Source organism: Mya arenaria, chromosome 1 (assembly GCF_026914265.1).
Source record: "Mya arenaria isolate MELC-2E11 chromosome 1, ASM2691426v1".
Taxonomy (NCBI): Eukaryota; Metazoa; Mollusca; class Bivalvia; order Myida; family Myidae; genus Mya; species Mya arenaria.
This window is the reverse complement of record NC_069122.1, coordinates 29,213,160-29,285,248: the sequence shown is the minus strand read 5'-3', so window position 1 is coordinate 29,285,248 and position 72,089 is coordinate 29,213,160. Positions and strand designations below refer to the sequence as shown.

At 36.2% G+C, this 72,089-nt stretch overlaps 3 protein-coding genes across 3 annotated transcripts; all 3 read right to left on the bottom strand.

Moving 5' to 3' along the window:
* Positions 1 to 24,348: 24,348 nt before the first annotated feature.
* Positions 24,349 to 25,124, bottom strand: LOC128226201 (melanoma-associated antigen E1-like). Its single transcript, XM_052936096.1, has 2 exons — positions 24,886 to 25,124; positions 24,349 to 24,679 (listed from the first exon to the last, which is right to left on the bottom strand). The coding sequence occupies exons 1-2, from the start codon at positions 25,122 to 25,124 to the stop codon at positions 24,349 to 24,351; spliced, it is 570 nt and encodes a 189-aa protein (XP_052792056.1).
* Positions 25,125 to 37,906: 12,782 nt separating this feature from the next.
* On the bottom strand, positions 37,907 to 49,809 carry LOC128228525 (sodium-dependent glucose transporter 1-like). Its single transcript, XM_052939918.1, has 4 exons — positions 49,036 to 49,809; positions 44,257 to 44,402; positions 42,026 to 42,165; positions 37,907 to 39,723 (listed from the first exon to the last, which is right to left on the bottom strand). The coding sequence occupies exons 1-4, from the start codon at positions 49,591 to 49,593 to the stop codon at positions 38,744 to 38,746; spliced, it is 1,824 nt and encodes a 607-aa protein (XP_052795878.1). The 5' UTR covers positions 49,594 to 49,809; the 3' UTR covers positions 37,907 to 38,743.
* Positions 49,810 to 51,873: 2,064 nt separating this feature from the next.
* LOC128234571 (solute carrier family 28 member 3-like) lies at positions 51,874 to 70,320 on the bottom strand. The gene is made up of 15 exons (XM_052948870.1): positions 70,237 to 70,320; positions 69,494 to 69,546; positions 68,216 to 68,371; positions 67,730 to 67,851; positions 66,792 to 66,965; positions 65,651 to 65,795; positions 65,150 to 65,341; positions 64,222 to 64,383; positions 63,231 to 63,356; positions 62,692 to 62,822; positions 61,666 to 61,840; positions 60,227 to 60,311; positions 54,650 to 54,825; positions 53,519 to 53,699; positions 51,874 to 52,793 (listed from the first exon to the last, which is right to left on the bottom strand). Exons 2-15 carry the CDS (start codon positions 69,518 to 69,520, stop codon positions 52,771 to 52,773), a joined length of 1,875 nt encoding a protein of 624 aa, XP_052804830.1. The 5' UTR covers positions 69,521 to 69,546; positions 70,237 to 70,320; the 3' UTR covers positions 51,874 to 52,770.
* Between the last annotated feature and the right edge of the window lie 1,769 nt (positions 70,321 to 72,089).

The window sequence follows — 72,089 nt, the reverse complement described above, 5'->3', positions numbered from 1 at the left end:
GAGTGCTTTCCAACCTGGGTGTTAATGGGCAAGGCCAACACTTGAATTGCAAAGATCTTTCGACAAACGTACGATTTCTTATAATCGTCATTATTTTATTTGTAAACCAGGTCTTTATGTTCGGGTGGGGGGGGGGGGTAAAGCACTACTGTTTTATTTTAAAGATTTTGATGCCTAATACAGCGATGGAAATTGTAGGGACCAAAGCAGATTCAATGGTAACAGCACACTATGTTGGCTGTACCAAGTTTCGTCGTATATCTATAAATTAGTCTTTGCGCTCGGACAAATAGCTCATCTTACCGTGTCGTCCTTCACCGGCAAGCTCGTCAGCAAAGCAAAAAGTGCACTGCAAGCTATAAAACCAATTCAGCGAACCATTTCGAACACTAAATTTCAGATAATGTAACAATGCTCTAGAGTGTGAGTCTGACACTGGAATCTCAATGTTCACAGTTTCTGTTCGAAGGCCAGACGACAGACCATTAAATTTACAACGAATTTTCTGTTATGAACGAGAATGTTGTACTCTTAAAAGGCTGTTTTAATGCTATGGTCTCTGATGTATACCTTAACATCCAGACTTGTTGTAGGTCCTCCGCAAACAGACGCCAAAACAACAATATGGTAGGTGTCAAATTGGCGCTGTTTTTCTAGTACGTTGCGACATTTTTATACGCGTACGATTTTCGTTTGTTGTTTATTTTTTAATAACTTAGTCTTATTGATGGGAATGTAACAGCTCAGACAGGAATAGAAATCAACAGAAAGACACACGGACGGACAACGGATGGTAGAACGGACAGACGCACGATTTTATTTCAAAATAATTCAAGTAATAAGGCCAGTTGTCAACAAATCAAGAATAAACTAGGACACAAAGCAAGGGCCTAAACGACAAAGAACTATAGATAAAAACATACTGACATCATATACACTCATATAATGCGTACATCGGCGTGATAAAAAGCAATGTAGTTTTTAAACACTGATGAGAAATGCTTGTCTGCAGGAAAATACAATTTGTCATCAAGAATTCTCGTTTAGTATATTGTTCTTTTGTATTACGTGTTATGCGATACATCAAACGAAGGAAATTCATAAATCATTTATTTCAGAAGGATTTCTATTCACGAAAACGGCCCACTCTTCGCTTCTTAAATAGCCTTTATTATTGTGCTAAAATCATTCTATCAAGCATGTTCAAGCAAGTTAAATTGCCAATATTACATCTGAGCAGGGTAATCATTATTGAAACTTATAAATGTCTGTACGGTATCTCACTAGAATATATTTCAACCTCTTAGCTTTTATTGCATGTACTGTTAATCTAAGATATGAAAACTGCGTTGAGGGGCAATCAGTCGGAACAACTTTATATGGGGAGATTCTTTCCGCTTTGAGGCAAGACAGGTATGGATCAACCACCCAATGGAAATGAGGTGCTCTCAAGACTACCTGGATTTTAGAAGGCTAATTCGCACCTGGACAGTTCCCTCTTGTAAATGTGCAAATGATATTTATAGCTAGAAAAAGTGAGAATTATAAGGTGTTTCATTGAACATATATTATCCCTTTGTCTCTACGGAAAAGGAGGTTTGTTTTCACTGGGATGGCCTACACCCAGTAGACGAGATGTTGCAGTGAAATACCAGAAAATATTTCAGCGGGAATATTGATATGAATGTAATTATGAAATTAAATAAGAAGGGCTATATGACTTGAGACAATCAGAAATATATATTATGTACATTTCTTATTGTTTCAAGTCATATATCATTTACATCTATCGAACACATAGCATATACAATTAACATTTGTACACAGTGATGGGTGCTGATATTGTCCAGACAGTGGTCGGGCAGGTATTCGGATGTTTACCTGTAGGTAGGGATTGACCCAATCAAAGGAGCAACCATGCCTACGCTTCTTTTTTGATAATGTCAGCAAATCTAGTAGTATTCAAATTACATGATATATACAGTACCTCCTCTTAGCAATACATTCCAAAGATTTTCTAGAAACCTTAATTAATCATTGCATTGTTACCAACAACTTCACATCACTGTACCATGCTGTATTTCCCACGCACATAGTGCTACTTACAATATTACTGTTTAAAATGTATACGATTATCCTTCATTTATACTCTTGAAAGAACTTAACCATTTTACAGTGGAATGTCAACTAAAGGCAACGTGCTCGTGTTTGTAATTGTATGCATGAATATAATAAGTAACGGCTTTTGTAAATACTTAATCAAATATTTTACCTATTTAAAACTATATGCTTTTTTTAAGTTTGGTCACCAGCTCCTCGTTGTGTTTTGATATGGTTTGTATGTTTGTTATTCATGTCGGAATATAGGGCATTGGGCTAAAGTTTCTTCTCATCATATACCCGACTTTAAAAAAGATAATTCTATCTTATCTTGTTGCCAAGCCTTCGAACATTGGTATTAACTACAAATTATCACCTATGTTAAGACGCATGCGAGTTCATATACTCGTCATTATGGTTAACCCAGCTCTTTACATATGTGTCCTTCAAGTAATGGTTTCAATGTAAAACGTCTTTATATGATCAGTTGTAAGCTCAATGGACAAGCGTGACTAGTACTCAATCACGAATACTTTCGTAGTCCTTAGATTATACGGAAGTCTTAGTTAATGGCAGATCATATATTTTATGTAATAGCACTCACAACCATGGCATCCATTTAAACATATTGGGATCTTTTGAAGCTTTTGTTATCTAAAATTGCTTTCAATGTGTTGAGAAAAAGAACGATTCTTGCCAAAGTTGAAAATGAAGTATAAATAAAGTGATTCAGTATCTCTGTCTATTTATCAAGACACATTACATCTTAAAAAAATAGAACATCGTAACTTCTAACATCATTCGGGAAGCTCGAAAGAAGAGCAAAAAGTGCACTTATTGCAAAATAATGTTTTAAATCAAAACTTAACATTTCGAACACTTAATTCATAATGTGCAACAATGCCCCAGAGTGATATTTTGCACTTGTAAAGCAAAAGAAAGAATCATTTTGCACATATTCTGTTTAAAAGGCTAGACAACAGACATTCAAATTGAAAACGTATTTACTGTTGTGTATGTGAAGTTGCACTCTCACAATGCTCTCTCACTGCTATTGCACAGCGTTGAAAAAAGTCCTACAGCTTGACAAAAAAAAGAAGTGGTTGGAGACGGTGTTTTGTGCTACATGCCATACTTTGAACATCACTTTTAGCGGCAAAGTTAAAAAACAGTCACATAAAAATATAGAATACATTATGGAAGCAAATTGTTTATCCTTGTTTTAAGATTTTTTGAGCTTTCAACCCTTTCAAGGTCTAAAACAAAAAAGGACGACGAAATTAAACAGACTGAAAAAATGTGTATGTGTCCACGCGTATAAATAAAAATCAAAACTGTTATGTTCGAAACTTATCGTTATGCATTGAATACAATGATACAGTACAATGGTTTATGACCCGATTCACTAAAACATGCATGGCGTTTCTGTAAACAACAGATGCGTTCAGAATAGTATCTTCTATCTAACTTTTGTCTTGGAATTGATTAAAATTAATCGTCTCCCAAGTGCAAGACGCATTGCAGCAAGCAATCAGCTATAACGAAATGTTTTGAGCCACGGAACCTCAGTTGTGTAATAAGTTAAATCTGAAACTACAATTTAATTGGAAAATTAATGAACAAGACAATAAACCTATAACAACACCTTGCACGATATTTGAATCCATAATCCATGTCACAGTTAACTCAGAAACGTGAAATTTTAGTTAGCTGGGACAACGAAAGTAATCAGATTATATTACAAATAAGAGCGACAATACTAATTAAATCAAGCCACCAAAATGACCCCATAATTTGAGCAATTTTGTAATGACGGGAGTGTCAGCAAAACTATATGAAGACCAATGTAAGTAACATGTCTCAAAGATGTACATGTATTTCGTTTAAGGTGAATATCCTAATCTCATTTTCAAAACTAAGATTAGCTGCCCGTTCCAGAAATGTTAAATGTTTGAATGTAATTAAAAAGAAGTTAAAAGACGTATATGTTTTATCGAATGTGCTTTGTCCGATTTATAAAACATCTCAATTTCGCATGTTGTGCTTGTCATAAAATAAGTGAATAATTGGAATTTAAAGGGGATGATCTACATCAATTGTTCATATGGAACGGGTTTCCTCAAATATATACTTACACACTTCTCACTTCATAGTCTGAGATTTATTATGTTGCTAAGCTTTCGAGCATTGCTTTGTATACAAATGTCTGCATTTAGAGATTACAGACTATGCAAAATATGAGTATTCTTTTCTCATTCGAATGAAACGAAAGGTGTTTTTGTTTGGACTTAATCTAACGTTATAAATGTACGTCACTTTACTAACGGGTTTTGCCACTGATGGATATTAATCCAACAGAAACGAGGAGTCCATGTATACATTTTTGCAAGGTGGGCGTGCATAGTTGTACTTCTGCATTAACACATGTACAACAATTTTGACCAGCTCAGATTGATGTATTGTTATCTGCGCAGGGGTTTATCTTTGTACTCGCATATACTGCCAAGAGCGAAGTATCGACGTGTGAAGGTCGATCATTAATTTAGTCTCAAAGTTATATGTGTTGGGGCGAGTGGGTGGTTCAAACCCGAAGGATTATTTTGAAGAGTACAGTTATGAAAGTACCATTAACAAGCATTTTAAACGCAACATTACAATTTTTAACAAGAAAAAGGCTAAATTATATACAAAAACTATTATAGCTTTTTATTAGAATTCCTAATTTTGAAATTTAAGCACTTTCATATGAAGGAGACGTTGTATGTCCGGCTTTATTTGCCTATGCCTTTGTACACATCGTGTCGCTTTCTTGAAACCTCTCCTCCACAGACACAGGTACTCGAAATATTCGCTCTTTTGAAGAGGATCTTTTACTTGCCTGTACCATTGGATTATCCAGAACAGAAGATTACTCCTTTTTGCTGACCTTTCGTTCTTATGTCGCAGTAAATGTCAACCTATATTTTGTGAATAACACTTTCTTCAGTTTTATTCATTTATCAATATTTTATTTGATTATTACTAACAGCCTGATCCGATTAATGGCCGATTGCGCAGCTGCTGCAAGAAACGATTGAAGACGGGCTAGTTATTTTGGCTGCACAGCAGTTATGTGTTATAGTTCCTAATAACCTATAAAATAGGACAGGATATTCCGCCTTGGATCGCAAGGATGGTTCTTCACACGTATGATTTCTCATATACAGTCATTTGTTTTATACAGCTGCTCTGTACATTTGATTTTAAACCGTTTTTTATATATTCAGCTGTATAGTCAAGCTGATGTACCTACCAGAACTTAATAAGTTTTATTTTCATGTTCAATGATTGTATGTCGTTGTCTCTTCTGAAGCCTAATGGGCGAAAAATACAATGTAAAAACAGGGACTAGCCCAGTCAAACATTCAAACATTTACCCTGTTTGGGGACACACGATAAGGGCTCTACAATGAACAGAAGAAATAAACATATTTACACCACATACATAAATATTTACACCTCAACTTCCATTCCTTAAATGAACTGCCTTTCGGCAATTGCGTTCATCAATCGATGAACGCAAACATCTTCGGATATGTTCGGATCGCAATTCATCGCAAAACAATATACATGAAAACTATTGATCTTGTTATTGTTTGTATTGTGTCAGCAGGTCCCGTAAAATATAAATCACTATTTTAGAAAGTGCTAAGTTATTATATTTTAAACGTTTTGTTGCCCAAAGAGTTTCAATTTTACGTTTAAAAGTGATTTCAAGTGGTTGATCTTTTCCCGCGTTATTGTGACGTCATTTGATAAAATGTTTTCGGTAACAGTCGGGTCGTCCTATTTACAGAATGGGTCAGAAAGGATTACTGAAAGGTAATCCGAAATGAAATGAAGTATTTTTTTTAATGTTTTTTTGAACAAAATAATGAACTATTGGTGTAAATATAAGGAATGAATTGCGGGGTTGATGTCATTATCGGGGATATGAACGCAATTGTGCTGGTCAAAGTACGCGTGGAGTTCTTCGGACTCCACACACTTAGACCAGCCCAATTGCGTTCATACCCCGATAATGACATCAACCCCGCAATTCATTCCTTAAATACAAACACCAAAAAACAAACTTATACCACCAACGTTAGTAAAGCTTGAAGTCAGATAATGCACTGTATGTGTACGTCTTACAGCTCTTGCATTCTCTCAAAATAGATGTGTGTGAAGGGGGCAGATCAAAACAGATTCTTGCCCAGATTGAACTGAATCATACCTGCAAATTAATTCAGCTACTCTTTTTTTCGACGTGATAAGGAGGTATCCATTATCGCTGTCTAATTATCTAGAGGTCTTTGCAATTAGACAAATAGCCAATCGTAACTACTCATTATTCTCCGGCAAGCTCTGAAGATAAGCACCAACTGCAAAATAACATAATAAACTAAACTCAACACTTCGAACGAAAAAAAATCAAATCGTGTTACATTGCCCCAGAATGGGAGTTTGTACTTTAACGCGGGAAGAAGTTGACAGCTTATTTGCACAGGTTCCGTATGAAAGGCCAGACGAAAGACCTTAAATTTACAAAATATTTTCTGCGATGTACGAGAAGTTGTACTCTAACATGGCTCTGTTAATACCTTGGTTTCTGATTTCTGCAATTTCGTACAGGCGTGATGGTGTTTCCCGCACGCAAACCCCAGAACAATAAGTTATTGTATTTGGAGTATTCGCGCCGTTAGTTTTTATTCTGTTCTTGCCTGTTGACACCTTGCCAACACGTCAGAACAACACAATAAGGGCGCCAATATGGCATTTATACTCGCGCAAGAAAGACAACAAAAACTTTTATGTTTTAGTTTATGTTTAGTTCTTATTTATTCGTCTCTTTCATGGAAAAGTAAAAGCTCAAACACGAAACTCAGACGGAAGGAGACACGGAAGAAGGATGGTCGAACGGACGGACCTCGGTTTCATTTCTACATGCCTACATCGGCGGGATAAAAAATCGATGTTGTAGTTCAAAGCTGGCAAGAAAAGGTTTTCGCCATCTCAGATAAGTAGATCCAAAACATTAACCATAATACAAAATTCTTGTCTTGCCCAGGGGCAAAGAAAGAACAAGTACCCGTATGGAACTCATTTTTAATGGTCATCACATTGAAATTACCTTGTTAAAGATTGTCGTTTGTAGCATCATAGAAACCATGTCTTGTGGCAATATTTAGAATGCTACTTATTTATTTCTCGTTTCAAATGTCACCATAAAAAAGTTTTCACGCACCTTTCAAGAAATAATGCTTCACTCTCCTCAGAACTATTTAAAGAACGATTTGGCTATAAACATAATCTGAATCAATGCGCGCATATCCACGACAACCATGAATTATCACATATCCATACGCATTTATTTTCACTACGCACAAAAGAGTCCCAGCAAAAAATACATTTTTACTTAATTTTGTTTAACTGAGGTGGGAGAAAAAGCATCTACCATAGCCTCTCGTGTTATATAGGTTCATCCCGACCCTCGCGCTTGATGTTTTGCGGAAACTATGTTAACCTCGTTTCCACAGCACCTTTCTCTCGGCCATGGAAGACACTTATAATCTGCATGAAAATATAATTGGTCATATGGAATATCTCATTTTTCGTTTTGTTTGCTTATAGCGATACATCTAACGAAGTATATTCATACAGCAGTCATATGAGGTTTCTTTGAGACATATCCTTTTTTATTGTCTCAAATTAATTAATCCATCAAGCATGTAGCCAAGCTTTGTATTCAATGCTATTGAACGTCTTTGTACAGACGCATGCGATATCTTACACTCGTCAATGTTTAACTTCTTTAAGTAATGGTTTATTGTAAAACGTCTTAATATGCTCAGCTGTAAGTTCAATATACTAGCATGACCAGAACCTAATCACGAATGCTTTCATGTTCAGTGAACGTATGTCTTAGATTCTACGTAAGTTTTATTAGCGAAGGTTTCACTTAATTCACGCGAAAGATCGTCAAAGTTATGAATAAAACCCACAGCTCTGGTATCCTTTTAAAGCATACTAAGGTCTTTTGAATCATTTGCTTGTCTAAGATCACAGTGGAAAGTGACAAGACAAACACCGGATACTGCCGATGAAACGTTAAATCAGAAATGCCAACACTTATGACATTTTCTTTATGATGAGGTAAATAAAGGAAACCCATCTTCGTTATCTATTTATCCAGAAGTCTTCGCGAATGGACGAATATCCAATCGTTACAACTTGTCCTTCTCCAGCAATCTCGGAAACAAAGGGTGCATCAAATGCAAAATAATAGAATTAAACTAAGATCAGCACTCCGGAATCAAATAAACAATTTAGCAGCAATGCCTCAGAGTAAGAGTTTGTACTTATGCAAAAATAAAACATTTTTCACATATTATGTTTGAAAGGGCAGACAACAGCCCTTCAAATTGGCAATGCATTTACTGGTGTGTTTGTGTAGTTGACCTCTCTCATCGCTTTTATGCAGTGTCAACAAAATGATTTAAAGTTTGATCAAAAAAGGAAATTGTTGGAGACGATGTTTGTGCTTCATGTCATACTTTGAACATTTTATTCTGCGGTATAGCTGAAATACAATCTTAAATACATAAGGAAGTTTCTGAAGTAGACAACCCAAAACAGTTTCAATCGCTTTGGTTTGACATTACTTTATTGAAACTAAGATTTAGGTGTTGTCTTTTCTTTAGTCAGCTGAGTTGTTTATTTCTCACAGAATTGTAATTTCGATCTCATTAATGTCTTTGATTATCTTTCAAGCTCAACTTATACATTAAAACAAATATGGAATCCTCTCCCAAGAATAATTCTTCTTACAACTCACTTATTTGCTGAAACAAAATGTTTTAAGCCACGGACTCTTAAATGTATAAGACGATAAACAAAGAATAATAATTATGTGCGGATGTATTGATAGCGAGTCTTAATTCTGAATGAAAGACGACCTTATGTTTAAATGGAATTATGCGGGGTTCCCGTTTTTTAGCTCTCGAGCGTCGCCAAGTTTATTTTCTCTGTTTTTTGTTTTCATTATTAGTATTATCTCGTATAATGGACATGCTGTTGTTATTTAAATTTCAATACTGGAAGACAATGCATTTGTACCGAAAAAAAGGATTTTTAGTCGAAGAACCAAATAGTGAAAACTGGAAAAAAACTACGGAAAAAAAACTTATAAATAATGATGAATATGAATTGGCTAGAATGTGAGGTTGTTGCGAATGAGATTTGTGATATTACCGTCTTTAAGGCATAATCAGCAAGAATGCAGTTTTAACCTAAAAGGGACAAATGTAAGTAAGTTGTCTTTGATTAAAGAGTATACACATGTGTCTATAAGTTTCATTTTTAATGTCTATTAGTTACGTAGTATTTATTCAAACCCGACAAACTTAAGCTTCTTTTAATGCATATAGGGCATTATCTCAACTTGTGTATTTGCCAATGTCTTATAGTATACACACATCGTTCAAATCTATGAATTGTAAAAATATAGCTCTTTATAAACAATTTTAAGTGCAATAACGGACGGAAAGACGAACGTTCTGGAAACGACTAATTTATATCCCCCGCCGAAACCATTTGCGGGAAATATTTTTAATATTGAGTTCGAAGCGATACGTTAAAACGGATATTATATATTATTCAAACAAATGAGAAGAATTGATACACATATATTTTCTGTTCGCGATAACGGACAACACTTCTGTCTCGTCTCAAATGAGCTATTTAAGTCTGGTTTATAATTCCATCAAGGATGGTGCTTAGCTTTCGAAAAATGATATTGATTACAAATGACCTCATTATGAGATTCCTAACGGAATTTAACTACGAGTATACTTCGCAAGTGAATGTCAGTTCTGAAAGATTGGACTGGACTCATGTTATCTAACCTCAATAATGCACGCTGCTTTACTACAAAGTAGTTACAGCACACATCAATTTAAATTGGACAGTGACCTAACGAAACACTTTGAAATGTGTTCTCTTGCAGGATTGATCTGTAGAGTCGTTTGCGATATTCCACATGAAGAACTGTAACCAAACAGACCTTTCTACTGTTGACTCTTTTCAATACTCGTGTGTTAAGATGTCCATGATAAATAACCAAACAAGCCTAAACTTCTATTGTCTCTTTGCAAGATGGATTAAAAAAATTGTCCACGATAGACCACACGTACAACTGTTATGACCAAACTGGACTTCTATTGTCTCTGCAAAATGGATGTGTATGGTTGTACACAATCTTCAACATGTACAAGTGTTTTAACCAGACTGACTTTCCCTTTAATTACATTGTATATTAACTCTAATTACTCGAAACAATAGGTGCATGTCTATTTGCTACTTTCTGTCTACCTTTGTAGAGTATGTTAGTTTTATCAAGTTCAGACACTTATGTCCCGTGTGTATCACCATGTCAATCACTGTTCAAGTATCTTTCAGTCTTATATATGAAGTTTTACCTTTTTCAGTGCAACAACACACCGGCACAGTTTTCTTTTACTTATTGATTAATAGGATTTTTTGAAAACGCAACCATGACGCCGTGTACATCCTTAAAATAACATATATCTTTAAGAGGTCTTATTTAACATTGTTTTTATTGCAAGATACATGTATACAATATATTGTAACAAAAACAATGGGAACGAAGAACAGTGCAATGCAGCATTGTTTACGTCCATACCATAAAGTACATGCACAGGGATTGATCCCGAGTTTTTCAAACATCAGTTACGGCCCTTTCCTTTTAAAGAAATTATCTCCATACCCGTTGATGTTAAAACCAATTTCTTTTGCATCGAGAGCAATAGCTTTTTTTACATTTAGCAATTGAAACGTTAGATTATTAATGCTCAACACAAAACACAACCTCGATTGACTTCTATTGCATGATGTGTTCTTAATAATAGTACACGATGGAATGATCGGTAATGTGTATTCAACCACTTACAGAAGATTACTCATAAGCTTTGTCTAAGAACACCAGGACGATCCGATTAACTTGTTAAACTTTACATTGTGACAGATGTAGTCAGACATTTTCCCTCGGCACAGTTTTTTATCGAACCCAGATTAGCCCGATTGAACGTGACATTAACCGTTCGATTTAAATGTGATTTTTGTAAATAAAACAAATCTGATAAAGCATCACAATTGTTTTAATGCATTTGATACTTATCAAATTCATTTTAAGTTTCCATCGGTAAAATATCATAGTATTTGAAACAATCATCATGTTTTTTTGCATAGAAAGGAAAATATTTGAAATGTTGTTGTGCAGTTTCGAGTTTGGAGCTAACAACGATGACATTAACAACGTTGTAAAGTTTGATAAAGTTCTGAACAGTCGGCCCATTGACACTCATGAGAATTGATACATCCTTCGGAGTTTTAATAAAACATCGAACGTAAGGAAATATCAGTCTAGGATCAATTTAGATAGATCATTGACAGCAATGGAAGCACAAAGCTTTCAATGACCTTTAACACCGGGATTAACCGGTTTTCTTTTTATAAATCGTTACCAAGTAAATGGAATATACAGGGGAAAGCATAGAACCCATATACTTAATAGTTAAAGGAATAACTTTAACTCAGCGAAAGAAATATTACAAGACAGGTTACTTTTTTATGAAAGTATCTTTATTAATGTTGTGTTTTCGACTTTTGTTGATGTGAAATGACACTTAAGGACGAATATCTTCATATCTTCATACGCCCGTTCGAGAAAATGTACGCTTAAAGCCCCAATGAAAAATAGGTTGGCGCTACCGAAAATAGAACTCAAGTGTCTATTTAAACTCTGCTGTTTCTATGGTATCACATAAGATTCGTTGAATGTACTTTGCATTGACCTCCCCCCCCCCAATAAATGTTTCAATATAGACGTCTTTCTACGTCACGTTTTCTGTACAGATATCTGGAGGCCTACTGAAGTGTGTTTTGTGACACAGTGCTCCTAAAACTTGTCTGATCATAGATTTCTTTCTTCCCTGTCAGTGCTTTTGGCAACCATTTGATTACATGGTCAGTAACGACAGTCAGTGCACTTACAGGTCTTTACGTCCATAGCTGAAGGAATCTTTCTTATGCAGCGATTTTCTTGTTTCGAGCTCGCGTTCTTTTTTCCCTGTCTCTTTATGCTCTGTCTGTGGTAATAAACCGTGTGATAGGTATATAGCAATCAAGGTCTCAGTCTGATGTCTGAAATTTATCATCGTTCAGATTGAGCTGTCAACAAATTCTGATTTCATACGAACATGCTATCCCAATGAATTTCTTCCGTGATTCAAAATTTATGATAACAAAGTGTGTTCTTTTTTCCTATGTTTCGAATACCACTATCGAAATTCCTTTAATCTAAGAGTAGCTCAGCTGCATTCAAAAGGACATAAAGGGTGAAAACCGCAGAGCTGTGTATTCGTTAATGGCAAGTAACAAAGGGTGTGTTTTTTTCCTATGTTTAGAATACCACAATCTACATTCCTTAAACCTAAGAGTAGCTCTGAATAATTTCAGTTGCATTTTAAAGGACATAATAGGGTGAAACCCACAGAGCTATATTATCCGTTAATGGCAAGCATTTCGTAGGCGATGTTTAATGGATTTGTTAAGCTTCTGATAAGCAAATGTCAGTACTTAGCATTTTTTTTATCATTTTCGAAATGGAGACGATCCAATGCCAAATTGTACATGTCTTTTTGGTCGCGGTTGAGGGGCATCAGTTACGACAAACGGCATTAACCATTACATTAACCGCAAGGTTCAGGAGTAGCTATTATGCTCATCACGATATATTAGATCGATGAATGCGTATTCATTTAGCTATATAAAAATAGTCACTGAATGTTTCACCTTGTATATTCAACAGTGGGGACAGATTTGTACCGTGAAGCTCATTGTGACCCCTCATGAGCCGGTGGAAGCTCCGGTTTGTGTAGCCCCACGGCAGCAGATTATTCCGGAGGGGGCATGTGGTCCCTATGAAACCGCTTGAACCTCAGGAGTTTGCAGCTCCTCATAAGATGGTTTTACATCCGAATTGTGTATGCCATAGAACCGGGTTGCATCTCAGAAGATTGTAGCTCCTCATAAGCTCGTGGCATCTCAGGAGTAAGAGTCTCTTATAAGCCTTGTGTGTGCGGTCCCTCAGCGGCCAATTATATTTCGAGGTCATTTGGTTCGTATTAAGTGTCGTATCGAGTTTGTAGCTAGTCACAAGCTGATGATTGCATGAGTCTGTAGCCCCATATAAGCCGGTAAAAACTCCGGAGTGTATTGCCCTTAGAAGCCGATTGTACTAGGTGGGTATGTGGTCACTCACTAGCCGGTTGCACCTCCGGAGTGTGTACACCGTGGCAGCTAATTGTACCTCAGGGGTATGTTGTTCCTCAACATTGATCGTACCTCCTAAGAAGTCGGTTGAAGAGCGGGAGTTTGTAGCTCACCAGAACTTGTTGTACATCAGGAGTTTGTAACTAATCAAAAGCTGATGACATCACTGGAGTTTGTAACTAATCAGAGGCTGTTTGCACCTCATATGTTTGTACCTCGGGGGACTGTGGTCCCTCCTCAGTTGAGTGTATCTCGGGGTCTGTGGACCTTAAGACGCTGGTAGCATAGCAGGAAAATGTCGCTCCTTTGAAGTTGATTGTAGAGGTTGATGAATCATCATAGGCTGCTTAGAGTATCTCAGAACTACTAAGAGCGTCTCAGAACTACTATGAGAAAGTAAGAACTACTTAGAGGAACTAAAATTTACTAAGAGCGTATACGAACTACCAAGAGCAAGTAAGAACTTCCAAGAGCAACTAAGAATAAGAGCAATTGAGAACTTCTAAGAACACTATTTTCAAGAGCTACTCAAAACTACTAATAGCCTCTAAGAGCTATTTCAAAGCACTAAGAGCTACGTAGAAATAATAGCACTACTTTTATTCTGAACTTTATGACTCCTTAATTGAATAGTCCTTTCACTGTTCAAACCAATTTGATCTGATCGACTTTTAAGAAATCACCAAATAGATCGGACAAATTATAAATATATATATTCTGTCTTATCCGATCATCTTCATTTCTGATCGTTCTGTATCATTCGGGTATATGGCCCTTTCCTCATTAATACTCGATCCTTTTCACTCTTTTACACGTCATAGTTCAAATAATTTTGAAATAAATTGTTGTTATCATTATTATCATCATAATCGTCCGCGATGATGGAAGGGAAGATGGAACAGTGTGATGAGATATGATAAAGGAGAGGAAGGATAGACGAATAAGGAAGCGGGGGGTAAAGGGGAGGATAGAAGAAACTTGGGTTAAGATTATTTAGAGGCAGAAAGAATTATAGAAGAGTGCAAATATCTTAGGGGTGAAAGGAGGATAAAATGGGGGAGATGTTAGGGGAGAAGGGAGGATAGAAGAGGGGAAAGAACAGGGCAATGTTTGTAAAAGATAGGAGGGAGGATAGAAGATTATGCTAAGGATTATGGAGGATAGAAGGGGGAGAACTTGGGTAAAGGTGTTACAGGAGGGGGAACGATAAAAAGGGTGAGATGTTACGGGAGAAGGAAGGATGGAAAAGGGAGAAAGTGAGGAGAAAGGGGGAGGCTAGAAGAGAGTTAAGAACTTGGTAAGGATGATTGAGAAGGGATAATAGAAGAGGTGCGAAAGGGGGTGAATAAAAGAGTGAGGAAGTAGGGAGTTGAAGAATGGAAACTAGAGGAAAAATTAAGGCTAGTAGGGAAAGTATTGAAAGAAGAGTAGAAGAATGGGGACAGAGGAAGGGAGAGAAGAGGAAACTTTCAAAGGAAATATAAGGAAGGAAATACATTGGAAAGGGGAGAAAAGGGTAATTCAAAGGTCAGAGGTAAGATGAAAGAGACGGGAATAAGAGACCAAACGTAGAGTTGAATGTACAGTTCTCGTAACCTGCGTGACCACATACGCATGTACGATGTTGACTCTGAGAGTCAGTGGAAAGACAGAAAAGATGACAGATCTCGTACCATGCACGACCACACGTACGAGTGGTGGCTCTCACTCTGAGAGCCAGGCTCGAAAACCAGCACCGCTAGTTCCCGTACAAATGAGTCCAGGATTTGAGAAACCTGGGAGATTGTGTCAACTGGAAATTTGGTGGTATAAGTAGCAGATTTATTTATCCCTTTCCATGGAAATCTTATTTGAATAAATGTTATCAATGATGCACATAAATTGTATATGTTATAGTATTATATTTTAAGAGCTTCATTCTGAAAAGATGTTTCTTTAAAATTAAGGGGTTTGTCCTATTTTTGAGATTTTGTAATAAATTTTTGCCTTCCGGTTTTGTGTTCTTCGGTCTATTAATACTATTAATAAGCGTTATAAATTATCTATAAATAAATTTTATTATAAATATAACAATGCTTTACTTTAGCGCGTTTGGTCTTTACAATAAAAGGTGCGAAAAAATGTCCATAAATGAAAAAGGTTTGAAACTTAAAGCATCATATCGTTAGTACATGAACAACTGATGTTTCTTTAACTTGTAATGAAGAGGTCTTTTTTAATTTGTCATAAATCTCATATAAGTTCTGTATTGTTCACAATAGCGGAAATCGAAACTCTGAAGGAATTACGATTGGCTTAGACAGTCCCATTAATTCCTTTTATACACTTCTAACCCAACACTTATATAATCTATTATCTTATGATTTGTTGATGTGAATATTATATGTGTTTTTTTTTTCTTTTAAAATAACCTCGTTTCTTATTATGTATTTCTTTGTCCCATATACTCATGCTGTTATGTGTTTGGTTCTATGAAATAAAAGTAAACATGTCAACTATAATTTGGTGTATCTAGTTTTTTTTTGAAGCGTGTAATGTTCAAAATTGGAATATAGTTGAATCAACACGTAACACACAGACACAAACTTCATAGAAATGTAATAAAATTTCAAAACAAATACATATAAAACTATTCAAAGAAAAAAAAAACATCACTGTGAAATTCGAATTTCCTAAATGCCATATCAATGCGAAAAGACACCGAATTACAATCGTATCTGTTCAAAGTAAATTGTTCCATGTGTGACCTCCTTTGGCTCTTACGACGTGCACGCACCTTAGTCTCATGGACATTATGGAGTTTCGTAGACAATATATTTTGGATATGTATTCATCTTGTAATATTAAACATCAGTTCTCCTTTATAATGTCTTCTGAAAATTAGTATGCAATATTAAATACAAAATCTATGTTGACTAACTGTTGAAAATGTTTAATGTGTACATCTCATGTTGAAACTGCTACGTTTTGTTTTTAGATTTTGTATCTTTTGGGCCGGTGGCCTTTGTTTACTTGTACAAACTGAATTGAATTGATGTTTTTAAACCTTTGGGATCACGAAAATTAGTTTATAGTTTAAAAGTATTTATTTTACAACTATTGTGAAACAAGTTATAACAACGTTATATTAATCACTCTCGTTGACACGATGTTACGCGAGGGTGTGGTCTTGTGATGTGGGGAAAACCGGATTACCCGGAGGTGACCCACTTGTCCGACTTGTTGACCACAAACCAAACTCACCTGCGCCCAGGCAGTGAATCGAACAGCGAGGGCGCTAACCACGGCGCTAACTGGGCAACCTATCACACAAAGTGCGAGGAAATGCCGGTCGTCTCTGCGCTTGCCTGTTTTATTGCCCCACACAAGCTTAATAATTGAGATCTGGCAGGTAAGGCTGTTCACCCAGCTTTTGCTGGTCTGGTAAGGCCTATCTCGCATGCTCTGTATGGGCCGGTGCCCCGTCATGCAGCAACTTAATGTCACGTCCGCATGCTCGAAAGTGCAGAATAGCAACCGGGATAAAAAAAAATATCATGCTGATATCTAATGGCGTTAAGGTTCCTTTGAACACATACCAAGTATACCTTAGTACATCTCAGCCCCCGACTATCACAGAACAGCCAACATATTGTTCTCGCTGAAACTCACACGTGTCGTTTAATCGTTCCACTTAACGTCTGTACATCCCCATTAATCCATCCCTGTGGTACGCAACAGTACGTTTGGCTGTATTTCCTTAGTACCATGCTTTTATAAAAAAAAATCATTTAAAACTCTCTATGTCAAAGTCGATGGGACCTCGAGAAATACTTCTAGATAACGAACATTCGATATAACCGAAATTTACGAACTTTACACACATTCGAAAAACACTTCGGCATGACCTGAAAATCGAGATACCAGAGTTCGACATAGTAAGTTACGACCGTCTTTTCATTTTTTTAGAATTGTTTTTATTCAAATTCTATGGGACTTTTTGTTGTGGGAATTATCGTGTTATTCATTCTACTATATTTTTTTATCTTAACAATACACTCAGAAAACGTCAGCGAAATGTTGCCTGAATATTTTTTGTCGTTTTTATGATTGAATAAAAGATAGGTGGCCAATCAATGTACTTATCAGTAGGCCCAAGTGTCATCGAGACAAATACAAGTCTGATCCGATTAATTCGTATGCGTTGTGATAGTTAAAAGCCAGACATTTGCTCTCGGAAAGCTGCTGCCAATGGTCTTGTATAATTATATGTTTTTAATGGATCCACTTTTCTCGAAATATGTTGACAGATTGTCCTGAAGGAGCATGACACCAACCATTTGCTTGAATTTGACACTTTGGAAACACTTTCTATTCACCTAGTAGTGCAAAACATTATAATCGATTCGCGTGAAGGACCCAATTCGTAAAAGATACCGCCATTAGAATCAACTGATAGTGGTGATGATGTTTCAAACTTTGAACGTCTAACAATGTACATTTTCAAATACACGGTAATCAAGTTACATGTTAGATTACTTTAAACTTGTTTGTTTTACAGCGAAACAAGTTATTACATTATTACATGTGATCTTTCTCGTTGGAACGATGTTGCGCGAGAGTGTGGTATCCAGGTTTGGGAGAAACCGGAGTACCTGCAAAAACAAACATTTGTCCGGCTCCCATGCGCCTAGTACGAGCACCGAATCCGGGATGCCTTGTTTACAGCTGGTGCGCTAACTACTACGCTAACAAAACAACCTCATTCACAGGTTAATGCCGAAGAAATGTTTTCAGTTCGAATTCCATTTAAGTTTTATCAATTTATGCGTTGTAGCGCCGCATAACAGCATCACCGCATAAACGAAATCGACCACATTTATGCGGTGATTTTCAACGCATAAACAGGACTTTCTTATGTGGCAAAAAGGCACACTTTCGCCGCATAAAAAAAATCAAACACATGCTAGTACGTACAAGAGTGGTTGATAAAGTTTCATCAAGATCGGACTCGGTTTTTTGTGTCCACTTAACCAAGCTTTGAACAAGACTTTTTGAGACGTAAATTCTGACAAAGATTTAGTAAGATAGGTTTAAATGTAAACCAAATCAATTGATCGTTCTGCGAAAACGTTTGAAATGACGTTTGGCCCGACTAATGGCGGGAATATAATTATGTTACGACAACGCACAACACCGTCATTTGGGACAATCAGGAAATTGAATCTTCGTATGACGTAACATATATTCTCGCCTTTTTGTCATGTACCCTTGACAATGCGCACTTTCAACGTCATTTCAAACGTTTCTAGAAAAGTCAATTGTTAACGACGGACAAACAACAGAAATTCAACAAGCCTCACAGCTGAATATGTGCTCTATGTGCTCAGATGAGCTAAAAATTATTTCAATGTCAAGAAGAACTGGTTATTGTGCGATTGTGAAATTTATTCACGTCTCGTAGGTCAGCGTATAGCGTACATTTCAACACAACATTAGTTTTGGGCACTTGAACAAGAGGACTCAGATGACTGATATAGGGTCATCATGGACGTCTTTCTTTCACTGATTGTGTTTTTATGCACTAGTCATTTGTAACCAAGAAAATGAAGATGGGAACACACTCCAAGGGAAGTAATTATTTATTTACAACTTTCAATTTTGGCTCAACTTTAAAATATTACCTTAAATTTGACCAATTTGCCTGCCTACTTTTCCCGTATTTTCTTCAAAATGACAGTATTATGCTACACCCTAATCTTAATCATTATCATCATCATCAGCAGCAGCAGCAGCATCATCATCATTAACGTAATCACCATCTTTTTGTTGAAATATTAGAACTTTTTTTAGCTTTATAATAAATGGTTTAGTTAATCATCTTTATGTGGCAAAAAGGCACAGTTGCGCCCCATATAAGCAATTTCTGCTTTATACGTTGAAAATCACCGCATAAACGAAAAAGCACTAGTTTATACGGCGATGCTGCTATGCGGCGTTACAGTGCGTATCAAATGTTAAGATCAGTTAAGAGCAATTAAAATATATTCTGATTTTGAATATGCTTAAGCAAAAAAGGGCGTTGTCTTTTATTATAATTTATAATACAACTTACATTGTTAGCCAATGAAATTGCAGATAGGCTGGCTACGCTCACACCACCCATTCTTATACATTACGAATTTACTTCAAGTCATCTACTACAGCAAACAAAAAAGAATAATCCGACTGTTCATATAATTTGCTGAAAAGAGATTTCTCAAATCTCAAGACTTAACGTAGACAGAATAAAAACGAGGAATGATTTTAGTTGCGAGTATTGAGTGGTATAAGAACTTGTCTTAAAAAATAGAAGTTCAAAATCCGTAATTGAGCAGATCTAGAACTCAAAGTTCAAGAAAATGTTCTTTATTTTTTAAGAACTATTAGTCCTCGTATCTTATTAGAAGACTCTCGCTTAAAATTTCTAAAAAACCTGTAATACTGTACTTGAAATGTTTTTGACCATATCTAGAACTTCAACATTTCTAAAACGGTACTAGAAGTGTTCTTGAACATATCTAAAACTTCAACATTTCTAAAACTGTACTTGAGATGTTTTTGAACATATCTAAAAGTGTACTTGAGATGTTTTGAACATATCTTAAATTTCAACTTTTCTAAAAGTGTACTTGAGATGTTTTGAACATATCTAAAACTTCAACTTTTCTAAAAGTGTACTTGAGATGTTTTGAACATATCTAAAACTTCAACTTTTCTAAAAGTTTACTTGAGATGTTTTGAACATATCTAAAACTTCAACTTTTCTAAAACTAAACTTGAGATGTTTTTAACATATCTAGAACTTCATCATTTCTAAAACTAAACTTGAGATGTTTTGAACATATCTAAAACTTCAACTTTTCTTAAACTGTACATGAGATGTTTTGAACATATCTAAAACTTCAATTTTTCTAAAACTGTACTTGAGATGTTTTTAACATATCTAAAACTTCAACTTTTCTTAAACTGTACTTGAGATGTTTTGAACATATCTAAAACTTCAACTTTTCTAAAAGTGTACTTGAGATGTTTTGAACATATCTAAAACTTCAACTTTTCTAAAAGTGTACTTGAGATGTTTTGAACATATCTAAAACTTCAACTTTTCTAAAAGTGTACTTGAGATGTTTTGAACATATCTAAAACTTCAACTTTTCTAAAAGTTTACTTGAGATGTTTTGAACATATCTAAAACTTCAACTTTTCTAAAACTAAAGTTTAGATGTTTTTAACATATCTAGAACTTCATCATTTCTAAAACTAAACTTGAGATGTTTTGAACATATCTAAAACTTCAACTTTTCTTAAACTGTACATGAGATGTTTTGAATATATCTAAAACTTCAACTTTTCTTAAACTGTACTTGAGATGTTTTGAACATATCTAAAACTTCAACTTTTCTAAAAGTGTACTTGAGATGTTCTGAACATATCTAAAACTTCAACTTTTCTAAAAGTTTACTTGAGATGTTTTTAACATATCTAGAACTTCATCATTTCTAAAACTAAACTTGAGATGTTTTGAACATATCTAAAACTTCAACTTTTCTTAAACTGTACATGAGATGTTTTGAATATATCTAAAACTTCAACTTTTCTAAAAGTGTACTTGAGATGTTTTGAACATATCTAAAACTTCAACTTTTCTAAAAGTGTACTTGAGATGTTCTGAACATATCTAAAACTTCAACTTTTCTAAAAGTTTACTTGAGATGTTTTTAACATATCTAGAACTTCATCATTTCTAAAACTAAACTTGAGATGTTTTTAACATATCTAAAACTTCATCATTTCTTAAACTGTACATGAGATGTTTTGAACATATCTAAAACTTCAACTTTTCTAAAACTAAACATGAGATGTTTTTAACATATCTAAAACTTCAACTTTTCTAACAGTGTACTTGAGATGTTTGTGAACATATCTAAAACTTCAACTTTTCTAACAGTGTACTTGAGATGTTTTGAACATATCTAAAACTTCAACTTTTCTTAAACTGTACTTGAGATGTTTTGAACATATCTAAAACTTCAACTTTTCTAAAAGTGTACTTGAGATGTTTTGAACATATCTAAAACTTCAACTTTTCTAAAAGTGTACTTGAGATGTTTTGAACATATCTAAAACTTCAACTTTTTTTAAACTGTACTTGAGATGTTTTGAACATATCTAAAACTTCAACTTTTCTTAAACTGTACTTGAGATGCTTGAACATATCTGAAACTTCAACTTTTCTAACAGTGTACTTGAGATGTTTTGAACATATCTAAAACTTCAACATTTCTAAAAGTGTACTTGAGATGTTTGTGAACATATCTAAAACTTCAACTTTTCTAAAAGTGTACTTGAGATGTTGTTGAACATATCTAAAACTTCAACTTTTCTAAAAGTGTACTTGAGATGTTTTTGAACATATCTAAAACTTCAACTTTTCTAAAAGTTTACTTGAGATGTTTTGAACATATCTAAAACTTCAACTTTTCTAAAAGTTTACTTGAGATGTTTTGAACATATCTAAAACTTCAACTTTTCTAAAACTGTACTTGAGATGTTTTGAACATATCTAAAACTTCAACTTTTCTAAAACTGTACTTGAGATGTTTTTGAACATATCTAAAACTTCAACTTTTCTAAAACTGTACTTGAGATGTTTTGAACATATCTAAAACTTCAACTTTTCTAAAAGTGTACTTGAGATGTTTTGAACATATCTAAAACTTCAACTTTTCTAAAAGTGTACTTGAGATGTTTGTGAACATATCTAAAACTTCAACTTTTCTAAAAGTGTACTTGAGATGTTTTGAACATATCTAAAACTTCAACTTTTCTAAAAGTGTACTTGAGATGTTTTTAACATATCTAAAACTTCAACTTTTCTAAAACTGTACTTGAGATGTTTTTGAACATATCTTGAACTGTACTTGAAGTGTTCTTGGACATATCTAGAACTTTAACGTTTCTAGAACTTTACTTGAAATGTTCTGTCACTTATCTTGAACTTCAACATTTCTCTCCTTGAAGTGATCTTTAACGGACAAGGACTTAAATTCTTCTTCAATTGTATTTGAAATTATCTTAAACATGTCTTAAAGTTTAGTATATCTTAAACCCTTCTTGAATTGTTCTTTAACAGATCTACAGCTTAACATTTCGTAAATTTCTTGTGTTGTATATATATGCATGGAATGTTCTTAAACTGTACTTGAGCCGTTTTAGAACAGTGCAATTACAGTTCATGCGCACTTGTGCCAGAATAATTCATGAATAAATCATGGGGCTTGAATCTTATGTTTGATATATTATAATATCACGCACTAAATTCACCGCGATTCATCAAATTAATACAGTCTATCAGTCACTCATTTGAGAAGAGATTAATCCGGTTTATGAAAATGGCTCGTATAAAATAACATATTATTGTAAGATTAATTACTCTATTAAGAATATTCCTTTGCATTCCAACAACAATATTGTCAGAATATAAATATTTCACATGTTTTTATTCAATCATTTCAATCGTATAGTTACCTCTCTCATTTTACCAACAGACATATTAATATCGTTGCGTTTTTTTCCGGAGCCTGCGCAAATCAATCACAAGAAATTAAGTCAAATCTCAATCTCAACTTATTTTACATCAAAGGGTCAAAGTCTATGACAATAAATGTATTTTCTCATTTTAAAAGCGTATTTTATGGTAGAATATATAATGTCCAAGAAGCAAGCAGTCTTGCAGCTTGGCAGCGTGGCAGTGTGGAGTTAACAGCCCAACAGCGTGGCAGCGAATATGTTGTGAAAATATGTTGTCAATATTTAAAAAGAACACAAATATTCTAGAGCAACACATATACTTGGGTAATACACAAAGCAAATGTTTTGCTCGATACTTTGATTTTTCTTCGGAATCTAGACCATTTTTTTTAATTAACATATTCTATGAGAGAAAATGTGCTTTAAAAAGATTAAAAACATGAACAACTGTAAAAAAACTTTTGATGTTATGTTTTAAAGTGAGTTTAGATTGCTATTGAGATTTGACTTAAGTATACTGGTGACTTTGGAGTTTCAGAAAGGAATGCAGAAGCCTGGTTATCTTCCTCATCTTCCCTTTAAACGTACAACATGATTAAAGCGGTCCGATCACATGATGCGTGGTGGCATGAAACAAAACTGCTTTAAGGCATTATGTTCATTCTACCCTGAAAATGTTTCCCTGAATTTGTTACATTTGTAGAACGGTCGTAATTATATATCTCACTTGTTTATCACTTATCACTTTTCTTGCATAAGAAACACGCGTTTCCGTATTTTTACAGGGCGTGGAAATGTATTGGCATGAAACTCTGACCTTCGGGCAAGGCACGTCCAATTAATGGCTCCCGCACGTGGCTTATAGTGGGATGTTTCGATAAGCCCCGCTTACACGTGATGCATTTCTATATTCTTGCAATTTTCTTATTAGATAAAAACATTCGAAGGAAGCAACAATTAATTAATTACGTTTAACATTTATAGCAAATCTGGGCGTTTTCGGGAGAGGCCATTATTATTTCTGGTTTCGGCTCAAAAATGACTCAATATCAATAGGAACATATCGGTGTGAAGACTGAATTTCAAATGCAACAGAATCAATCTATTTTAAGTCGACTGTCGGAAATTGCTCCCATTATTTTAAATTATTCGGTATGGTACAACGCCCTCTGTAAATGTCTCTTACGCTAGGCTATCAGTCTTATCCGATTAAATCCAGCTTACCATTATGTTGTCATTTATTTACGGCATTCAGTAGCTGGTTGAACCTCACGAGTTTCTGGCCCCTCAGAAGCTGGTTGAACCTCACGAGTTTCTGGCCCCTCAGAAGCTGGTTGAATCTGGGGAGTTCCATGGCCTCTCAGTTGCTGTTTCAACCTCGGAAAGTGTTGGCCTCTCAGAAGCCGGTTGAACCTGGGTAGTTGGTGGCCCTGCTAGAGCTGGTTGAACCTCGGGAATATCTGGTCTCTCAAAAGCTGGTTGAAATTCGGCAATAATTGGCCCCTCAGAAGCTGTTTTAACCTTGGGAAGAGCTGGCCCCTTTGAAGCTGGTTGGACCTTTAGAAGAGCTGGCCCCCCAGAAGCTGTTTGAACCTTGGAAAGAGCTGGCCCCTTTGAAGCTGGTTGAACCTTGGATAGAACTTGCCCCCAGAAGCTGTTTGAACATGGAAAGAGCTGGCTCCGCAGGAGCTGGTTGAACCTTGAGAAGATCTGGCCCCTTTAAAGCTGGTTGAACCTTGGAAAGAATGGCCCCCAGAAGCTGTTTGGACCTTGGGAAGAGCTGGCCCCTTTGAAGCTGGTTGAACCTTGGAAAGAACAGACTCTGCAGAAGCTGGTTGAACCTTGGGAAGATCTGGCTACTTTAAGGCTGGTTGAACCTTGGGAGGATCAGGCCCCTTTGAAGCTGGTTGGAACTTGGGAAGATCTGGCCCCTCAGAAGTTGTTTGAATTTTGGGAAGATCTGGCCCCTCAGAAGCTGGTTGAACCTTGGGAAGGTCTGGCCCCTCAGAACCCACTGAAGCTGGTTGAAACTTGGGGAGATTTGGCCCCTCAAAGGCTGACCTTGGGAAGATCTGGTCCCTTTGAAGCCGGTTGAACATTGGGAAGATCTCGCCCCTTTCAAGCCGGTTGAACCTTGGAAAGTTCCGACCCCTCTGAAGCTGCTTGAACCTTCAGAGTTTTTGGCCCCGCTGGAGCTGGTTGAACATCGGGAATTTCTGGCCCCTCTGAGGCTGGTTGCACAAAATGTGTTTGTGTCATCTTAAAAGCAGGTTTGTGCCCTCAGAGTTGCCCCTTAGCTGGCGGCAACCCGGATGAGTCTTGCCAGCACATCAGGCCGAAGTTTGTGGCTTCTAAGAATTGTGTGTTATGTTAGAAGGCTGGTTCCCCTCAGAATTGTGTGTTACCTCAGAAGTTGGTGACCCCGTTGAAGCAATGAAAGTTAACGGTAATTCCTGAACTATCGCATCGGGTGCTGTGACATATATCAGACATGTACACGTGTATTGTCCTTGGATCAGAAGTGCATGTAGTACACAGTTATGAATTGTGGTACCTAACATGGTTTTATTCTTAAAGCTGCACTCTCACAGATTGATCCATTTGACAAAAAAGTTTTTGTTTTTTTTTGTCGCGGAATCAGCTCAATTTGGCATCAGTGCCTTCAATTCAATCATATAAGATTTACTCACAATAGAACATATCTCATTTATTCGTAAAACTGCCGAAAATTATTTTCTTTATCGTTAGAAACGCTTTTTGACATAAAACACTTATTTTCGAATGTAAATATTAAAACTGGTATCTGATCTTTTATCAGCCGTCTTTTATCACAGGTTTTTAGATATTTTCACAAATGTATATAAAATGTCAAAATGGCCAATCTGTGAGCGTGCAGCTTTAAAATAAATATGTACTCTGATATATCTTGTATCTGGCCTTTATTGTTCATTAAGATTTCTCTAACCTTTGATTGTCAACCATATGTGCCGACCTACTATTATAACGGAACGTATTTCTTAATAATCAGCGTGCTCTATTTCCTTTTATTAGGTTTTAGAAAATTGCCATATACTAAATCATACATAATTAAATTAGTTACCTCTAACAGTGTCACGACTTTGGTCATAAACAGTGGTCTACAAATAGCAATGAGATTATTTACTGATGTATATTATTGATAAAAAGGTTGATTCGCCTTTCATCTCAAAGTGAGGTCCCCAGCATAATGTATATTATAGTTTTTAGATTTGCTTCAACTATGTTATGATGTATTGTTTCATTTATACGCGTTTATAGGATATGTTCCTGAAATCATGAAAACGACTCCTGTTTGTAACGGTGACATGTAATTGTGATGATGTGCGTGCTGCCTGAAAATAAGACTTACTTGGCACAGAACAGGCACTTTCCGACTTTGCACATTGTGTTTTTATTTTCGTAAACCAAAACTGTTTAAGCAAACACCTGGCACATTTCCTGTCTTACAACAACAACTTTTTCTTTTTTGTTGTATTCCGTTCATCGCAAACAAGCACAGCGCGCAACTGGCACCTTTGCCGTCTGTGTATATTCTACTAAGTATTCATCGCAAACGCACACTTTTAAAGCGCGCAACTGGCATCTTTGCCGTCTGTGTATATTATATTCATCGCAAACAAACACTTTTAAAGTGCGCAACGTGCATCTTTGCCGTCTGTGTATATTCTATTCATCGCAAACAAACACTTTCAAAGCGCGCAATGTGCATCTTTGCAGTCTGTGTATATTCTATTCATCGCAAACAAACACATTTAAAGCGCGCAACTGGCATCTTTGCCGTCTGTGTATATTCTACTAAGTATTCATCGCAAACAAACACTTTTAAAGCGCGCAACGTGCATCTTTGCCGTCTGTGTATATTCTATTCATCGCAAACAAACACTTTTAAAGCGCGCAACGTGCATCTTTGCCGTCTGTGTATATTCTATTCATCGCAAACAAACACTTTTAAAGCGCGCAACGTGCATCTTTGCCGTATGTGTATATTCTATTCATCGCAAACAAACACTTTTAAAGCGCGCAACGTGCATCTTTGCCGTCTGTGTATATTCTATTCATCGCCAACAAACACTTAAAAGCGCGCAACGTGCATCTTTGCCGTCTGTGTATATTCTATTTATCGCAAACAAACACTTTTAAAGTGCGCAGCTGGCACCTTTGCCGTCTGTGTATATTCTCGTCATCGCCAACAAACACTTTTAAAGCGCGCAACGTGCATCTTTGCCGTCTGTGTATATTCTATTCATCGCAAACAAACACTTTTAAAGCGCGCAACTGGCATCTTTGCCGTCTGTGTATATTATAGGGATGCAAACGAATATTCGAATATTCGAATATTCGATCGAACGTTTGGTATTCGAATGTCAAAATAGGTATTCGAATATTCGATGTTTTTGTTGAAATAATAAATTAATACACTTTTTGCCTACAACTGTCATCTTCGTCTGTCTTGTTTTTACAACGACCCCTAATGCCATAGGTGTGAACTTGATGACACTATACACGCGTCATATCGGATATATCGCCGGGAACTATAAACAGTCCCCGTATAATTTTGCATTTACTGGCTGTTAGACAAGTGACATAAAACACATTCCAATTATTTTGGGTACATTTAAATGACCATGCCAATTAAGGGTTTAAGAGATCGGCCTTTATACCAATGTTTTGTCTTCACTGCTAATCAAGCTTGGCGCTATTGCTCAAATCGCCTTGATGATACGAAGGACATGTGCTAGTTACTGTTTCCATGTTTTCAATATAACGCTCTTGCGTACAAAAATTAACTGAAAGTGTATGGTTTAACGTTTAAGGATATATGTCCTGTATTGTTGTACAATACCTAAGACAAAAGCGACGTTTAGACATGGTGTCGTTTTCTATAAATATATTTCGTAAACATCAATCCCAGAACGAGGCTGCAAGTCCCACGTTGGCGCATATCGTCATTTAACCGGGACAAACGCAATTCCCTGATCTTATTTTGCATTTTTTACAAAAATGAACGCAGAGGTTTGTTTTTTTGTTAAAGATATATTGCTTTTTCTTGGGATATATTTTGTAAATGGGAAATTCAGAGGCTAATTTGTGGAACAATAAGGGTCCGTCGCGTGTACCGAATACGACCAGGAAGGGTAACAGGGCCCCCACTATTACTTTAGTGAATAATAATAGTTTACTACAATTCTTAAAGGTTCATTTTGGTGTTCGAATATTCGATCGAAAGAATTGCCGAATATTCGAATATCACTTTTGCCATTCGTTTGCATCCCTAGTATATTCTATTCATCGCAAACAAACACTTTTTTAAGCACGCAACTGGCACCTGTGCCGTCTGTGTATATTCTCGTCATCGCAAAAAGGATTTTAGGTGCAGAACAGGCACCTTTACCGTCGTTATACATTCAGTTTAACGCAGTCATATTCACAAATAGACTAGCTCCTCCTATTTGTTTTCGCCTTTTTAACAATTACTTAATAATGTTCGTTCAATGTCCAGTTGTACAAATGCATCCATGTTCTTCCTGAATGGAGAACACAGAAACAACGATACGTATCTTTTAATTTGAAATCTATAAATTGAGTCAATCAATTGTTTTGCGTTGTGACTCAAATGTCCTTCAACGTCATTTCTACTCGTTACTTTTCTACCTAAATATTTCTACTTTTCTACTTTAAAATATGCAGAAAGCGCATTGTTGAAGACCGCATTTTAAATGTATCAAACACTACAGTTTTTACTCGCCATGTCAAAGTCGGTTGGTTATCGGCAAATACAAATAAATTTCAATTTGATGCGTTCAGCATAGTTATCCTTGTATGGCACAATTCTCTCAGTAAATGCCTCATAAGCAAGGGTTAGGGACACCGGTCAAATGCGATTGATTCTACTGTACTACGATGGCTACAAGGATCAGCGATAGAGCTGGGTAGCATGAAAAAGATAATTACATGTCTTGCGGTGCTCCCGGTCGTCGTAGAAACCTTTTACATGATATGCAGATTGAGCAAAGCATTAAACCTTTGAAAGTGACCTGATGTAAGTGGTGGAGGTGTTTTGGTGAATAATTCCGGTTGTAAGGCCAAATCTACAGCATTCAATCGAAACTCGCTATGTCGAATTCTTTTATCTCGATATGATGGTTATTTTGAACTTTTTTCAAATGTGTTGGGTTTAGTTTGTAGTTTTTTATTTCGGTTATATCAAATGTTTGTTATCTGGAATAATTTCTCGTGGTCCTAACGAGTTTTGACTGTATTTTTGATACACATTTAAAGACATTCTTACATACATTATTGTTGAAATAATTGGTCTTCATGATATTATATAAATTGATTGCAGATAAATTAGAGCAAAAGAAGCTTATTGTTTTGTTTCATGCATGTAATATTTTCGCTTTGTGTTTATAAAGATGCGCTATATATTCATCACATGCTTAAAAGCATTGTTTGTAAACAAAATGGTTTAAACGCCAACAAATACTTACCTCAATGATAAAGCTGTACCTGCTAGGACTTCCGGGAGACAAATGGCTAACGAATCATAGTGCCAGAAAGCATCTTGTTCGAAAACTTTCTGATAACAATGTTCCGCCAACCAGATAATGCAGATTATTAGTCACAGAAATATCCAGTCAGTCAACAAATACAGCCACAATAGTGACAAACACCACAAGAACATTTCAAACATTTCCATCTTTGACAAACACAGGCAATATGCAATCAATGCCATTTGCTTGCCAGTTTAATCAGCTGTCGGTTACCAAAAACACAAATACGAATTCGCAGCTCAGGCTTCTCATTACACGTCCCATGACGGCTAGAACATCATGTTCGCTGGAAACATTCTTGGTGAAACTTTTTCAACATCAACATCCATGCAGTACAGTGTAAGGCTTCGTCGTAATCATCTGCATGTTGTGAAACTCCATGTACACTAAGAAAAAGCTGCAAAATCATCGTAGAAAGCGACAGCGAATAACTTTAAATCCGTTCACACAATAAAAGTTGACAGACCGATGTAGGTCACATAAACCGCGTAAATGCATTTACTCTCAGTGTGATGTCATCAAATTGTGTACTTATTGGGGGGGGGGGGGTTAAAAGTGTTCGTTATTCATGTTGTTGGATATTTTACTACACAATTTTTATATTTGTGACTTGTTCAGCGCTTTATCAGAATTAAAACTCCATAACTGCTAGCTGTTTTAGTCATTTTCATTTGGAACTATTTATATGGCGCATCGTTGACATTCCACTCTGAGTACTTTGGCTGTCAAACATTTGGTTCAGAAGCTGGAACTAAGTTGGTAATAAAAACACCGTTTTAAGCATGTGATAAAAAAGATCTGACACGAGTTGTCATTTTATACAAGATTTTTATTAAACTCGTCCATGAAAGTTGTTTGTAAGCTCGCCAGAGGCTCGCGTACTAACAAATTTCTTAAACTCGTTTAATAAAATCTTGTATTAAATGACAACTCGTGTCAGATCCTATATATATGTCTGTTTGGTCCTGTTCTGTTCTGTATATTTACAACCACGCTCCCTATTAATTTGTCAACAAAAAAATAGATTAAAATTAGAAAAATTAATTTCCGTATCAAGACGTGCTACGGAAATATTTTCGATCTAAACATTCTTAAGTCTGGTTAATGTGTTGGGTAAAAGCTTCTTGCAGAGTGTATAATAGAATACATTGCCTCCGATTTTTTCTCCGAGATAAGTAATACATGTAAATCGATACTAATGCACTGGGAATACTCGAGAAAATTTGACACGAAAAAATAGTGTGCTTTGTGATTATAGAGATGAGCTATATATTCTAAGCTCTGTATACATTTGTCAACAAAAAAACAGACGTCTAATTACAGTAATATTTCTGATCTGAACGTTAAGGTGAATTTGTAGCGTAAAAGCTTTTAGTAGAGCATGATTGTACACATTGCCTCCGATAATCGCTCTGAGATAAGTAACGCATGGAAATCGATATTGATGAACTTTTATTACTTGCTGAAGAATTAACACGAAAAAAGTCTTTAAACACGCCTTTGGCATTTCAATACACCGATATGATTTAATGAACCAGTTCAAAGTCCGAAAACACTCACAATCCCCGGGGTATTTAGACGAACATGCTTGAAAACAAACACAATACCCGGGGTATTTAGACAAACATGCTTGAAAACAATTACAATATCCGGGGTATTTAGACAAACATGCTTGAAAACAATCAATATCCCAGGGGTATTTAGACGAATATGCTTGAAAACAATCAAAATACCCGGGGGTTTTAGACACGCATGCTTAAAAACATTCAAACTTCCCGGGGTATTTAGACAAACCTGCTTGAGAACAATCAAGAATCCCGGGGTATTTAGACAAGCGTGCTTGAAAACACACGAACTTCCCGGGGTATTTAAACAAACATGCTTGAAAACACACGAACTTCCCGGGGTATTTAAACAAACATGCTTGCAAAAACTCGAAATTAACCGTCTCCGTGGCCTTGAGGTTAAGGCGTCCGCCCACGGAGCGGGAGGTCGTGGGTTCAATCTTGGGCCGCGTCATGCCGAAAGACGTTAAAAGTTGGTACAAGTAGCTCCCTTGCCTGGCGCTCGGCATTTAAAGGGTAGTGGTTGGAAACGTGGTGTATTCAGTTCTGGTGCAACCCAGAAAGTTGTTTCTCACACCTCAGATAAGTGCATCCAATATTTTAACCATGCTAGAAATTCTTATCTTGCCCACGGGTGAATATTAAATGCCCGTATGGAACTCCTTATTATAAACATACATGCTCGCAAAGACTCGAAATTTCCGAGGTATTAAGACAAACATTCTTGAGTTTTGCCTGATGAAATACTTCATTTAGAGAAAAGAAAACGAGAGAAATAATAATATATAGCATGTAATGATATACAAAGATGATCTAAGTGTTTTGTAATGAAATATCATTTAAAAACCATGAGCGAGTCCCTTTAAGACACAATTTTACCATGACACTGCTTTCTCAAGCTACCCTATCCTAAAAAATTTGGCATTGAAATCGGAGTCAAGCAAATGCATTTTTTTTTCCAGTTAGATTCTACACATGTATGATATCATACCCATAGTTTACTGGGGATTAATGTCTTACTACGGAAACCTTTCTGATCAAATTACCTCCTGTGCACTGTGATATTTTAAGCCAGCTTTTTAGGGAAAGGCTTGATAATACCGACATATATTGTGATGGATCGTGAGGATGTTTGTGGATAAATATACAACGGATGTAAAAAAAACATCTAAATGGCTTTTATGTCAGCCGCCAGTGTGTGCCGTCTCCTTTTAGTCACTAGGACAAATAGCTCATAATACAGTGAAACTCTGTTCTGACTGGAATTTGTCTGAATGTTTAATAAAATCTTGTTACTTAGTTGCTTTATAAATGCGACAAATTAATTCATTTTATACTGATTTCTTTTAAGTTATGCACCAGTCAATTGTAACCAAGGGTATACCGGGGATAGCCGGGGAGATGGGTCCAGTGCCGGGTGAATGCGGTGGTTTTGCCTTCGCGCCAAAAACTAGCGGGTAATGGTTCTTACCTATGGTCCCTGGGTGCGGGGGCGTTTGGCGGGGATTTAACCAGCAGTTCGTTCCCGCACGGCGGGGATTTTACCCGGGCTTGGCTGGACCTAAAGTCAAAATCCCCGCTATTCCTCGGACCTGGGGGAGGGGGCGTGGTTACAATTGACTGGTGCATTAAGATGGACAATTAATACTATAAAATACGATAGAGTTCAGTTATGACAGGGTAGATTGCATAAGTTTTTCTCTTTCCTCGTAGAGATTACAAGTATTTAGTGATAAACTAATTTTGGAAGTCATTCTATTTGCAACCAGGATATAGCAAACATCGAACTTGTAAAACAATAGCCTTTTTTGTTTATGTTTTGTAATTATTATTACAAAATACTATTTATATTCTAAGAAAATAAATGTAGATGTTCGTTCTGTATTATTAAAGCATATATCTTTATCCGTTCGGTACCGACATGCGAGTCCAAAGTTTGTTCTTGGCTGTGAGTGACTTTGGTTCCGGGTATTACTATAATACAAAATCATTAATCACTGTGCATAGGAAAATTGCAAACTCCACGCAGAGTTACTTCCCTTACAGTACAGTGTTCACTGCCACCATTCAAATCACGTGACCATAGATATGTAAGGTATCATATCGGTCAAGACTGTAAGTTATTTTTAATTTTAAATATTTTTTTTGGAATTTAACCTTAGTACACCTTGAATAATTGAAATTTAAAAGTATCCATAAAGAGAGAAGAAACACATTTAAAAATAGTAATTATATCGCTGAAATCCAGCTATATTCGCTTATTGCTGCAGATATCTGTTCTGTGTGTCAGGGGAGATCACTGCGTAGGGGATTAGGGACATTGGGCATTCACCAGTTATTGCTACCCATTCAGAGGAAACACTGAATACGTGAATGTTTTGAATTGTTATCATATAACTATATAATAAGATCCTCGCTTGTTTGCACTACTGTATTGTGTTTCTTTGTTTATTGAACAGAAGGGATAGGTAATAAATATTTTATGTTTGCAATAAAATGAAATTGACTTTAACATGTCTCTGTTCCATTATGATCAGTGAACTTTGAATCCATTGTTTGACATTTGTAGCTGAAGTTTCATTTACATAATTGATAAATGTAATTTGAACGTGTGATTTAAAGATCTCTTTATGAGAATTATTAATCAACGTATTTACTTTATTTCATGATTTATCACGTTTCATCCCAATCTGCAATTTTCTTGAAAGGAAACGTTAATAAAAAAGAAATAATATATCTCCGCATTATATTCGTTTATTTATGATATTTTACCATACAAGCCACTTATCTTGATAAGTTGATTGTATCATCCTTGAACATTCGGAAATCATTAAACGTTTTCGTTTTAGTATGATTAAAATTGACAACATTTGCCCCAATATCATGAAAATACATAAGACAAATCTCTAACTCATTCTCAACTCATTTTACCATAGAACATCAAAATGTATTGAAAAAAATGTATGTTTTTATACATTTTAAACCACATTCTATCATGGAATATGTTGATTGAAACCTTTGGTCTATACTCCAATTTAAAAATATTCTACAGCCAAAAATGTACTTGAGTACAGTTCATTGCCTTTTTAACAATTGCTCTAGTCTATTGTTTAGCTCTGTTTTCAAAAAGTATAAAAACATGCAAGATTTTGAACAACATTATGCTTTTATGTGATAAAATGAGTTGAGATTGAGGGTGAAATTTGACTTAAGTATTTTCGTGATATTGGGGAAAACATTTTATGTTAAAATCACTTATATTTTCTTTTAATTTGACTATGTTTATTTTAGAAAATCGACTTAAGCTTCAGAACTTTATTAAGAACAAAATACAAACGTCAATCTCAGTCTCAAGTCATTTTATCACATAACAACATTAAATGAATGAAAATTGTACATGTTTTACCCTTTTTATAACCATATTCCCCAAAAGATTAAATATGTTGATAAAAATATGAGAGCAAAAATTTTCCTTCAGGTCCCATTTATAAGTTTTGAATGATGTGCTGAACAAATATTTTTTTTAAGAATATTGCAAAACTATATTAACCAACATAATGCACAAGGGATTGTGCTTATAAAAATAGTAATCATTTGTAATATTTAATAATGTTATACTGTAATGTGGAAAAACATAATTGAGAATAAGATTGAGATTTGACTTGAGTATTTTCTTGACATTTGAGCCAAGGGCTTATACCAATTAAGAACATAGTCTGTTTAAGCCGTAAATTAAAACTTTATTATGTTGTGTTTATATGCCGACATTTGTCCTTGGGGCAACCTCAACCCCATTCGGAGGGAAAATATACCGACGTATGCACATTTGCTCTTGGGGATTATTTTGGGACGCATTTGTATTGCAATAAAGAAAATTTACTAGTTTTTCTAAAATGCCAAAAGTTTGTATTGAAACGTGCATAAGAAATGAGGATGACACTAATATTTCCAACCTATGATATAGATATCTGTATTTAATACCTGTCATATTCACTCGGTGATATTGTGTTGCAATAAAGTATGAAAATGATACGGAATTCCGTGTGTCTTTCAAAGAAATGGTCATACTGTCAGAAAATATTTAAACTGCACCTTTTATTTTTTTCTTTCAATCTAAAACTAGAATACATAAGAACCAATGATGTGTTTTTGAAGATAAAATAGGTATGCAATTGCTTAAATAGTTTAGCACTCAATTGTGAAAGCATAGGTTTTTTAAAGAAATATTAAAAAGGATCTTATACTGACATTGAAAAGAGACATATACTAACTTTGGTTCTAAGTTATGCACCAGTCAATTGTAACCACGCCCCCCCCCCCCCCCCCAGGTCCGGGGGTTTACCGGGGATAGCCGGGGAAAAGGGCCTTACCTAGGGTCCCTGGGGAGCGGGGGCATTTGACGGGGATTTTACCAGCAGTTCCTCCCCGGTACTGGTGCATTACATTGAATGAAAATGCAGATATAACCTTTCGGCTTTCAACCGTCAATATAACCTTTCGGCTTTCAACCGTCAATATGGTTATTAAGAGTTGTTACTATTTCCTAACCTCTCCTTGCCAAGTATGCGTGTAGATTATTATTACGATGGAAGAAATTGCTTGATGACCTGACTTTTCTATTTCCCATAATTCAGTTTCAGAATATTGCCACGGATTGTGCTCTACATAATTGGGTTAATATTTTCCTAATGGTGTCAAGACGGGCGAAATAAACAATGGTCGTCAAAATGAAAAGAGATTCGGCAATCTTCGTTAGTGCAAAATTGTCAACGCCTCCTAGCATCGGCATCAGTTGTGTTGTTAAGAATATTGTCTGAAATTAGCACATACAGTCGAACCCCGTTGGCTCGAACTCCCAGGAACCGACGAAAATACCTCGAGCCTCAGAGAATTCGAGGCAAACGGGAAGGGTGTCTTTAAGTAGAAAGAAATCGGTTATTTGCAACTAGTTCGAGCAATCGAGGATATCGAGCCAAGTAAGTTCGAACCAACCGGGTTCGACTGTATCTGTATCTCCGATGTACAATTATTACAATTCCGGATGCCTTGTGGTAACATGTAGAAAAAAGTAATAATGAAAACGTTATATCAAAACAAAATACAGTCGAATACCATTGGTTCGAACTCGCTTAACTCGAAATCTTTGTTGGCTCGCACTGGATGTAAAGGTCCGATTTATTTATACTGAATGTAAGCACTCCCGGTTGGCTCGAGTTGTTCGAACGGATAATTTCATGTATCATTTAAGTTGAAATAGTAAACAAAAGACACGATAACTAATTTCTAATGTATTTTCGGTCATTTAGTTTCCATTTTAGTAATAACACGAACAAATAAACCATTATATTTCCATGGTAATATATAAGCACTACCCATTATATTAATCCAAACATCGTTGCAAACTAGTCAAAGGTACCTTGTGGAATACTTATCCAGTTTTATACCATTGGCTGCCGTTTTTTTTTTTTTGGTTTGTCTGTCAAGTATCAACTAAATTTCGAAATTGATACCTTTGTCATTTCGGAGATCTAGCGAATTTCATACTTCCAGTTTTCCTAAAATAACGTGAAACGAAGTTGTTTGTCACGATACGAGTTGTACATAAACGTTATGAAACCTCTGCCTTTATTAATAATTTATTCATTCAATGACTAATCAATGCACAGTTAAAGAGGCACTCTTACTCCCAGATAAGATTTACCACAATTTATAATATTGTTTTAATATTCCAAAAAGGATTAATACATGTTAAAAACAATTATTCTTATGAAGGATACCGAGTTTGATTTGAAAGAAATGAGCATACAAGACGGTCTTTCTACCTTATAGACTATAGCAGACCACAGTAAATCTTTTAGCATTCACCAATCATTTAATATTTGCGCATTCTGCTATTAAATACACGGTTACAATCATGCTATCAGTAATTGCTATTTACTATAAATACATTATTCAGTAAGTAGTTCAAGGTTTATCACTCAACTTTATGTTTGTTATACATGTGTATGTACTGATTTTGAATAAGAGGGTCTCTTTAAGGGCGGTATGTTTATACATTTAGTTGATGTGAATATGTTCAGCAATTACATATCACCGCCCATTGTAAACATCGTATGCAACCTTAAATCGAAATTTTGGTCATAAAACAGTACATGTACATTTTAACTCCCTTGTCCTGTTTTAAGTCCAAGAATACCCGTAATACCTGTATTGACTTGCGGTGCGTAAGTAGAAACGGGGGACAATCTTTTGTAATGATGCATTGCCGGAAATCCTGTGTGTTTGGTATGGAGCGGTATTCGGACCATAAACGAAATTGGCAATTTGTTAACATTCTTACTTTATAATCTCTTACAATGCATTTTATTCATGCATTGTTATAAAGTGTTAAATCATAATTTACATTTCGTTTTTCATGTGTTTTTAATGTACATCATCTGTAGCTTGCTATCCAATTTCAAGATTTTACAGACTTTTATATTTAAGTTCAAAAATTGATATTTAATGCATTTTTCTTAAACCGTTAGTAACTGTTTAAGCCATAAAACATTAACTTTCGAACGGAAATATGAAAATCTACGATCTGATTTTTTGTCAGCAATCTTATATCATTGGTTTGCAGATATTTACGCAAAAAATCTTTCCAAGACAAAAAATAAAAAAGTTGTAAAAATGGCATATCTGTGAGAGTGCTGCTTGAAGGACAAGATGAGCAAAGCAATGAAATAGCAAACACTTTTATTGACAACAACCGAAGTTTGGCGGTAATAAATTTTGAATAGACTTTAGAGAGCAATAACCCTTACATTGCATATATAAAACACTTGTATGACACGTGTAGTAAAATGGTTTTCTGTAAATGAAAATACACAAAAATATAACACTGCACAGTTCCATATGATGGATATTTGTCAAGGTCACGCTGTGACTTATTTTGGTGTGCGCCGGATTGTATAAAATAATGTAGATTAAACATACACACCTTTGTCAGTGTTTAGTATTATCATAAATTCATATTCATTAAAAAATGCGCACGATTGCAGATATCATTTATAAATTAATTCACCAAATTCCATATATAATCGGACTTTAAACGCTATGCAATAGCAATTGTCTTCGATATTCTGGGATTCTCTCGTACTCAGTATTTAGATATAACTGTTTTATCTGTGGAACAAATGGTTATTCAGGTTTAATGTTGATAAAAATAAATCAATCACGATTTTTTTGTTTTGTAATTTCCGAAGATAACATAACATTAAGCACCGGTTAAACACAGTCTAGCTTACTACTCAACCAAATGTATAAGCAAACTTTGTCAGGCAAACAAGTCCTTTGCTTATACTGTCTGATATTTTAACCCCATCACCTTTTCAAAAGTTAGCACTTGTATGCTTTTCGCACATTTTACACCAATCGGAACATCTCGGTCATTATTTAACAGATATCCCGAAGCTTGCCGGAGATGGCCGAATTGTTACGATTGTATTTAAACAGACTGCATTGTATTTGTTTCGAGATCATTACAAACAAATCCAGAGATCTATACAAATACAAAGTATTTTAAACCTTGTCCTTTTCGTTTTCGAGCGTCACTGGCTGGATATAGAACTTTATCATAAGTCTGATTATTACATAAATCACAAACGAGAACACACATTGAGCAATAAGCAAATACGCAAAATACAGCAAGTTCACATGTTCCATCAGGTACCCATACAAAAGCGGCATAAGCATGTTAAAAACGGAGACACCGACAAGGTAGGTAGCTGATATCTTTCCCGTCACGTGCAGAATGCTCTCCGCTGTCCACGTAAATATTGCAGGAAAGATGGCGGACATACTAAGACCTGCAAGAGCGCTACACGTCCATATAAGCCCAACTATGTCATGAATTGAGGCAAAAAGAAATGCTATGAAGGTCAAGGTTAGAACAATCAAGTATACCAGTATCATATTGCTTGGTTTTAAATAGTGCGATATCGGAATGCTAATGAAACGCCCAACAGCAAACGCGCCCCAGAAGACAGACGCGAGGTCAAGGCCTTCTTGTTTAGGCCATTTTAAGTACTCGTCATTGAAAGATGTTATCAAGCTGGAATACCTGCCTTCGGTACATGCGTAAGAACTGATTAGCAGCGTAAGAGCAGACACAAAGAGAACTTTCTTTTTCAATGATAAATCGGGCAAAGTTATTGGAATGTTCTTTTTGCTTAATTCATTGTTTTCCATGAAAGTAGTTATGTAAGTATTATGGCTTCCTGACAAGCAATACAGAATTAAAAAGGGCACAGCAGCGGATAAAGACCCAATCCCAACTATCAAATACGTCCAATGAATATGTGTTTCCCCGTAAATGTCGACACACGTTTTTTCTGTTGTGTTGTTGTATGTTTCGTTTGTCGGCACGCATGTCACAGGAGCCACGAACGGTTTTGCTGTCTGTGGACCGATGAAGCCGCCGGCACTGAAGCCGAAGTGGATACTCTGCATGTAGGGGGCGGCCTGAACCCCCCAGATCGAGGCAATATGCGAGTTGCCACCTGCAAAATCGTTCGAAACTGATAAGACATGAAACCCCAGATAGAGGCAAATATGAGCTGCCACCTGCAATATCGTTCAAAACTGATAAGACTTATAACTCCCCATATAGAGGAAATGTGCCAGTTGCCACCTGCAAAATCGTTCAAAACTTTTTAGACGTATAGCTCCCCAGATACTGGCAATGTGCGAGCTGTCACCTGCAAAATCGTTCAAAACTTTTAAGACGTACAACTCCCCAGATAGAGACAATGTACGTGCCACCTGCAAAATCATTCAAAACAGTTAAGACATGAATCCCCAGATGAAGGCAATGTGTGAGCTGCTACCTGCAAAATCGTTCAAAACGTTTTAAACGTACAATTCCCAAGGTAGAGGCAATGTGCGAGCTGCCACCTGCAAAATCGTTCAAAACCTTTAAGACGTACAACTCCCAAGGTAGAGGCAATCTGCGTGCTGCCACCTGCAAAATCTTTCAAAACGTTTTAGACTTTTAACTCCCCAGATAGAGACAATGTATGTGCCACCTGCAAAATCATTCAAAACAGTTAAGACATGAATCCCCAGATGAAGGCAATGTGTGAGCTGCTACCTGCAAAATCGTTCAAAACCTTTTACACGTACAACTCCAAGGGTAGAGGCAATGTGCGAGTCGCTACCTGCAAAATCGTTCAAAACTTTTTAGACGTACAATTCCGAAGGTAGAGGTAATGTGCGAGTTGCCACCTGCAAAATCGTTCAAAACTTTTAAGACGTACAACTCCCAAGGTAGAGGCAATTTGCGTGCTGCCACCTGCAAAATCGTTTAAAACGTTTTAGACGTATAACTTTTCAGATAAAGACAATATACGTGCCACCTGCAAAATCATTCAAAACAATTAAGACATAAATCCCCAGATGAAGGCAATGTGTGAGCTGCTACCTGCAAAATAGTGTTCTGAATTTATATTTCACAAATTAGAACGTCATGTTTGGAATTACGATAAAGCATAAATGTAACAGTTGGATTGAAGTGCATTTTGCTAATCTCTCTAGGTATGTGTCCGTTGATTCAAACAAATATTTTCTTCGAGACTTCTATATTACTACTCTGCAATTGCTCGGGCCAACTGAAATATGTGTGACCTAAATCACGCATTGAACCCGGGAACTCGATATTGTCTAGACACATACAAGTACGGTTTAAATTTAGGTCATAGGTGACGTAGTGAAAATTAATGCTGCCAAAAGTCAGAATATGTATCAACGACATTCAACTTTGACTTAAATATCGTAGTATACCATATCATTAAAGGGACTAGACACCAGATAATACATTGCAAGAAAAAAAGAAAATTGTCAAGAATCTTACTTACTGATGTATTACATCACTTTAATAAGACACATGTATCTTTCACATATTTTTCAAAAGCGAAATAAACTTGGTGTGTCTAAAACGTGAATCCTCGTAAAAAGGTGTCGGTATATGTATCTGTACTTATCACGGGAACTTCACTTGCTAAATATACACTCGGAAATCAATATTTTAAACGGGTAAACTCAGATGAGACAGCATTAACACAATATTAAAATCGTGTGAAATAATGTATTATCGGCCTCATACTAGCTCGTATTGATAATTCTAAGGCTTATTTTGAGGAAATACTGTATTTGCAGATTTTGGCCCCGATTTCTCGAAACTTTTTAAGTCCCTTATAACAGCATTAAGCTAAGCTCACTATTTTAGGTTTACAATAAATTGCGTAATATAACTTTCTTTAAGAGTTTTTATACTTAAGATAGGAATTATCTTTATGATTATCACAATAAACCATTTTTCATTTATCAACATTCAATTAAAGTATGTATTTTGTCTAATTGAAATAAGCTACTTAAGCCTAAGCTTAAACTTAAGAAGTTTCGAGAAATTGGGGCCAGGTGACTAGTCCCTTTAAAACTCATAAGGCCAAAAAAAAAATTGTTTGTTTAGGGTAACCTTCCCAAAAATTTTAGGTACGGTAGGTAGGGATTATTTTTTATTTTTTTTTTCAAAATCTGTTGGGTTTTTTCAAAAATAAGTTCAGAGTGTTTCCTTGCACATGGCAGTCTTTCATACATTACTGTCATTGCCTGACTTTGTTTTATCATATAAACAATAATTCTGATCGTCCAATTCGCATTTATCCACCCTTCGTAACTCTCTATTTGCTAACGGATATTTTTTTGCTCAAAAACGGAAAAAAATAGTTAGGGTCGGCGCATTTTTATAGGTAGGGTCGGGTTACCCGAAACAGACATATTTTTTTAGGCCTAACGTATACTTACAAACGTCTATTCCTCCGGTGAAGAAACCGCTGACAACGTTTATAACGACCAACCAAGGGAAAGTACTACACCACGGCATGACAGCTATTGCAAAGCCTGACAGAGTTGTGACCGCTACCATCACCAACATGCGGTTAAGTCTGAAATTGACGAGCATGTATATACAACGACCATCAATACAAACAACGATCTAGGGCATGGCGTTATTCCAGGGCAAAGTGGTGCCTTTAAAGTTGCTACTATCACCAACATGCAGTTAAGTTTGAAATTGACGAGCATGTATATACAACGACCATCAATACAAACAAACGATATAGGGCAGGGTGGTATTCTAGGGCAAAGTGGTGCCTGCAACGACTGTTGCTACCATAAGCAACATGCGGTTATGTCTGACATTGACGATCATGTATACAAAGATCCTCCATTCGAACAACAATCATCTAAGGCAGCGCGCTGTACTAGGGCAAATTGGCGCCTGTAAAGGCTGACAGTGTTGTCACTGCTACCATCACAGACATGCGGTTTTGTCTAAAATCGGAGAGCATGTATGCAACGATCCTCCATTCGAACAACGATCATCTAAGGCAGAGAATAGTGGCGACTACAAAGCCTGACCGAGTTGACACCGCTACCATCATCAACATGCGTTTAAATTTGAAAGTGAAGGGCATTTATACAACGATGCTCCACAACGATATAGGGTAGGGCGTTATTCTAGGGCAAAGTGGTGCCTGCAAAGGCTGTTGCTTACATTGCCAACATGCGGTTATGTCTGAAATTAAAGAGCATATATCACGCCTCCAACATGAATGACGATTATCTAAGGCAGGGCATTGAATTAGGGCAAAGTTGCGCCTGCATAGCCTGACAAGAGTTGTGACCGCTACCATCACCGACATGCGGTTAAGTCTGAAATTGACGAGCATGTATACAACGACCATCAATACAAAAAACGATCTAATGCAGAGCGTTGTTCTATGGCAAAGTGGTGCCTGCAAAGGCTGTTGCTACCATTGCCAACATGCGGTTATGTCTGAAATTAAAGAGCATATATCACGCCTCCAACATAAAAGACGCAATGCCATTGGTTCAGGACTGGTCACGCGGTGACCCCATATTTTTCCATATTTGGTCGCCAAAGTTATATCGTACCAAAATGGCGTCTAATTTCCGATTCCAATGTATATTCCGATGAATAAATGAAACATTTAAACAGGTTGTCGACGTGATATATACATTACGGGGTTAGTAGGTGACCCTATATGGGATATACGGGGCGCAGGAAACCATATTTGAGTTTGAGGTTCGCTCTCACCCGATATGGCTTCCTTTGCCCCGTATATCCCATATCGGGTCACCAACTAACCCCGTAACTTATAATATTCCCGATACGAACAACGATCATCTAAGTCAGGGCGCTGTACTAGGGCATTCTATGGCAATTGAAAAAGCTGATAGAGTTGTCACTGCTACCATCACCAACATGCGGTTTTGTCTGAAATCGGAGAGCATGTATTGGCCATTTGAACAACGACCATTTAAGGGAGAGCACGATGCCAGTGCATTATACAAGGACCGATAGATGACTATAAATGCAGAAAGACAGAGTTGTCATCCCTGATTTTGTAGTAGGAGGGAAAGTATTTATTACGTCAATATAGATTATCATTGTCATGGTGCCGTGACAGGGCATAGCTGATATTGCAAAGGTTGACAAGGTTAACATCAATCATATTGCAAATAGGCAGTTGTGTCTAAATTTTGACCACGTTCACGAAGATCGCTGAGCACAAGGTCACAGAACAATGCATGGATAATCTTCGTCAAGGCATGGAGGAAATACAACAGAGAAAGCTGCCATTGATATTGTCACTAGAAGGCGGTTATGTAAATATCTGTCGAACAGGAGGTCAAATACAAAAAAAACCTATCAGTTGCCCGATAGATCTTCCGGTAAATATTGAGAAAGATGTGTCCGGAGAATGTACTTACCTAATAGTATCTTTTCTTATCTGTTAAACAACAGGTCAATTAAAACTCCAGTCAGATACTCGAAATACTCATCAGTAAATATCTAGAAGACGTGAACAGGTTACCTGTAATGCTTAACTTATTTAACCTGTTAAACAGCAGGTCAACATAAAAGCGGTCAGATACACGAAAAACCTTCTAGTAAATATACGGAAAGATGTGTCCAGGGGTCGTATTCATCTTGTCTTATCATATCTTACCTGTCAAACAACAGCCCAAACACAAACGCCCCGGTCATATACCCGATGGACCCTCCGGTAAATATCCAGGACGCCGTGTCCAGGTCTTTGTTGATGATGAGCCGAAGGTCGGGAAACGTGGAACCCACCACTGACACCACCCAGCCCTGAAATGGACACACCAGTTTAAGCATTGTTGTTGTTGTTGAGAATGTTTCGAGGGTATAATTTCACAAATCTTAAATTAGCAGGCCGATAAAGAAATATTCCTATATTTGAAGTAATACATAATTCCAATATTTGTTAATTAATATTTGCAATGTACAGTAAAAGTTCGCTATGTCGAAGTCGTAGGAACCTCGGAAAATACATTGAGATAACGAACACTTAATTGTTCTGGTTATGTCGATCTTTTTTCAAAAGTGTTGGGTCAAGTTATACACTTCTTGTATTTCGGTTATATCGAATGTTATCGAACTATTTCCCGAGGTTCAAACGGCTTCTTAGGCCACTCCTTTTTTATTATTTGGTTTACAAGAATTTTTGGGAAAAATGTCCACCGGGCGGTCGAAAAAAAAAAAAAAAAAAAAAAAAAGTCACAAAACATACTCTTAAAGGGTAAAAATCAGAGAACAACATAAACACATTGAAAATTTATATCATTTACATGACATTTTAAATTTTTAAACTGCTATGACATTTGAGCTTTAACTTTGTGAAAGCAATTCCTGAAAAACTAAATACCAAGCTAGACCTAGATTTGAGTTTTAATAACCTTTACCATGGTGGGTCCTAGTTGTGTGTAACTCCATCCATGCTAAGTTCGGATATTTTCGGACCGGGATATTTACCATGGGATGTTCACCAAATCCATTTCAAATTCATACCTTGCAGCAAATTACCACATCAGTACATAAAAATCACATAACAAAATAATAAATCTAGCATGTGACTTAACTTTATGTACCAATGATAGTAACAGGGAAATCCATAATTATGTATCGGATATTTTCATCTTCTTCTAACTCCGCCATTTTGTGTATACACGAGTTCACAGGGCATCTATACTTCATGCTTGTTTATTTTTCATTTTAAAGAGTATTCCTTGGTTACAACAACAAATCTCATTTATAGTGAAATATCAAGTTCATTACAAATTGAAATGGACTTATTCAAAATAGTTTTCCGTGTTATTTTATCTAAATGTTTTGCACACAACTCATGGCATTAGTATTAAAATGTCATTGAGGCATGTGTTCAACTCTTTCATTGTTTTTACTCTACTATTAACCCAAACATGAATAAACATGTAATCTAGAATAAACACAAGCTTTACATTGACTCAATAACAAGTATTTTCAAACCATTTTGTGATTTCAAATCCATAAACACCATCGACCGAACTTGTGAAACTAGGTCACCGGTGTCAACTTAGAAATTTTACTTTCGATTTCACCACTCACGCTTAGTGCACTGTTATTTGATATTTAACCGTAAAATGTTATAAAATGTTTTTCTCACACATAATTTACAGATATTTGTGTCTACTAATTCGATGGCAGCCGCTGACAATTTTATTTTTTATCTATAAACAACAATATTTTCATGACCTAAATTGGCGGGGAATAACAACAATCACGTGACAGTTATTGTTTGTGTCGGCTGTTAAATTTGCCAATGTTTATTGCTATTGTTATTTTTTTAACAACTCATGCATATTTTAATTAATTATTTCATACAAAGAATCAATTCCGCCATTGCCATCGGCGCTGCCATAACAGTTGACTGGCTCACATGCTATCACTATAAATTGGCAAATACGGCCACGGAACAACAAACCAGTCGAGATCTACTGCATTCGTACTCTTATCTGTGCGTTATTTTCTTTCGTTTCGCACCAAAATCAATACGGTCGGTAAAATAATTTTGAAAAAATAGTGAAATTCATTTTTTTATTTTTTTGTACTTTTCGGAAAATTAGACCCGCCGGTTTTGTAAACCAATTTATATAAAAGTAGTGGCCTTACTAGTGAGCTTTGACTGTAGTGTGCAATTGTTTTAGTAAGCTTTTAGTTATTTGTTCTTCGCATTGGGAATACTTTCTACCAATCGGAACGCCTCGGCCATTTTCCTGAAAACAACCTCGGATGTATGCCGGTACATCAGTAGATGTAGTTCGTATAAAAAATGATAGTATTCATTAGTAGTTATTTAACGTTTATATTGTATTTATATGTTGAAACTAATTTTAAGAGATGTGTATTAAGGCTTAAGATTCACAAAAGTAAAGTCCGTATCGAAATCACTACGCGATCTACTTACAGCGTAGTTAAATGTAAAGAATTCTGACATTGTAAACCGTCTTTATAAACCTGCAGGCCCCAATTTCTCAAAAGTTCTTAAGCGTTACAAACTTAAGAAGCTTATTTCATTAAGTCAAATTTCTTACTTAATCTTGAGTTTACTAAATAAAAATAAGGTTATTATAATTATCATAGGGATATTTTCTTTTCAAAGTCTAAACACTCTTTAGTATGTAAATATTACTAAAACTATAGAGAACCACAAATGTTGAGTTCAGCTTAATTCTGTTATAAGGAACTGTAAAAATCGGATGAAGAGGTTGTTTTTTCGATGAAAGCGGTGTAACGCCGCATAGCAGCATCGCCGCATAAACGTGTTTTTTTCGTTTTTGCAGTGATTTTCAACGCATTTAAACAGGGCGACCAGGTTTATGCGGCGACGCTCAACGCATAAAGCAGAAATTGCTTATATGGGGCGCAACTGTGCCTTTTTGCCACATAAAGAGGATTAATTTATCCATTTATTATAAAGCTAAAAAATAGAGTTCTAATATTTTAACAAAACGATGGTGATGACATTGATGATGATGATGATGATGATGATGATGATGATGATGATGATGATGATGATGATGATGATGATGATGATGATGATGAGGATGGTTGTGATGATGGTTGTTGATTATGATGATGATTAAGATTAGGGCGTAGCATATAAATGTCATATTGAAAAAATACGGGAAAAGTAGGCAGGCAAATTGGTCAAATTTAAGGTAATATTTTAAAGTTGAGACAAAATTGAAAGTTGAAAATAAATTATTACTGTGAGGATTGTTGGATTTCTGTTGTTTGTCCGTCGTTGACAATTGACTTTTCTAGAAACGTTTGAAATGACGTTGAACGTGCGCATTGTCAATGGTACATGCCCGTCAGTCTGACAAAAAGGCGAGAATATATGTTACGTCATACGACGATTCAATTTTCTGATTGTCCCAAATGACGGTGTTGTGCGTTGTCGTAACATATATTCCCGCCATAAGTCGGGCCAAACGTCATTTCAAACGTTTTCGCAGAAAGATCAATTGGTTTGGTTAACATTTAAACCGATCTTACTAAATCTTGTCAGAATTTACGTTTCTAAATGTCTAATTCAAAGCTTGGTTAAGTGGACACAAAACACTTAGTCCGATCTTGATGAAACTTTATCAACCACTATTGTACTAGTATGTGTTTTAATTGTTTTATTATGCGGCGAAAGTGTGCCTTTTTGCCACATAAGAAAGTCCTGTTTATGCGTTGAAAATCACTGCATAAACGTGATCGATTTCGTTTATGCGGCGATGCTGTTATGCGTCGTTACAAAGCGGCCGAGTTTTACCTAATGTACTTTCGATGTGGCATTCTTCAAAACGAACAATTTGAACAATCGAGACTATTTAAATTGGACATATAACGTAATAAAAAGAAATAGACAATGACGAAACAATATTTATACTTAAATCGCTCAGATATTTATAAACGTAGTAGATTTACATTTCTTAATAATATTTTGATAAAGTTGCAATGTTTACTTCTATCCAGCTCGAACGTGTTACTATGTATAATGACGACGTGCAGCTACTTATCAATACTGATCATAATACGTTGGTGGAGACCTTGGGACAGTTTCAAATGAGTAAATAAACCTCAAATCTGTTTGCAGATAAGAAATGTCAAGGCTGATATGGTAACACATCAACCGTTTAGTATATTGCTAGTCTTCGGTTTGTGGGCATATTGCGTTCGATATCTAATGTGACATTAATACGTAAATAGTAGTAATACTTCCGCCTTCAAGCAAAAAATATGCGTTTTTAAAATGAAAAAAAAATGTTTACGTTGGTCTGTCTCCAAGGGGGGGGGGGGGGGGGGGGGGGGCAAGTGGGCTTTGTCCGTGAACTAAGGTTCTAACATTAGAAAGCACGGTAGGGCAGTATATTGCCAATGAGACTGATCACTTCTTTCACAATCGGTCTAAAATAAATGTTTAAAGATGCACTCGTACTCCCAAATAAGCAGTAGCACAATTCAAATAATTGTTTAAATTTATCGAAAAGGATGAATAAATATAGAAAGCAATTATGGTTCTTATGAAGGAAACCGTGTTTAATTTAAAAGAAATATACAGAAAACACGGTTTTCTACCTTATGAAACGATAGTTGATCACTGTAAAAAAATATGCACCCACCAATATTTGTGCGTTTTCAGCTATTTAATATCCAGTTACAATCTTGTTATAAGTAATTGATATTTTCCATAAAAAATCCTTTTCATTTTGAGGTTTGTTAAATACATTATTTAGTAAGAAGTTAAAGGTTTATCGGTTTATCAGTCAAAAGTTATGCTTGTTATCTATGTGTATGTATTGATTTTAAATACGAAAAACGTAAGGAAACTATCAAATTATTACTGAAATAATAATTATTATTATTATTTAATTGATGTGTTGATTCTTACCAGGGTTATGAACATCCAGATAACAAAAAGTGTATGCAGAAAACGAATTCTGTATTCCGAGTCTTTCTTCAAACGTTTCAGCAAAACTGTAAACACATCGAATGGATGTCTGTGCTTCTTATGCTTCGAGCGTGTAAGATCATCATGGTGTGTGCGGCTATGTCTAGAATGTCCAATGACTATCTTGACCGTGTTAGCGTCATATGGTTTGTCATGATCGTCGTCTAGGGTTTCGCGCGAACTGTCTTTTTCCAGCTCAACGCCGTCCATATTATTATTGTCTGTTGTTTCCTCTAGAACATTAACTTTGTCCTGATCATGTCTTTCAGCAAAATGTTCTTCGCCATGAGCGATTGCACCGGTCTCTTTTTGGTCATTGTTGAAATGTTTTTCTTTTTCATTAGTTTCATCCTTCGCATCTGCAACTAGTTCCTCACCTTCAGTAGCACTAGCAGAAGAGATATTTTCCTCACCACTTGTGGCGTCTAGGCTGTATTTAAAAGATACTCCATTTTGTCCGCTTTCCAGTACATCCGAACTTAAACGGTCTTTTTCCATTTTCGAATTTGAAACTAGTTATTGCTAATCAATACGTCCATGTTTTGATGCGTAATGATTCTCTTAAATAGGATTATAACTTTCTAAAGAAATACAGCTAGTTAAGTATGATGTCCTCATTTGATACCATATTTCAGTATTAAGCTCTAAAAGTTTATATGCCGTAGTTTATATCTCTTTTGAAATGTTATCTGAAAGCTAGAGTTCATGCAGACTAGATTGTTTATTCGCCTTGGGTATATACACTACGAAGGTATTCTTTCGTATTTAGGATGGCATTCTACCGTGAAATGAAAACGGATATTTAAAGTACATTATGCAAATTAATCCAAACGACATATTTACTGACCCAAAGGTTAACCAAAACAATATATCGACAAACAATGTATTTACGAGTATGTATAGGTATTTGTTTATTTCAATGTACTTTCAAAAAACAATCGATCCCATCAGACCGAAAATGAGTTTGACTTATTTATGTTAAACCCTAAATATTTGTTATAGGGGAAACTAGAAACGTTTAACGCGGTGTTATTTTAACGATGCTCGACTTTACATTGACAGTAAAATGGGTAAAGAAAAAACTGAGTTTTGTTTAAAGATGTACTCTTACTTCCAAATAAGATTTACTACAATTAATACAATTGTTTTAATATACCAAAAATAGATGAATAAATGTCGAGAACAATGGTTCTGATGAGGTGCAAATAAACATGGTATTCTAAATTCTACCTAAAGGAAACGATAGAAGCACTCACCAATCATTTAATATTTGTGCGTTTTCAGCTCTTAAATACACGGTTACTATCTTGTTATCAGTCATAAATATTTTCCATAAATGCATTTTTTAGTAAGTAGTAAAAGGTTTAACACCCCAAAATTATGTTTGTTATACATGTGTATGTATTGACTTTGAATAAGAGTTTCACTTAAACTTCTTTGGGGCCTTATCTTGAATTCTCTCTATATTATTTATGTTCAACACTATCAATAAAGAACATACAAGTCATGATAAACATAGCAACTTTTGTATTCATTCCAAAAGCGTTAACGTTTTATATTACTTCAAGCACAAAACATACTCGATAGCGCCACCACTAGGGCAACAGCGCCACCACTTTTATAAATATGTGCATTTTTCCTTTTTAAGAAGTGCTTATTAGTTTTGTTGTGTTCCGGCATAGGTAATATACATAATAGTTATGTTTGCATGCGTGATAATGTTCTTACGGGGTGTGTAAGCACCGAAATGTACTTGCTATGCAATCAGATCTCAAAATATGCACAAGTCCGATTCGGGAAGAAAGCTCCTGGCACCACAGTTTGCACAATATTGAAACGAAATAGTAACCAGCCTACAGTAGAAGTGTTCTTACACGGTACCACATTCTCCGATTTTCGAAATATGTTCGTTAAATGAAATTATCAAATAAAATGTAAATCATACTCACGTTTGTTCATGTAAACATAGGCCACAGCTCCACCACGGAAGTGTCGACAGTTCTTTTTCTTTGCACCACCATAAAGTGGTGGAGCTGACGTTTAGAGGCTGTGTAATTGCACAGGTTTCCTGTATATTGGTTTATTGGCTTAGGGCCATTTAGGGTCCAATATTATAATGGAACCTCCAAAACTGCACAGCAGTATACTCAGATTGGAGATCTGATAAGAATGCACCAGGTAATTAGATTAAGATCAATACATAAAGAGACATGTGAAAGAATCAACTTGCAATATCGCAATTGCATGCATCCTAAAACAATCTAATGACTATTAGATGATAGCGTATATATTTGGGGTGTAAGTTCATTTAAAATCGGACTCGGGCAAGGCCCATTCGGCGTTTGTTCCGATAAGTTTGTTAGTCATATAAGTTTTTGGTGCAAAGGGAACATACAGAATGTAGCCCTTTTTAGACCTACTGGGTTCTTAACGTGTAGTAGCGTATAACACTTTCATACGGGACCCCATTTAACGTCCCTCCCGGAAGACGATTAGTATTTTTAATGGTGCGGCGGGGAAACAAACCTGTGACCTCTGGATTGATTGTCAAAAGTGTTACTACAAGACCACGGATCCACCACGCGTTATATAATGTAGAATGATAAATCTATATAGTATCACTTAGTGGTACAATTATTAGTGGATGAATGAAAATCGAGTTGTGTAAATAGGACGTATGGTGTTATGCGGTTTAAAACTGTGCGAACTTAACCATAGTTTGATTGAGAGTTTGGTTTCTTAAAACACTTAGACAAACATTTTCACAATATGGCCGTCTGAACCAGCACTGTCAGCACATTATTTGGAAACAGGTTTGCAGAAGTGTTTGGTGAAACTAAACACCTTATCAAACTCCGGTAATAAAACGAAGGCGGGACTCTTTAAGCGATATAGACTGCCATTTGTATCATTTAAGCAAAAGCAGACATAATTTTCACAAGATAAGATATTCGGTAAAAACAGTAGCTGTCACGTTTTCAAAACGGTTATTGTTAAAATAATATTTATTCGAGTTGTTGTTTTATAAACATTTTCTTGAACATATATTTCAGATTATATGTACATATATACACATATAAAACAGTAGCCAATACTATGGTACACACAATCCAGTCGATGAATATCGCATATATTTAGTTGTATGTAACCCAATATGATAGAGTAATGCTTTGGTCCATAAGGATCGTAATTCCTAAACCTCTGTTAATAAGATTAGCTAATTTTGTATCAAAACTTTTTAAATAAGAGACTTAAGTATATAAAATCACCCGTAAAGACTTCGTCACATACAGTTCTGTTAAATTAGCTTTAGTTTTTCACAGCATTGTATAATTTGTTTGTAAATAATATATTGCAAAATTATTATTTGTTCTTTCAGGCATATTTTATATTTGTTTTGTGTTTATAACGATGAGCGCAATATGCTTAAGTCAATACAGGGGGAGAAGTAACTCCCGCCGCAAAAAAAGAAACAGACATTCTTATTCTTCAAAGATGTTACGAACCATTCTGGCATTGAACATTAGTGATAATAATGAAAATATAATTGGTGGTGGTGCAACTCCTAGTGTTGCTACTGCTGCTACTGCTGCTGCTTCTGTTTGTGGTGGTGGTGGTGGTGGTGGTGGTGCTGCTGCTGCTGCTGCTGCTGCTGCTAAAATGACTTCCTACATCTTACACCGGTTTGTACAACAGACCTGCAAAAACCAGTTAGACTGCAAGTATTGTGATCAGCGTTTCGTTCGTCAACAAACATTATAAACAAACATTATATACAGACATTATATACAGACATTATATACAGACATTATATACAGACATTATACGATGACGTCATTCGACCTCCTGCGTTCATCGACGGCCATTTTGACTGCAAACCCATTTTATTGTCGACACTTGAACTTCTTATAACGTAGTTTATTCAACCAACAGCGTAGGACACTAAAGATCTCTTAAATTTGACATGAAAGTGATCATTACTTGATAGCCTATGCGTTAGCTCATTAGAGGTTACAATAAAGAAAAGCACAATGGGAATCATATATCATTTATATCAATAGGCCGGGATTAAGGCAGCTCTCATGGCGACGTAGCGATAATTCAGCCTTAAGAATAATACACTTCAGTCTTTAGTTTCATTTCGTTCAGTGTTTGTGAGATGTCTAATCGGTTATTAGTTGCAAGGAGGTCCGAAGCGATTGGTTTTATTTCCATTACTTTCACTAAAACATGTATCATATTGCGTTGTATATACAGTCAAACCCCGCTGGCTCGACCTGGGACCGGCGAAAAAACCTCGAACCTCGGAAGATTCGAGCCAAGCGGAATTGCTAACCTTCAGTTTATAGAAATCGGTCCTTTACATTCAGTTCGAGCCAACGAGGAATTTGAGCCATGCGAGTTCGGGTTAACGTTCATTTACCAGCTATGCAAGCGGTAAGGAAGCACGCCACATTTCCGCAAATCATGGCCCGCATCACCATCTTTGTCAATTCCGGTCTGCGGGTTGGGGCCAGTGCTCCAAATCCACCCAGTGTGATTCCGATGGAACCAAAGTTGGCGAAACCACAAAGGGCGTAGGTGGATATGATCTCGGACTTCTCCTGTAGTCGACCATTGTGAGTATATGAACAAATAAAAGAACCTTTCAAAAACAAATCTTTAAAGAGTGTGTTTAGTCGCAGAAAATTTTTTTGCTAATAAAGGGCGTATAAGGATAATTCTTATGATTGCTCGTATTTCAGTTATAACCCATTAACCCGATGTTTCAGAACTTTATTAAAGTTAACAACGGAATTAACGACATCGCTGTAAACTTTTAAAGGTGAACTATTGATGTACTCATTTATTTAAATAAAACAAGTACAGCTGAAATACTTGTCTTAAATCTTGGTAATTCGCAGGCAAATTTCAAAGCAATACCGATTTGAAAGTTAACAATGATTACATTAACGAAGTTGTTAACTTTAACAAAGTTCTGAACAATCGGCCTATTGTCCAAGCGGCAGTTGTCTTTTAGATAATGCATGGGAGGGAGATAACCGTAACTGAAGTTGGTAAAACTCCTGGCCCAATCAATGCCCTTACATGTGTTTGTTTCAAATATTGTGTTGAGGTTTGCAATGATATTCTCATTATAATATGTTTTCATGCAATATGATAGTATTCAAGATATCACAGAGAATTGTTCAGCATGCCAACAAATTACCAAAAACACTACATGATGATAACACGTTAGTTATTGTTGTTGATAAAGGTCTGTACTGCGCATAACAAAATTTAAATTGATTGCTAGTGAATTGCATAATTGCTTAACAATGAAGATTCCTAAAAATAGTATCATATCATTAAGTTCAACTGCAAAATGGAAATTACTACGCGATCTACTTGCAGCGTAGTTAAATGTAAAGATTTCTGACATAGCAAACCGTCCATATACATTCGAAGTTGTTTTTGATGGAAAATGGCCGAGGAGTTCCGAATTTGTCTTTTCATTAATCTACAATGGATTTACGGAGATAGGTAAAGACAGCATTATTCTTATCAAACTTACCGAGATAATGCCTCCGTCCAATACTTGTCCAGTAGTATTAAGGATAATGTCGTTGTTGTTCCAGTACCAGTCTGTGGCGTTGTATACATCTGTGTAGTTAGTAAGAGCTTTTCTGTTGGCAATAAGGACCTTCAATTTACTGTACGCAATAAACTCGTTCGTAAACGTTTTGACACCTGGAATTTCAATATGTAACTTGATCATTTTTAAATACATCCAACGAAATGCAAACTGAACTTCAAATGCATTGCATATCAGAAGCACTAAGGTTTGAATGTTTTTTATCATTATACATGTATAGTCAATTACAATCATTCCAAAGACGTTGCAGTGTCTTAAACAAAAACGTTTTATAGTTTAGGGCCTCTCATTAAAGTGTATGCACTAGTCAAGTCAACTCAAGTCAAGTCAAGGCAAGTCGACCGTTAGATTGGTAAATTTAAAGTGAGACTCTTATTTAAAATCAATACATATACATTTATAACAAACATAAATTTTGAGTGACAAACCTTCAACTACTTACTAAATAATGCATTTATGGATAATATCAATTACTAACAACAAGATTGTAACCTTGTATTTTATAGCTGAAAACGCAAAAATATTAAATGATTGGTGAATGCTAAAAGATTTACTGTTATCTACCGTTTCATAAGTTAGAAATACCGTGTATTTCTGCACCTTTCTTTCAAATTTAACTCGGCACTCTTCATAAAAACTATTGTTTTCTACATTTAATCATCCCTTTTGATATATTAATATATTAAAACAATTGTTTTAATTGTGGTAAATATTTTTAAGAGTAATGGTGCATCTTCAATTGGTAATAAAAAGCCACCGACCCAAAATGCATGTCATTCATAAATAAATTAGAATTTGTGTCACTGGAAAGCAGCAGTACAAAAATATCATATAGCTTTTATTGTTTAATACAGCATAGTAAGAATACTAAGTTAATTTGTGTAATGTTTCAAAGGTATTTAAAAATAGACCATTAGAGTACCATTTCAGAAAGAATACGTACATCCTTATATGTATTGTATGAAATTACAATTATGGGCTGACCTACTAACTACACGGCTGGTGTACAGTGTATCATCTATATGTGACTTACAGCTTCTGTATGTTCTATATCTAAGGTGTGACTTACATCTATTGAGTGATACACATCTACTGTATGGCAAAATGAATCTACTGTGTGACGTCCATCTACTGTATGGCAAACATCTACTGTATGGTAAACATCTACTGTATGACATCCATCTACTTTATGACATCCATCTACTGTATGATATCCATCTCCTGTACGACATCCATCTACTGCATGACATTCATATACTGTATGACACCCATCCATTGTATGACATCCATTTACTGTATGACATCCATCTACTGTATGACATCCATATACTGCATGACACCCATCCATTGCATGACATCCATCTATTGTATGACATCCATCTACTGTATGGCATCCATCTTCTGTCTGACATCCATCCATTGTATGGCATCCATCTATTGTATGACATCCATATACTGAATGACATCCATCCATTATGTGACATACATCTATTGTATGACATATATCGACTGTATGATATACATCTATTGCATGACATCCATCTACTGTATGACATCCAACCACTGTGTAACCTACATCTACTGTATGACATTCATTTACTGTATGACATCAATTATTGTATGACATCCATCAACTGTATGATATCCATCATTGTATAACATTCATCTATTGTATGAAATCTATCTACTGTATGACATACATCTATTGTATGACATCCATCTACTGTATGACGTCCATCCATTGTGTGACATCCATCTACTGTATGACATATATCGACTGTATGACGTCCATCCATTATGTGACATCCATCTACTGTATGACACCCATCTACTGTATCACATCCATCTACTGTATGCCACCCATCCATTTTAAGACATCCAACTACTGTATGACATCCATCAATTGTATGGCATCCATCTACAGTCTGACAACCGTCGATCGTATTACACCAATCCGTTGTATGACATCCATCTATTGTATGGCATTCATCTACTGTATGCCATCCATCGATTGTATGACATCCATCTACTGTATGATTTACATCTACTGTATGACATACATATGCTGTATGACATCCATCCATTGTGTGACATACATTTCTAGCACACCGGATAGGCATTTCCGGTGATTTCAGCCGTGCTGGAAAACTCCATTTGGCATCCCCCCATGCCAGATGAGTCAAGCGCTGTGACGTAATACTTTCAATTTCTTATATTAAACACTTAATGTAACCATAGTTATGAGATTTCAATAGATGAGTTCCTTTAACATTAACTTTACAAAAATATTCCTTAAAAACAGAACAAAATGACCCTTAAAAGACGTGATAGCGAAGGAACTTATTGACGTATGCAGTGAATACAAATTACTGCGCGTCATGACGTCAGTAAACATCATCGCACGCGCTTTTTGGTGAAATGTACAAAAACGCGCTTTCTTATGTACTTTCTTCACAAAAAAATGTAATTTAAGGTATGCTAGAAAAAAGATCTATCATGTGTGTCCGTTCCGGATAGAAAAATCCGACCCTCGGGCCCGCTGCGTAGCCGGTAACTCGGCAAGCCTCGTTACCTGGCAACGCAGGTGCCCTCGGGTCGGATTTTTCGATCCGGAACGGGAACACATGACAGATATTATTAATACTGTATACCATCCATCGACTGTATGACATCCAACTATTGTATGACATCCATCTACTGTATGACGTCCATCCATTGTGTGACATCCATCAACTGTATGACATCAATCAATTGTATGACATCCATCTACTGTATGGCATCCATCTATTGTATGACACCCATTATTGTATGACATTCATCTACAGTATGACATAGACCTACTGTATGACATACATCGATTGTATGACATCCATCACCTGTATGGTGTCCATACATTGAATGACATCCATCTACTGTATGACATACAACTATTGTATGACATTCATCTTTTGTATGACATCCATCTATTGTATGACATACATCTACTGTGTGGTATTCATCTACTGCATGACATTATATAAATATCATATGGCAGCATGTGTGACATTGATATTGTCAAATCGGGAGCAGAATGTCACCCGAGGCGTAAGCTGAGAGTGACATTTTGTTTCGAGGGTTGACAATATCAATGTCACACATGCTGCCATATGATATTTGTTGTATTATACCTTACACAATTAAGTTCATAAAAAGCTTTAAAATGTTTTTAATTAATTTAATTAAACAAGTTTAACAAGATAAACAAAATATAACATAATAAAATAATTATATCTAGAACAAAATTCCACCGTTAATTATGCTTAAATTCCTTCAAAAACTGAGAGTTCCTGTCGTGTGATGTGTTTGTGTACACATTGAATAGTGACGTCACTGTTGTATGTGTATAAGGAAGGCAATCACGTCATGATTTAGCTAAAATATTGAGGCAGTTATTAGCTCTTATATTCAAAATGTCACTGTGGTCACATGACGTGACAGTGAATTTTCGCTTGGTCGCCTGTCAAAAAGGTTGAAAATGTTTTTGACAGTCAAAATATCTCTTTTTCGGGTATTGGGATTTTACCATTGTAGACAAAAGTGAGGTATAATAAACATCATTGTATGACATTAATATATTGTATGGCATACATCTATTGAATGACATTCGTCTATTGTACGACATACATCAACTGTATGACATCCATCTACTGTATGACGTCCATCCATTGCATGACATCCATTTTTTGTATGACATACATCTACTCTTTGACATGCATCTACTGTATGACATACATCTACTCTATGACATGCATCTACTGTGAGACATACATCTACTGTATGACATGCATCTACTGTATGACATGCATCTACTGTGAGACATACATCTACTGTATGACATGCATCTACTGTGAGACATACATCTACTGTATGACATACATCTACTCTATGACATGCATCTATTGTGAGACATACATCAACTTATGACATGCATCTACTACTGTATGACATGCATCTATTGTGAGACATACATCTACTGTATGACATACATCTACTCTATGACATGCATCTATTGTGAGACATACATCTACTTATGACATGCATCTACTACTGTATGACATGCATCTACTGTGTGACATGCATCTACTCTATGACATGCATCTACTGTGAGACATGCATCTACTCTTTGACATGCATCTACTCTTTGACATGCATCTACTGTATGACATACATCTACTGTGTGACATGCATCTACTGTGTGACATGCATCTACTGTATGACATGCATCTACTGTGAGACATGCATCTACTGTGTGACATGCATCTACTGTATGACATGCATCTACTGTATGACATGCATCTACTGTGAGACATGCATCTACTGTATGACATGCATCTACTGTATGACATGCATCTACTGTATGACATGCATCCACTGTATGACATGCATCTACTCTTTGACATGCATCTACTGTATGACATGCATCTACTGTATGACATGCATCTACTCTTTGACATGCATCTACTGTATGACATGCATCTACTGTATGACATACATCTACTCTTTGACATGCATCTACTGTATGACATGCATCTACTGTATGACATGCATCTACTGTTTGACATGCATCTACTGTATGACATGCATCTACTGTATGACATGCATCTACTGTTTGACATGCATCTACTGTGTGACATGCATCTACTGTATGACATGCATCTACTGTATGACATACATCTACTGTGTGACATACATCTACTGTGTGACATGCATCTACTGTATTACATACATCTACTGTGTGACATGCATCTACTGTGTAACATGCATCTACTGTATGACATGCATCTACTGTATGACATACATCTACTGTGTGACATACATCTACTGTATGACATACATCTACTGTATTACATACATCTACTGTGTGACATGCATCTACTGTGTTACATGCATCTACTGTATGACATACATCTACTGTGAGACATGCATCTACTGTGTGACATGCATCTACTGTATGACATGCATCTACTGTATGACATGCATCTACTGTGAGACATGCATCTACTGTATGACATGCATCTACTGTATGACATGCATCTACTGTATGACATGCATCTACTGTATGACATACATCTACTGTTTGACATGCATCTACTGTATGACATGCATCTACTGTATGACATGCATCTACTGTGAGTCTTGCATCTACTGTGTGACATGCATCTACTGTATAACATGCATCTACTGTATGACATACATCTTCTGTGTGACATACATCTACTGTGTGACATGCATCTACTGTATGACATACACCTACTGTATTACATACATCTACTGTATGACATGCATCTATTGTGAGACTTGCACCTACTGTATGACATGAATCTACTCTATGACATCCATATACTCTACGATATCCATTTACTGTATGATAAACATTTACTGTATGATAAACATTTACTGTATGATAAACACCTGCTGTATGATAAACACCTGCTGTATGATATATGTTAGACGTACCTACTAACTCCGCAACCTTCCTGCAGTCAGATGTTTCAACACCCATGAAGAATGACACAGGAAACAACACGTAGGAACATATCAGCTGGAATCAATTGCATTGCTTATGTCATCAAATATAGGACATATCGGCAAATATTGAAAATCATGAAACATGAAATTAATTTCATAAAAAAATCACAAAAATAGAAAAATAATCAAATAAAAAATACAGTTAGACAAGCAGCAGGGGTGAAATAGAAGGCGGGGACTCTAACCACTACATCACAGTGACAGGACAGTACAAAAATCCAGAACATTAATAATGAAATGTTCAAGAGGCCATGTGAATTAAAATGGAGGATGATCCTTTAATCCATTGAAAACCTCAATGGGAATTTCTAGCAGCCATAACCAATTTTAAGACCATATTGTCCGTAGCACAAATCGATACAAACAGGTTGACTTTCAAATGTGTCAATTGATCAAATGTAAATTTAACAACTTTTGTTTACAAAAGGTATGCTTTATCTAAGTGTCTTAGTCAAATACAAGATCAGGGACAAAACAATCAACAACCCATCTTCCTTGGCTGAGACTTATTGTTATGACGTCACAAAGGGTTTATAGTTGAATGTTTGACTACCGGGCTTGTCCCAGTGGTTTACATTGTTTTGTATTTACATTCACACTTGATTTTCTGAACGATATAATTTCCGTTCATTGTGCATGAACCGCTCGTGACCTCTCTAGGCGGAGTCTCGCGAGAAATAAAAACACGAATTAAATAAAAAAATCACGATATTTTTATTTTTTTGATAAACTCGAAAATACTTTCATCACTTTATTTTGTGTGGTAATTGTGAATTTGGCTTTAAAGGGAAAATGTAAATATAAGGATTGATTCTTATTTTTCATGCGTTCGTGCAGTAAGAACTCTTGGCTGCGATTTTGGAACTTTAGCGCGCTGATAAAACTATTGTAAATAAATTGAGGATAATTGTTTGTTTCAGTTTAAGATCGTGATATATTTCCCTGAGTGAGCACCAAAAGCTATATTGCACGAGTGACGTAGCCACGAGTGAAATAATTACTTTTGGTGTTCACGAGGTGAACTATATTGCAATCTTATACTGAAAAACAACAACAATTTTTCTTTTTATTATATGCTTAAAAAAGGTATAAAATGACTATAAATTGTTATTTTTCAGACATATTTTATGCAAACCTAAAGTCATTTCGGAAATGACGTCGTTGAATTTGTGCCCAGCACTATGCGCGCTGACGTTTGATTTGGAATTGAGAGCGGGCTAAAATTTCAAAACAGTGATAAATATCAAAATGATATTTCACTGTTTTAAATAGTGTAATACCATTTTTATTCCACTGGTAATTCTCTGTAAACCATCGGAAAGCATATAATAAAAACATTTAATGGAACTTGGAACACGTTAACAAACCTCAAAACTGAGATCTGGGTCATGAATCCCAACCCTGTAACCAATCCACGCCAACATCGCGTTTAGAAAAGCAAGTAACGACAGGAAGGCGATCACGTTGACTAAAATAGAGCCGATCATTTTAAGGCTGGCTGTGGCACCATTTGACGCCGCTTCTATTATGTTGTGTTCTGGACTGGCATAAAAATAACATAAACAATATACATATCAAGGTTAACGCATTTCCTTATTAGTCATATAGTGTTATGTAACTAGTTTGTATTGTTTTCAAATGTTGCAGCAGCAACTGACAGACATAAAAGATGCACTCTTAGTCCCAAATAAGATTTACCACAATTAATACAATTGTTTTAATATACCAAAGAGGGTAAAAAATGTCAAAAAACGTTGGCTTTTATGAAGGATAACGATTTTAATTTAAAGGAAATGTGCAGCAAACACGATATTTCTACCTTATGAGACTATAGTAGATCACAATAAACCTTTTAGCACTCACCAATCATTGAATATATTTTATTTTTATGCTATTAAATACAAAGTGACATTCTTGTTAACAGTGATTAATATTTTCCATAAATGCATTATTTAATAAGAAGTTTAAGGTTTATCAATCAAAAATTATGTTTGTTATACATGGGTATGTATTGATTTTGAATAATAGTGTCATTTTAAATGTTTGCTCAATAGAATAACCATTCATTTATCTGTCCTAGGCTACGTGCAAAAATATATTTAAATACGTTCAGTTTTAACTTATTTAGTTTACAACGATTGTAAAACAAGTTATTACAACATTATGTTTATCACTCTCGTTGGCACGATGTTACACAAGAATGTGGCCATGTTTTGTTGGAGAAACCGAAGTACCCGGAAGAAACCCACTTGTCCGGCTTGGTGACCACAAACCAAACTCACATGCGCTCAATCCGGGATTCGAATCCAGGTCGCCTTGTTGAGAAGCGAGTGTACTTACCACTGCACTAACAGGACAACCAACGTTTTTAAATACGTAATTAACTTGCAAACCCTTTTTCCAGACTCGCATAGTCGGTGTGAGAAGCTTTGGTTTTCTCCATTTCCGGGTAAGAAAGCTTGGCAACGGCAAGGGCCGCCGGCGCACTCATAACACTGGCGGACAACAGGTGGTTCGCCGGAACCTGAATGGTAGATAACTCTTAACAGTGGATCGTCGTACAATATGGAACAATTGCTTGGCCACTAAACGTCAGCTCCACCACTGATCGGTGGTGCAGAGAAAATGAGCTTTAGACACTTCGCGGTGCAGCTGTGCCTTGTGTTTATTTCTAAACACGTGAGTATGATTTATACGTACTTGATAATTTTAATGAACGGACCTATTTCAAAAATCGGAATAGAAGAGGTGGAACTGGCGTTTAGTGGCCGTAAATAGGAGACATAGTCGGATTGTTCGGTATAAATAACGGACCTAAACAGTGAATGTAGTCAATGATGTATGACCATAGCATTGACTTAAGTTGTATATTGAATACCACCCCTGGTCTAGTATATGATTATATGATTATAAAGTTTGCAGCAAAACGTACCCCAAATGTAATATATGCCCCTAGGACACTCCCCGCAATGGTAGCAAACCCTCCAACCATGATGGCATGCAGCTCTGATTTCGTCATGTTCTTCAGAAGGGGACGGAGCATCATGGGACCATCCGTCTAGAAATGTTCAAGCTTAACTTATATACAGTCAAACTCGCTTGGTTTGATTTTCTCTTTGGCTTGATCTGGATGTTTAAGGACCGATCTTTTCCTACTTAATGTAACAACTACGACTTAGCTCGATTTTCCCGAGACTCGAGGTATTTTCGCCAGTCCCTGTTTGTTCGAGCCAACGGAGTTCGACTATATAAGAAAGTAAATATTCTGATCTGTCGTTTAGATGAATTACATTGTATTATATAAATGAATGGAAAACAAACGTCAATATCTTTGACTATACACCATTTAAATCAATAAAACTTGCCAATAACCACATTTAAAGTATTTCCACGAACCACAAGTTGGTGGAATATATGTGTTTGTTATTAAAGATGCACATATAATATAAGATAGTTATAATATACGAAAGTAAATTCTAATCTGTCGTTTACTGATGAATTACTTTGTAATGGGTGGAAAACAAACTTCAATGTCTATTACAAAAAAACCTTTAGGTCAATAAAGCTATCTCGTCAATACCAACATTCAAAGTACATTGTATGTCCACGAACTACAAGTTGGTAAACTATTATACTATATAGTATAATAGTTTACCAACTTGTAGTTCGTGGACATAAAAGTTGATATAAAAGTTGACAATATCAGCTAGTTCTTTACTTGATGAGCATTCAATGACAAGACAGCTAGATTGTCATTTCCGACTCCGTTTTGAAGCCATAGAAAGTAGAAACATAGACGTCGAGAAGACTAAGAAAAATGCATTTTTTTTAGTCTTCTCGACGTCTATGTTTCTACTTTCTATGGCTTCAATTCCAAGACCAAAAGTCTGCTGTGTCAAACTAAAAAATGGAGAGCAACCTACCATTCCGAGGAATATGTTAGCCGCGGCACTGATGGATTCTCCGGGCGTGGTTCCCATACAGAATGACAGGGACCGCCCCAGGACCCTGATCACCGCCTGCATCACCCCCAGATAGTAAAGGATGTTAATCACAGTGAAGAAGAAGGCCACGATGGAAGAAACCTGTGTTAAACAATAGTATGAGGGTGTAAGATACTCGCACTCGGGTAATGCCCATTCGGCGAGTGCTCCGATAAGATTGTTTTTGGAGCATAGTGTACAGACAGAATGTAACCCTGCTTAGTGCTACCCTAGTTTTTTAACGTGTATCAGTGTCACACGGGACCGCTTTTTAATGTCTCTCCCGGAAGACGATTAGTTGTTTTAAGTGGTGCGGCGGGAAATTGAACCTGCGACCCCAGGATTGACAGTGAGGTGTGTTACCACTAGACCACGGACCCGCCACACCACAATAGTATGCTTGTTCTTGTGCATCTACATGTATATATCCAACATCAAAGGTTACACATTATAGGGACTCGCTCATATTTTGGCGCCATTTATTTCCCCGGTCATGCATTTGAAAACACTTATATTATAACTATTTCACTGTGTGATACCGAAATTGCTGAGAAATGGTCTCCATGCGATGCAAAGAAAATAAGACACCAACCATCGGTTGGTCTTAAAACTTTACTCTATCTTTATCATGAATAAATGGCCTCGAACGATGCACACAAAGAAAACTAGTCGCCAACAATCGCTTGGTCTTAGAACTCTCCCAACTATCATCGCAAAGAAATGGTCTTCAGACGATACACAAAAACTACACCAACTATCGCATGGTTTAAGAGCTCTACTTACTTTCAATGCAAAGAAATAGTCTTCATACCATGCACACAAAGAAACAATTACATCAGACATCGTATGGTTTAAGAACACTTCTTACTTTCATTGCAAAGAAGTGGTCTTCATACGATGTACCAAATGCAAACAGGACACCGGCCATTGCATGGTTTAAGAATTCGGTGACTCTGTCCCCCAGCCATTTGAACATGTTGTAGCCCCAGGTTGTCCGCAGAATGAGCAGGGCAAACAAGTACTGAAGGGCGATTCCCCAGAAAACCGTGTGCCAGTTCACCTGATGAGGTATAAAAAATAAATATAAGGCCTGACCCAACACTTTCTGATTAGATAGTCGATATATTTGAATTTTGACGATGAAAAGCATCATTTAGATGATTGCGGCCAAGACGACAGCAATTAAGATGACTATCTATAGGCGAGGATTGGGTGATGACGATGATGATGATTGATGATGATGATGATGATGATGATGATGATGATGATGATGATGATGATGATGATATAAAATCATTATAATGAAGACGAAAAGGAGAGGGGATAGATTCTGTGGTGAGGATGAGTTTAATTATGACAATGTACCCACCATAGCGGGATTGACGGATGTCAAGTAGAAGATCAGTAAGAAAATAACGAGCCCCGCCACGGACACCAGATTCTCCGGCTGCTCTATCGCGATGTCCAGCACCACATACACGACCAGAAACGCGAACACAGCGATCCGTAATACCCTGAAATTATACTTCCTGATTTAATCTGACGTCATGAATTGCATCAGAGAACAAAAATTTCGATAGGAAGGTTTGATCTGCTATTAAATTTATAATTTGCGGAACTGAGAAGTATGGTGGTATACTTCTGCCACCAGATAACCATATAACTAACTAGTTAATTAAGAGGTTAACTAGTTATGTAACTAGTTAACCTATTAATTAACTAGTTAGTTATATGGTTATCATTACGGGAAATAAATGCATGTTAGTGCCTACAACTGCCATCCTTCTATTATTTTACCAGCTTAATGTTAAGTGGTTAACTAGGTACGTAACTAGTTTATCACTTACCACTTATCCAAAATATCGCTAACTGGTAACTGGTTAACTAGTTACGTAACTAGTTAACGACTTAACATTAAGCTGGTAAAATAATAAAATGATGGCAGTTGTAGGCACTAACATGCATTTATTTCCCGTTATGATCTTTTATTTACTGAAAAAAATAACTAGTTAATTATATGGTTATCTGGTGGCAGAAATATGCCACCATAGAGAAGCCATATCCGAACTGAAAGTTTTATAAAGAATCTTAGTATGCCTCTGGTAGCTACTCCACCATTATGACAACGAAATAGTTTAAGCGTTATATCTTTAAGTTCCTATATCAATACGTAAAATTACTCAGTTTCACTAAACAAAAAACTAGTTCATCGTGATATACGTACCTTCTTAACTCTTAAAGGGAGAGAATTACTCATATTCTACCAAAATCAGGAGTGAAATAACTTGATCCTATTATAAGGCCAAGGGGCATGAAATTGTTTGAGAAACTTGTTCATATTTCCTTATTAGGACATAGCATATCCTAATCAGGTCTAAGTATCTCTTATTTAAGAGATAGGATCTCCTAATCAGGAGATAATTCGTTCAAAATATTATTAACGATACAATAATTGTTAATACAAAGCTTAATTACTGAACAAATATCGGGCTGCTGATCAGTTATATTACCAAGTTATCACAAGCCTACTTCTCCTGGCAGTAACCGAATTCCTGAATCCACGGCCCCTTTTCCACCAGGCGTTCATCTGTTCCCCGTAGACCCCGTGCAGCCTGGACCACGTGATATACAGTACGATAAAGGCGGTAACCCCGAGCAGACGCCACGAACCTTCGTCACCAAACCTGTGCATTAATTTGGGTGTATATTGTGTTATGTATAATATTGATAATTATTCATGAAATTATCTAGTTGTTTATGAATAGTTTTGAATTGTTGATGACCCAAATGTTTAGTCGAACCCCTTTGGCTCGAACTCACAGGGACCGACGAAAATACCTCGAGCCTCAGAAACTTTGAGCCAAGCGGGATTGTTAACCTTCAGTGTGAATAAATCGGTCCTTTATATATATAGTTCGAGCCAACGATGAATTCGAGCCAAGCGAGTTCGAGGCAACGGGGTTCGACTATATTCAGTTTTATTCCTTCGCATTATGTTATGATGATGTTGACATTTAATTTATATGACTATGGACTACCAATTACCAGTGTATGAAATTGTTCCTAATGCGTTTTTCCTGTGTTCCATTTCATGTAAATTAAAGTACATGGTGTTCTTACTCGGAATGGAATCGCCGGGGAAAATTCACATTAATCATTTAGAAGAACTCTTACAACCCTATATCCACTGAACAGATTACAAACGCCAAATGTCCATGCATTTTAAATTGTTGTTTTTTTACTTAGGTTATTTAGTAGCTCGCGCATTCGTGGCTAGTATAGAGGCATTTTTCGCTTAACAACAAGAAAGCATTTATTTTTGATCTTCTAAACAATAAATTCGGCGAATGGCTTCACTCAGCCACCCAGCTAAGTTGTTTGTAAAACAAAAATAAACACTAACTTACAAATAGTGAATTCAGTATCTTATTTCGAAGCTAGGTATTACCTATAATAAAACGCATAAGCGATATAAGCAAAATAGAGGAGAATAACTAGTAACGCTGTTCCGGTGTTCACAACTTTCTCCTTCCTCTTAAATGCCACGTACACCCGTTCCCTCATAGACATCTGGATATAGAGATAAAACGTACTTACAGTAAAGGTTCCCTGTAGGAACGTTACAGTGACGTCAAACCAACGTCGGTTCTGAATAGCAAATTGCGTTACAGAAAATGGTGTCAACGAGCTTTGTTTAAAATACCCAATTGCGATGATAATCTACACTTAGCTTTTTTCTTATTCATTAATTATTTCTAGATGATGACCTCAACGACGAAAATAAGAGTAATGTACTACCAAAACGCACTTTAACGTTAACATTGGAAAAACTTTTTTTGGTTTTTAACGCCAGTATAAAGAAAAGTAGACTTGAAAATTATTGCACGTCGTGTGAAGCTTTCCGACTCTTTAAAACTGGTTAAAGTTTTCTTACAATCGCTTGACCGACTCCTACGCTGTCGGAGTCTTTGCCATCATGGCAGCATGTTGTGTTGTCATAACTCCCGTCTCCATGGTTACGCCCGGCTTCTTCTTCCTGCATGACTCCCCCATTCTCATTATTAGATGGCTCCTTCTTTGAAACTTCTAACTGACGTAGAATGCAGAGTCAGTTAATTGGAATATAGTTATGAATTTCTCGTTTTTTGGAGACATTGGCTTATTAAAAACAAAACGCTGCAAGGGCAAGAGGAGACGTTGGGGGGCAAGGGGAGAGACGGTGGATGGAGGCAACGGGAGAGACGGTGGAGGTAGCAAGGGGAGAGACGGTGGGGGCAAGGGGAGAAACGGTGGAGGGGGTAAGGAGAGAGACGGTGGATGTGGGCAAGGGGAGAGACGGTAGAGAGGGCAAGGGGAGAGACGGTGGATGGGGGGGGGGCAAGGGGAGAGACGTAGGAGGGGGTAAGGAGAGAGACGGTGGACGGGGCAAGGGGAGAGACGGTGGAGGGGATATGAAGAAAGACGGTGGATGTGGGCAAGGGGAGAGACGGTAGTGGGGGGCAAGCGGGGAGTTGGTGGAGGTGGGTTATGGGAGAGACGGTGGAGGGGGTAAGGGGATAGACGGTGGAGAGTGTAAGGGGAGAGACGGTGGAGGTGGCAAGGGGTGTGACGATGGGGGGCAAGGGGAAAGACAGTGGAGAGGGAGGGGAGAGACGGTGGATGGGACAAGGGGAGAGACTTGGAGGGGGGCAAGGGGATAGATGGTGGATGGGACAAAGGGAGAGACGGTGGAGGGTGGCAAAGGGAGAGACGGTGGAGGGGGGACAAGGGGAGAGACGGTTGAGTGGGCAATGGAAGAGACGGTGGAGGGGGCAAGGGGACAGTCGGTGGAGGGGGCAAGGGGAGATAGGGTTGAGTGGCGTCACTCACAGTCAATGAACAGTTTACTGATTTACTGATTCTAATTAGACAAAATTTAGTGACATTTTATTTAAGTTAGATTAGTATTTTATTTGTTAATTACAGTCGAACCCCGTTGGCTCGAACTCGCTTGGCTCGAAATCCTCGTTGGCTCGAACTTGATTTAGAGGATCGATTTCTTTATACTGAAGGCTAACAATCCCGCTTGGCTCGAAATTTATTATAGTATTTAAGCCGGTCCATATGAGTTCGAGCCAACGGAGTTCGACTGTAGTTAACAGTAAATAATTTGAACAGAGGTAAATGCTCATGTTTAAAATATACTGTAACATCCAATTAAACATAACCTCACCTCAGGACAGATGACGTCTGTATCCATTTTCAAATAATCTCTCACGACACCATCTGCAACATAACAGTTATTTATATTTTAACTCAAGGCTTACAAGATTATCACTTTTAAGGTGTTCATCTTTATTTTTCTTTCGAAACAGTGCTATCTATAATGCTATATAAATTCCTAAGATCCGTTGTCGAATTTATCTTTGTTCATAAAAACTTCACAGAATGCCACTATCACTATGCATTTCTTTTGTAAACATGCATACATTGCGACGATAAACTTCACTTAAATGGGTTCATGTATTGGTCCATATGTATACGAACCGTCACACACGACTAATCTTGAATAGAGTAAGACGCAATTACGAAAGAATAGTAAACTTCTAAGAGCCATTGTTTCTGTTTTCCATTGATGTTCATTTTAATTATACATATACAAGAACTGTTCACCATGTTAGTATCAAATCCAAAAATACGTATACGAAACGTCACACGCGGCCAATTTTAAATTTTAAGAATGGTGTAAAATGAACTTCAGTTTTTATTGATGTATACATGTATTTCAATAATACATGTGCACGAACTCCTGCCAATAATTTTTTATACTCCAAACATACGCACGAACCGATACACACGACCAATCTTGAATAAATTTAGATGCTATTAAGAAAGTTCAAATAAACTTTCTAATATCCATTGTTTCAGAATTCCATTGATGTACATTTTAATAATACATATACAAGAACTGTTCACCATGTTTGTATCAAATCCAAGAAAACGCACACATAACGTCACACGCGATCTTGAATATTTAGAAAAGTGTAAAATGAACCGCAGCTTTTCATTGATGTTTATTTAAATAACATAATTGCAAGAACTGCTTCCAATAATTGTATAAAGTTCAACCATATAGGTATGAACCGATACACACGACCAATCTTGAACAAATCTAAAAGCAATTAAGAAAGTTTAAATAAACTTCCATTGTTTCAGTTTTTCATTTTTGTGCACTTAATTAAATAATACATGCACACACTAGTGCCTATGTTTGTATCAAATCTAAAATCGATACAAACGACCAATTTTGAATACATTTGTTTTTAGTAAAGTGTAAAATGAACTTCAGTTTTAATTTAATGATGTATAGTTCAATAATACATCGGCAAGAACTGCTGCACATAATTGTATAAACTCAAAAAATATGTACCAACCGATACACAAGACTAATCTTGAATAAATCTAAATGTAATTAAGAACATTCAAATAACCTTACATTATTTCATTTGTTTTTCATCGATGTATTATTCAATAATACATCGGCAAGAACTGCTGCCAATAATTGTATATTATCCAAAACTCTTTCGACCCGATACACCTGACCCATCTTGAATAAATCTAAATGCAATTAAGACAGTTTAAATAAAATTTTAGATCCATTGATTCAGTTTTGCAATGATGTGCATTTTAATGAAACCTCACACACGACCAATCTTGAATAAATCTAGATGCTATTTAGAAAGTTAAATACACTTTCTAAGATCTTTTGTTTTAATTTTCCATTGATGTACATGTTATAATACATGTGCACGAATCGCTGCTCATAATTTTAACTAAGCCAAATATACGTACGAATCGTCTTAACTAAATTTAGATGCAATTACGAAAGTTCAAATAAACTTCCAACAGATCCATTGTTTCAGTTTGTCATGATGTTTTTCATTGAAATATTACATAAGTAAGAACCGGTGCCCATTTTTGTATCATATCAAAAAAAAACACGTCCGAAACGTTGCACATGACCAGTCTTGAATAAACTTCTATGAAACATTATGAAAGTGCGGAATGAAATTTCTAGGATCCGATGTTTCAGATTTTATTATTATGTACATTTAAATAATTTAAACATGTGCGTGATCCGCTTACTGGTTCAAAGAAATATACGAAACTTTACACACAGACAATCCTGGTTACTGGTTACAATTAAAAAGGTGTCAAATAACTTTTTAAGTTTATCATATTTCATTAATACATGTGCAAGAGCCGCTGTCCAAGTTTGTATCAAATCCAAGAACACATACGAATTGTTACACACGACAAATCTTAAATATAGTTAGATGCAATTAAAAAACTGTCAAATTAACTTTTTCAGATCCACTGTGTCAGGTTTCCATTTATGTGTATTTTAATCACTTCTATAAACTCTATCATAAACCACTGCCAATAAATCCAGATACAATGAAGAAAGTAACATATGACCGTCCATGGATACACTGTTTCAATTTTCATTGATGTATGCTTAAATAAATTATACATGAGCATGACCGCTGTCCATATGTAACCCCATTATCATTCTATACGTCATACAGGTATACCTGCAGATACATGTTATTCCATTAATATGTTTTCCTCAGTGAATCTCTTGACGAACAACCTGTCACTATGGTCTGATCACTCGGTCTTCTATGAATTTTCGACATCACATTAAGAGTTCAAATTTTGCACAGGATGATTGGTCGAAAATTTACATGGGAGGTAAGTCAGTTTTACAATTGTGCCCAGCTTTTCTTGTAGTTGCCTCCCTACAACTACAATTGGCTCGAACGCGG

Excerpts from the sequence above, each read along its gene's own strand:
- LOC128226201 (XM_052936096.1), bottom strand. The coding sequence starts at position 25,124 with ATGTTCAACCGGCTTCAAAGGGACCAGATCTTCCCAAGGTCAGCCTTT. Across the intron at positions 24,680-24,885 it reads AAGGTTCAACCAGCCTTAAA|CTTCTGGGGGCAAGTTCTAT; the intron begins GTAGCCAGATCT and ends ATGTTCAAACAG.
- LOC128228525 (XM_052939918.1), bottom strand. The coding sequence starts at position 49,593 with ATGGAAAAAGACCGTTTAAGTTCGGATGTACTGGAAAGCGGACAAAAT. Across the intron at positions 44,403-49,035 it reads TCTGGATGTTCATAACCCTG|GGCTGGGTGGTGTCAGTGGT; the intron begins GTAAGAATCAAC and ends TGTCCATTTCAG. Across the intron at positions 42,166-44,256 it reads TTTGGGCTGTTGTTTGACAG|ACTTAACCGCATGTTGGTGA; the intron begins GTAAGATATGAT and ends CGTCAATTTCAG.
- LOC128234571 (XM_052948870.1), bottom strand. The coding sequence starts at position 69,520 with ATGGATACAGACGTCATCTGTCCTGAG. Across the intron at positions 64,384-65,149 it reads ACCACTTCTTTGCAATGAAA|GTTTCTTCCATCGTGGCCTT; the intron begins GTAAGAAGTGTT and ends TGTTTAACACAG. Across the intron at positions 52,794-53,518 it reads CCTTACCGCTTGCATAGCTG|GTCTGTTGTACAAACCGGTG; the intron begins GTAAATGAACGT and ends TGGTTTTTGCAG.